The sequence below is a fragment of the Nicotiana tomentosiformis genome, chromosome 1, assembly GCF_000390325.3.
Source record: "Nicotiana tomentosiformis chromosome 1, ASM39032v3, whole genome shotgun sequence".
NCBI lineage: Eukaryota > Viridiplantae > Streptophyta > Magnoliopsida > Solanales > Solanaceae > Nicotiana > Nicotiana tomentosiformis.
This window is the reverse complement of record NC_090812.1, coordinates 3,888,049-3,960,137: the sequence shown is the minus strand read 5'-3', so window position 1 is coordinate 3,960,137 and position 72,089 is coordinate 3,888,049. Positions and strand designations below refer to the sequence as shown.

The following is a 72,089-nucleotide window of genomic DNA, read 5'->3' as shown; positions in this document are numbered from 1 at the left end:
TCCGAGCTGAGTTGACTAAAGCTCACCAAGATCAGACCGATCTGTCCGAGCAGGTAATGATACTATTAAAAGCCTATGGGCTCGATACTGGAACGATGGCTAATCTTTCGGTCTCACAGCTGTAGCAGAAGCTTGAGTTGATAGGGAAACTCCGTGAGAAGGTCGATGTGATAAAGGCGGAGTCCTTGAAATGGAAAGAAAACATGGACCGTTTTGCTGCAGAGAAAGAGGTTGCTCGAGCCCAATTGTCATTGGCCGAGAGTCAACTTCAAAGCCTGAAGGAGAAAAGCTTAGTAGAAAGGAAAACGGAGGAGCTCAAGGCTCGGTTGGCCACTAAACTTGCCAAGGCTGAAAATATAAAGGCTGATGCAGACGCATTGGTGGCTGTTTATCGGGCTGATGCTGAAGCCGCTCAGTTTCATGTGAGAGAGGTTGCCGATACCGCTCGAACTCGATTACATTGGATCAATGATTTTTCCAAATGCCAATTTCGGAGGGAAACCCTCGAGGATATTCATGCTCGGGGCTTCGATCTTTCTGAAGAGATAACAAAGGCAAGGGAGCTTAAAGCTGAAGCTGGGGCCTTGGCCTCCGATGATGATGATGATGGTGACGATGACGATGATGATGACGATGACGGGAGCAAGAGTGGATCTCAGAGTGGGGAGGATCCCGATAAAGGTTCCTGATCGATCGTTTTGTAAATATCATCGTGTATATAAAGGTTCTTTCTTTTCCCAGCTTGTCTCTGTTTTCATTCTTCTGCCTAGTGAAGGTTTTGTTTACTTGTGCCTTATGAAAATGTTCATAAGTTTGAGACTTTAGGCAATTTTGATTCGGTATTTGTGATCTTTATAACAGAGTGAGTATTTGTTTAAACTCGAAGTACGAGTGGCCCTTAGGCTTGATGGCTGAGTGAGAGATTTGCTCGAACTCGAAGTAAGATAGCCCGTAGGCTTAATGGTCGAGTTATAGCTCAAACTCGAAGTAAGATAGCCCGTAGGCTTAATGGTCGAGTGATTGCTCGAACTCGAAGTAAGATAGCCTGTAGGCTTAATGGTCGAGTGATTGCTCGAACTCGAAGTCAGATAGCCCGTAGGCTTAATGATTGAGTTATTGCTCGAACTCGAAGTAAGATAGCCCGTAGGCTTAATGGTTGAGTGAGTGATTGTTTGAACTCGAAGTAAGATTGCCCGTAGGCTTAATAGTTGAGTGAGTGATTGTTCGAACTAAAACTCGAAGTATTATAGCCCGTAGACTTTATGGTCGAGTGAGTGGTTTGCTCGAACTCGAAGTAAGGTAGCCCGTAGGCTTGATGATCGCTTGTTTCAAAAATTCTTTCGATAGTGGTCGGCCCTTAAGCCTGTTTGAATCATGAAGTAGAAAGATTTTTTCGAAGTATGAGACATCTGAAAAGAAGAAGTTTTCCTTTATACATGTGTTTGTATCTTGCGCCAGGGCTCGAGCAAAACTACGTGGGCATGGTTTGTTTTGACTATTTGGCCCTTACACTTTTCTCTATTGAAACCCTGTCCGACATGAATTTGATATGAAATAACTTTCTTGTACCGAACTTGGTTTATTCTCGATTGTAGGGTCCCCCAGTATTCGAGGTTGATTATTAAGAAGCCTTGGATACTATTAAATTGTCCTCAGGTAGCACATAGTTATTGCCTCGTTAAAAACCTCGCCGGAAAAACCCATTTGGGATAAAAGCCGATCTAAGGGACAAAAGAGTGCAACACGTACTTTAAAACCTGAGGTCTCAACGTCTTTGATCGAACTTCTGCAATGGGTTAGCGTCGAATATGTGTATATGGAAGAAAAAAAGAGAATCATACCTTAACAATAATATCATTTGAGAAGTGATATGTTCCAGTTGTTTGATAATGGTTTACCATCCAACGTTCTGAGTTTATAAGACCCCTTTCCGATTATATCGAGGACTTGATAGGGTCCCTCCCAATTTGGGCCGAGCTTCCCTTCATTAGGATCTCAAGTATTGATGGTGACCTTCCTTAGGACTAAGTTCCCGATCCTGAAGTGGCGGAGGTTGGTTCTTCTATTGTAGTACCTTTCGATCCATTATTTTTGTGCAGCAATTCGAACAAGTGCCGCTTCTCATTTTTCATCTAATAATTCGAGGCTAGTGTTCATTGCCTCATGGTTTGATTTCATCGATATATGTCGAAACCTAAGGAAAACGGAGTTTCTCCTGTACTAGACTTCGATGTTGTTCGATATGCCCATAGGACTTCGGGCAGAATTTCTCTCTATTTCCTTTTGGCTTCGTTCAACCTTTTCTTCAGGTTTTGGATGATAGTCTTGTTCGTTGATTCGGCTTGTCTATTCCCATTGGGGTGATACGGTGTCGATAATATTTTTTTTATTTTATGGTCTTCGAGAAATTTTGTTACTTTACTGTCGATAAATTACTTACCATTGTCGTATGTTATTTCTGCGGGTATCCCAAATCGACACACGATGTGATCCCATATGAAATCTATAACCTCTTTTTCTCTTACTTTCTCAAACGCCTGTGCTTCAACCCATTTAGAGAAATAGTCAGTCAAAAATAAAATGAATTTAGCTTTACCTGGGGTCGATGGTAGAGGGCCGACGATATCTATCCCTCATTTCATGAATGGCCATAGGGATAGGACTGAATGAAGTTGTTCCCCGGGTTGATGGATCATCGGTGCAAACCTTTGACATTTATCACATCTTCGAACAAACTCCTTAGTGTCCTTTTCCATGCTATCACAGTAATATCCTGCTATGATGATTTTGTGGATCAGTGATTCGGCGCCGGAATGGTTCCTATAAGTGCCTTCATGGACCTCTCGCAAAATATAATCGGTGTCTCCTGGTCCCAATCATACTGCCAATGGCCCATCGAACGTCCTTCTGTACAATGTTCCATCTTCAGCCAACGTGAATCGAGCAACTTTGGTTCGTAGGGCCCTTGACTCTTTAGGGTTCGATGGGAATTTTCTGTTTCTCAAATATTCAATATACCTATTTCTCCAATACCAGGTTAAGCTTGTGGAATTTATCTTGGCATGCCCCTTCTCGATTACTGACCCTGAGAGTTGTACGTCAGTCCCCGAGTCGATCTTATCTTCCTCGACTGATGACCCCGAATTTGCGAGCACATCGGCCTCACTGTTTTGTTCTCGAGGCACATGCTGTAAAGTCCATTCCTTAAAACGGTGCAAAGTCACTTGTAATTTGTCCAAATACCTTTGCATTCTATCTTCTCGAACCTCGAAGGTTTTGTTTACTTGATTCACTACCAGTAAAGAGTCATATTTAGCTTCAATGATTTCTGCTCCGAGGCTTTTGGCTAGCTCGAGACCTGCAATCATGGCCTCGTACTCGGCCTCATTGTTAGTCAACCTAGAAGTTTTGATAGATTACCTAATAATGCCTCCCGTGGGGGGTTTCAACACGATGCCAAGCCCGGACCCCTTCACATTCGAAGCACCATCTGTGAAGAGGGTCCAAACCCCCGACGATGTACCCGATTTTAGCAAGAGTTCTTTTTAAACTTCGGGTACGAGGGCTGGCGTGAAATTGGTCACAAAGTCTGCTAAAATTTGAGACTTGATGGCCGTACGGGGTTGATATTTGATATCATACCCGCTGAGTTCGACGGCCTATTTGGCCAATCGGCCCGATAGTTCGGGCTTGTGTAAAATATTACGAAGTAGGTAAGTTGTTAACACGCACACGGGGTGACATTGAAAGTATGGTTTTTAATCTCCTAGAAGCACTTATCAGTGCAAGTGCTAATTTTTCTAAGTGTGGATATCTAGTCTCTGCTTCTCCTAAGGTCCGACTTACATAATAAACAGGAAATTGTGTACCTTGCTCTTCTCGAACTAGGACGCCACTCACCGCGATTTCCGATACGTCCAAGTATAAGTAAAGTTTCTTGTCTGCCTTTGGGGTGTGAAGCAGTGGTGGGCTCGACATGTATCATTTTAGTTGTTCTAATGCTTGCTGGCATTCCGGGGTCCAGGCGAAATCGTTCTTATTTTTTAGTAGGGAGAAGAATCTATGGCTTCGATCCGACGATCTCGAAATGAATCGGCCTAAGGCAGTTATCCGTCCGGTTAGCTTCTGCACTACTTTTACACTGTCCACGACGGTAATGTCTTCGATGGCCTTGATTTTATCGGGGTTGATCTCGATTCCTCAATTTGATACCATGAAGCCAAGGAATTTGCCCTAACCAACCTCGAAAGCACATTTCTCGGGGTTGAGCTTCATGTTGTATTTCCTTAAAACATCAAACGTCTCCTACAAATGAGTTAAATGGTCCTCTACGCGTAGGGACTTAACTAGCATGTCATCAATATAAACTTCCATTGACTTACCTATTTGTTTTTTGAATATTTTATTTACTAAGCATTGGTAAGTAGCTCCTACATTTTTTAGCCCGTAGGGCATTACATTATAACAATATGTTCCATACTTGGTGATAAATGAAGTCTTTTCTTGGTCCTCTGGGTTCATTCGAATTTGATTGTACTCAGAATGGGCATCGAGAAAAGTAAGGATCTCGTGGTCGGTTGTGGCATCGATCATGCGATCGATGTTAGGCAGTGGAAAAGAATATTTGGGGCATGCTTTGTTTAGATCTTTATAGTCTACACACATTCTAAGTTTGTTCCCTTTTTTAGGGACTACAACTACATTAGCTAACCATTCAGAATATTTTACTTCCCGAATCGACCCTATTTTGAGAAGTTTACTTACCTCGTCCTTCACGAACGCGTGCTTTAACTCAGACTGAGGTCTTTTTTTGCTTCACCGGTCTGAACCTAGGGTCCAAGCTCAGCCGGTGCGTTGTTATCGACGGTGGGATTCTTGCCATGTCTAAATCGGACCAAGCAAAGCAATCTATGTTATCAATAAGAAATTGAATAAGTTTTTTCCTAAGTTCAGGGGTCAATCCCATTCCCAGGTATACCGTTCTCTGGCAGATGTTCGATCAGTATAATCTGTTCCAGCTCTTCGACCGTAGATTTGGTAGCGTCAGAATCCTCGGGGATGATAAAAGTTCGGGGGGTCAGGAAATCTTTCTCGTCATCTTCTGTTTCCTGCTTCACCAATTTGGTCGAGACCGGCAACTGTGATTGCTATTTGGCCTCTCATATATTTTTAATGCTCGATCTTTCCGAGGTTGATAATGTTGATATCGGTGTTACCTCATCAACTGCAAACATTTCCTCACCGCATGCTGCTCCCCGTACACTGTTTTCATGCCGTCCAATGTTGGGAATTTCATTACTTGGTGGAGAGTTGAAGGCACTGCCCTCATGTTATGGATCCAAGGCCTTCCGAGTAGGGCATTGTATCTCATGTAGCCTTCGATTATGTGGAACTTTGTGTTTTGGATGGTTCCAGCCACGTTCACTGGTAGAATAATTTCCCCTTTAGTTGTTTCACTGGCCATATTGAAGCCGTTTAAAAACTGAGCTGCGGGTATGACTTGATTCTGCATACCGAGCTGCTCTACGACCCTTGATTAGATGATATTAGCAGAGCTACCTGGATCCACTAAAATACGCTTAACCTGAACTTTATTTAATAGGATAGAAATTACCAGAGCGTCGTTGTGGGGCTGAGAAATGCCTTCTGCTTCTTCGTTTTCGAACGATAAAGTGCCTTTGGGCACATAATCTCGGGTTCGTTTTTTCCTTGTGGCCGATACCTTAATGCGTTTGAGTGCGGGTCTCTGTGGAGTGTCGACCCTACCAATGATCATGTGAATGATATGTTGAGGTTTCTCTTATTTATCTTTTCTGTTGGAGTCCCTTTCTCTGAAGTGATTCTTGGCTCGATCACAGAGGAACTCTCGAAGGTGGCCCTAATTGAATAGACGGGCTACCTCCTCCCTTAATTGTCTGCAGTCCTCGGTCCTATGGCCATGCGTACCATGATATTTGCACATAGAATTTGGGTCTCTTTGGGAAGGATCGGTTTGCATGGGTCTGGGCCACCTAGTATCTTTGATTCTTCCGATTTTTGATACAATGCCCGATACATCGACGCTGAAGGTATACTCCGATAACCGAGGTTCCTCTCTAGGATCGGCATATTTGTCAAAGCCATTCTTGCTCATAAGTCCCAGAGAATTCTATTTTCGATCACCCCTTCCATTGTTTCGGGCAACATTGCATGTCGAACCGTTATTCATTCGATCTGTAACGTATGGTTGATATCGGTCTCTGTTCGACCTCGGCTCTCTGTCGATGTCCCTCTATTTTTAATAGCCGATTTGTTCGGATTCGCGGATCCGGAAGGAGCTCCTAATTGGTCGTCTTCGACCCTGATCTTTGATTGATATCGATTGTGCACATCTACCCAAGTCATTGCTGGGTACTCGATCAAATTTTGTTTTGCCCGACGTGATGCTATCGAACTTCGCTCGTTCAACTCTTGAGTAAAAGCTTAGACGGCCCAATCGTCTGTGACCGATGGTAATTCCATGCGTTCCATTTGAAATCGGGACACGAATTCCCTCAGCATTTCATTATCCCTTTATTTTACTTTGAAAAGATCCGATTTCCTCGTTGCAACCTTTATGGAACCGGCGTGTGCTTTTAAAAACGAATCTGCTAACATGGCAAATGAATCGATAGAATTTGGTGGCAGGTTATGATACCAAATTATCGCCCCCTTCGAGAGGGTCTCTTCGAATTGTTTCAACAACACGAATTTGATTTCATCGTCCTCCAAATTGTTACCCTTGATGGCACATGTGTAAGAGGTGACGTGTTCGTTGGGGTCGATCGTACCGTTATATTTGGGGATTTCGGGCATACAGAATTCTTTGGGGATTGGTTTTGGGGCTGCACTCGAGAGAAAAGGCTTTTGTACGAATTTCTTGGAATCCAACCCTTTTATCATGGGTGGAGCCCCTGGGATCAGATCGACCCTGGAATTATATGTTTCTACTTTCTTATCGTTGGCTTCGATTCGCTTTGTGAGCTCCTCAAGTATTTTAGCAATTTCGGGAGTAGTCCCCGATTCTTGCTCGTTTGACCTTACTACGGCTGGCTCCGTTCGGTGGGCAATTTCTCGAGGTTGACCGGGCTCCGGTCTACTTGGTAGCTGGGTTTGGCTCTGCAACTGACCTATCGTTACCTGCTGGGATTGTAACATTTCAAAGATCATACGCAAGCTGACTATGTTCTCCTCCACGTTATGGGTGTCTCGAGCTGCAGATCGAGTACAGCCATGAATGCTATTTTTAGGCTCGGAACGTTAGTTTGCCTCAAAGGCCACATATGAGTTGACGTCTAGTGGTACTTCAGCTCGAGCTTCAGGTACTTAGACTCGAGCTTCAATAACATCGATAAGCGGCCTTCCGGACCTGGGCATCAAGTTGTTGGTTTCATCTTGAAGGCCGGCTTCGTTGTCGGTAGGTAAAGCCATTAATCGAGAGTTTGCCATTGCTAATTCAAAGTCAGAGACAATCTCAAAAGACGAGCGTAAACTGGTGTGTGTTGCTGATTTGTATCAAACAAACACCGTTATCCTTCGCCCCACGGTGGGCGCCAAACTGTTTAACCGAAAAATCGGATAAAGTTGAATTTATAAGCAGTTCTAAGGATATGTGATATAACTTGACACAAATCGTACTGAGAAATAGGAATACGTATATTCTTGACTATAAGACTGAAAAATAAAATAGTGAGCAAGGAGAATGAACGAACTAGATAAGATAAAATAAAATGAACTCAAGTGGTTGATCTTTCAATATGAGAAGTAGTCTTTGATTACAATGTGTCCCCCGCTTATGCTTACAACAATAACCCTCTTTATAGTGAAAGAATCCTACTTTGGATACAATAAAAAATACATAATGAGGAACCCATGATGAATTAGCTTTTCCCTAATTTTCGCGAGGATTCTCTCCCCTAGCGCGGTTGCAACGGCTCTTGTCTGTGAACTCGACACTGATTCGAGCTTGATATTGGATCGAGCCCTCGGCCGTGACTCGAGCTCGATTCTGACTCGGAGTCATGATATTCGGAGTGGGTGTTGGTCGGTCTATGCACCTTCGACAATCTTCGCTTTTCCTCGTAGTTCGATTTGGATATGAGCTCGATAACGATACCGAGCCGGTCATTGATCGGTCTCAGAGCTCGAAACTTGACCTCCTTACTTCGGATCTCGACCTGACATTACGCAGGTACCCTTCGATCAAGGTATTATCATCTCGACCAGTCCGTACGATTGACTAATAGGTTTTGACCGTATACACTATGAAATAAGACTTTCTTCGCCTACGTATCTACCATTTTAGCAATTGAATTTGTCTTAATATTTTTGACATTTTATACAAATAAAATATTATTTATTACTTCCTTTCAAATCTCCACTTAATAAAATATCAATTAAGTTAGATGTTTAAGGATATATATATATATATACTAGTGAATCTGTACACGCTTCGCGTGGTAATAAAATATATTATTAAATTTACAAATAATTTTTTATAGTACGTAATTATTAAAATTAAAATTTATATATTATTGGATAGGAACTCCTAATCCATATTGTAACACTTAGTTGTAAATATATATCTAGTTTTCTACTTTTGTGTAATTAATATATAGGTACACTAATCTTTTTTATTTTTTTTTAAATAATGTAAAGCCAAAATATAATTTCAAGAAAAATGACTGCTTTAAACTACAACTTATGGAAATTTTTTGTCTTTATTTTTCCTTTCATTTTCCCTTTTTTTTAAAATCTTTTTCGTTTTGTTTTCCGTCTTTTCTTACTTCCATTTTTTTGGCTCTAACTTTCTGTCACCTTTCCAAGCTATCCACTTTTTCACTCTGAAATAATCCCTTCATTGCCTCAAAATCGTTAAATTATAGCAGTAAAATTGCATAATTTCCAAAAATTATCTGCTCATTTCGTTTCATTTGAAGTTTATCCGACAAATTCAACATAAGAGAATTCTTATGAACCTAGACTAAAATTTCAACTGTCATTCTCTATGCGAAACTAAACTACTTAACAAAAGAAGGCAGAGTACGCAAAAATTCTAGTGAATTTCACAAATTCCAAATAAGATACTGATATTATTGGGAATTCCTACAGGCTTAAACAGTGGAGATGTTTGTCCATGGATATTGTGCGGTGCTTATATTCATCACTCTATCTCTATGAATACCCTATAATAAAATTCAAATTCAAATAAAAAGAATTAAGTAATATATTAGTAAGAACGAAGATGCTCACAGTCGAATAAGTGAACAGTCTTGTATTATTGTTACCACAATGATTAGGGCTAATTTGACATTCAACCTCCATACATCTGTTAGAATCATAGCACATTGCGCTCCTCTTCATTCTCATTTCTATTTTCACTGCAGAAGAAGATAACTCGTGGAACTAAAAGTTCAAAATATTAACCTTAAAAATCATAATCGTCTCCAAACTCCATCTTAATCATCAAAATGATTGGAGTTTGTCTTTCACTGGGCATAATTAATAAACCGTCATATCACGAACCAGAAACAATAGTATTTATTTTAATTTTTATCAGCCACGATAATTATCAACAGGCCACCAAATGAATGAGTCAATATTGATTTTTTAAAATCATAGACTACCCAAATAGATTTATACTCCAGCTCTTCTGCCAAGCACCGAAGCATTATTTTTCATACTGAGAAAAGTTCTACCTTAAAATCACGTAAAAGGTTTTTTCCACAAAGGAAAAAAAAAAGCAAGAAAAAACCAAGAAACAAAATCAAGAACTATGAATAAATTTCTCATGGACAAAATATTCAGATACAAAGATTTCCAAGTTTCGTAGCAAGAGAAAAGAAAGAAAGAAACCTTATACAATAAAGAAGTAAAGTAAAGAAAAAATAAAGAGGGAGAGAAATTAAAGGGACCTGCAAATCTCTAAGTAAAAACGTATACCACTACATTTACTTGCAATGCAATCCTTAAATTTGTAGCATGCATCAAGTTTTCCTGATAAAAGAAAAGAGGTAAGTATTTTGAGATTAAATCCACAAAGAGAATTTATATATAAAAATATAAGAACATGTAGGTACCTTTTCATCCATAAATATTATATCCAAGCCAATCAACTCTCTTTTTTCTTGAGACTAAAAGAATCCCACATTCTACAAATTCTAACCCTTATCAACCAATCAGAAGAACCAATGTTGAAAGTAAAGAGTATGACATTCTAAGAAAATAATGAAAAGCAAGAGAAAGCAATTTCATTCTCCTCTAATTAATATGCCATGAATAATGACAAATTTGTTCTCTAATTCGTAACGTCGCTAAAAGTTAAAAGATTGCGTTGAGCTAAAAGCTTTAAATTATTATATTTCCTACAGGGAAAATCCAAAAAAAAAAAAAAGAGGACAAAAATAATGATCCAACCAAATTAAATGTTTGTATAACAAAAACACCTTCCATAACATAAGGGTCAAAGAAAGGGGCAAAAGCTTCAGCAATTCAGTATTCAAACATATCATCATGTTTCTGGAAATCCTAACCAAGTTAAGTAGATTGATAAGAAAAATAAACTCAATTCTAAAGCGACAAACTGATTAAAAAGTTTAGTAGAGAATTATACAGAAAATTCTCACCATGCATGAATGAAGACGGTTGTGATGATAAAAGATTAGAATCTGTAAACTCCTCCCCGTGTGGTGATCAGAGCGGCATGTTAAATATGTTACAATAGTCGTCATCGAAGGTAAAAGTATTTAGAGAATTAATAATAGGGACTTTTGGACTTTCTAAACTGAAAAGGAGTTGGGTAGAAAGATGAGTAATGGACTAACAGAGGTGTAATTAGGGAGAATATAATTAAGTGACTTTTGAATATTTTAATATAGCACATAAATAGAGGAAAATGGAAAAATGCCAAAAATTTGAGAAAAAAGATAAATGTGATTCTTGGCCAAAGAGACATGCCACCTCACTTTTTTATTCCTCTCTTTTATATATATACTAGTCATGAAATTGCCATTCGCCGAGGTCGTGGCAGCAGGAGTAGTATTGTTGATTTGATCGTGTTCAATCGCCATTGTTGACTGGGAATTGGCTTCACAGAACACAATTTGCAAACCCTAGCTTCGATCAAGAAATGCTCCGAGACAATTCAGCACCTCAAATTGCAGTATTGAAGCAATTTAGATGAAGAGACTTGTTCGCAAACTTGCTTAGATCCACACCGATGGCTCTGATACCATGCTAACAGCCATGAAAATGATGATCAAAGCTAACGCGACGGAAGAATCTAGGAGAAAATGAAAGAAGAATGAGAGAAGAAGAGAACCAGCTCACTTCATTTTTTCAAAAGCTATGTTCTATACAATAACCTATAGTATTTAACAAACTAACTGCCTCTAACACTAACCGACTTTCACTAACTTCTAACTAACTAACTCTAGCTAATATTACACTTAAACTTAACTGTAGTTAGCTATCAGCTTGCCACTTAGCTGCTAGCCAACAAAATATTACGATTACGATTAATCTTACAACTATCTAGCTATTATAACTTATTCGTGAACCAAATGGCCACCCCCAAGTAGAATTATTCTATTTCCAAATACCATGGTATTTGCTTTTTGAATATTTGAATAGAAACTTGATATTGCCCAACATTTAAACGCAAAAAGGAAAATATGACAACAAATGCACATCAACAAAATGCATGGATAATGAGATTATTAACGGCATAAGTTATAAGTGCATGAATTAAATTTGTCAATTCTATTGCAACTTACTCTAGAATTTCATCCCTTGTGGCTGGTTTTGCGCCAAATATAATGTCCTAGTGTTGATGTCTTGCATGTACAAAAAAATAAAAGATTATCATTATTTCTAACGGAGTGAACAGAAAATAATAAAAGGTGATTAATAACTGGAAAATAATTATTTATTCAAGTATTTTTTTCTTGTGGATTAATATTGTACCCCACACTGCAATTGCACAAAAATCTGGGCATTTCAAATGGCACGGTTGTGAGTTACCGGAAGAAAACGACGGCAACACATATCTATTGATTTCTTGCAACTATAAAAACAGAAAATAACGTAGCATCAATATTTCTAAAGGAGCAAAGCACTTATACCTAATAATAATAATGGAGCTGAAAACAGAAAGGCATGAAATCCACTAACAGATACAAAACCAAGCTAAAGATGAGTCTCTATATACAGTGGTGGACTAATGTTTTATGTTTAATAACGGAGAACCTGTTCAATTCGCTTAATTAATTGATGGGCCGTTTTCGTCTTCAAATTGATTGTAGAATTTGTTTAGTCATTCTCTCTAAAAAGAAAAGGCAAATATATAATTTAAGCCTTTCATAAATGACAGTAATAAGGATGACATAAATATGATATATTTAATATTGTACAGATTTTTTAGACATCAATAAAAGTCAGAAAAAGGAGAAAATAGATAGAGCATTTTCTTGAGCTATGAGATGTGCCACATTATCTTTCCTATTCCTAGCGCGCGCCTCTCCCTCTCTATATATATATAGATATATGTTTTAACATATATATAGAATCTTAAAAGACAAGTAATATGGGCTAAAACCTAGAAGGACTGAAGGAGTACTAGATTTACGGTAATTACTTAATAAGTACAATACTTAGTATAATATTTACACGTCTATCCCATGTTTTATTTCTCATTAAAAACCTTAAATTGCATTGCTTCAAATATGTTTTTCACAGACAAAGGAAAGATCTGGCGGCATCAATCACTTTTGATTTCGAATTTTTATGTAGAGTACTATTTTGGCAACTGAAATTTCACCCCAAAGTTTGAAATAGTACTGCAGCTTTGTTTCTACAACTGATTTTATGAGTGCTTTATTGCTCTATCATATCAGAACCAGACACACTTGCCTTCACAACAAGCTCTGCGCTTTGAACATTTACTTCAGCACAATCTCAGTCCAATGCAGACAACAGCAGCCCATAACCCGCCCCTTTCAATGCCTACAGCACCACCAAGAACCAGAAATCTCTGGGTTTCATCAAAAGGGCTTCTCCAAAATCACCCAACAAATTGTTGGAAGGGCAGTTCATGCAGTTTGTCTAAAGGAAGAACCCCATTTGAGCATTTTCCATTACAACACTTTGATCAGTATGTATTCGAAATTTGGGAACACCGAAGCTGCTCGTCATGTGTTCGATTTAATGCCCGAGAGAAATGGAGCGTCTTGGAATAATATGATATCTGGGTATTTTAGGATGGGTCTTTACTGGAATGCTGTAATTCTTTTTGTTGAAATGTGGGGTTTTGGAATTCAACCAAACGGGTATTTTATAGCTAGCTTGTTGACTGCATTCAGTAGATTGGAAAATATGGTTTTGGAAGGATTTCAAATTCATGGATTGGTTATGAAATATGGTTTGTTGAATGATGTTTTTGTGGGCACTTCTTTTCTCCATTTTTATGGTGTATATGGACTACCTTTTAGTGCTAAAACACTGTTTGAGGAAATGCCTGAGAGGAATGTTGTTACTTGGACTTCCTTGATGGTTGCATATTCAGATAATGGTTACCCAGAGGTGGTAATAGATCTATACCAAAGAATGAGACATGAAGAGGTGTCTGGTAATGAAAACACATGTACTGCTGTTATTAGTTCTTCCATAGCTCTTGATGATGATTTTTTGGGTCATCAAGTGCTAGGTCAGGTTGTAAAGTCGGGATTTCAAGACAATGTTTCTGTATCAAATTCTCTTATTTCAATGTTCGGTAGTTTTGGTTGCATTGAAGATGCCTCTTATATCTTCGAGGGCATGATCGACCGTGACACTATATCGTGGAATTCGATAATTTCAGCACTAGCATATAACCAATTGTACGAGAAAGCGTTCAGGTCCTTTTCTGAAATGCGTCATGTTCACGACGATGTCAATTCAACGACACTTTCTGCATTGTTATCTGTTTGTGGAACTATTGATTGCCTAAACATAGGGAGAGGTGTTCATGGTTTGTCATTGAAATCGGGATGGGATTCTAATATTTGTGTCTGTAATACTCTTCTCTCCATGTATTTGGAGGCTTCGAGGCCCAAAGATGCGGAAAGTTTGCTCTTCGCCATGCCAGCAAAGGATGTGATTTCGTGGAACTCCATGATGGCTGGTTATGTTTTAATAAGTAAGTACTTCAAGGCTTTGGAAGTGTTCGCTGAACTGCTTCACTTGCAAAGAACAGTTAACTATGTGACTTTCGCTAGTGCTTTGGCTGCGTGTTCAGATGGTCAATTGCTTGATGAAGGAAAAACTGTTCATGCTCTTTTAATTGTTCATGGGCTCCATGACAATTTAATAGTTGGCAATGCATTGGTCACCATGTATGGAAAGTGTGGTATGATGTGGGAGGCTAAAAAGGTATTTCAAAAAATTCCTGACAAGGAATTAGTCACTTGGAATGCATTGATTGGTGGCTATGCAGATAATAAGGACACACTTGAGGCAGTGAGAAATTTTAAGTCAATGAGAGAGGAAGAGAATTCTCCAAATTACATTACTTTGATTAATGTTCTTGGTTCTTGCTCAACTGAAACTGAGCTGCTGAAGTATGGCATGCCATTGCATGGACATATAATTCTGACTGGTTTTGAGACAAATGAATACATAAGGAACTCTCTCATAACAATGTATGCGGACTGTGGTGATCTCCATTCAAGTAATCTTATCTTTGATGCGCTACTAAATAAGACATCAGTGACCTGGAATGCTATGCTTGCCGCCAATGCTCGTCTTGGTCTCTGGGAGGAAGCGTTGAAACTTCTTCTCCAGATGCAAAGGGAAAAACTGAAGTTTGACCAATTCAGCCTCTCTGCTGCACTATCGGCTGCAGCAAACTTGGCATCATTGGAAGAGGGTCAACAGATTCACTGTTTAGCTACTAAACTTGGGTTTGACTCAAATTCTTTTGTTGGAAATGCTACAATGGATATGTATGGGAAATGTGGTGAAATAAATGATGTTCTGAAAATATTCCCCGAACCAAATATGCGTCCAAGATTGTCTTGGAATGTATTAATATCTGTTTTTGCCAGACATGGATTTTTCCAGAAAGCTAGGGATACTTTTCACGATATGGTAAAGCAAGGTTCAAAGCCAGACCATGTCACTTTTGTCTCTCTTCTATCAGCCTGTAGTCATGGTGGTCTAGTAGATGAAGGTCTTAGATATTTTTCTTCTATGACTTCTGAATTTGGAGTCCCGGCTGGCATAGAGCACTGTGTTTGCGTAGTAGACCTTCTTGGAAGATCTGGAAGGTTCCCTGAAGCCATAGCTTTTATTAAAGAAATGCCAGTGCCACCAAACGACTTTGTTTGGAGAAGCTTGTTGGCAGCATGCAGGATGCACGGAAATACAGAACTAGGAAAGGTAGCAGCCGAAAATCTTCTGAAATCTAACCCATCGGATGACTCAGCTTATGTTCTTTATTCAAATATCTGTGCAACTTCGGGGAGGTGGCAGGACGTTCAGAATGTGAGAGCTGAAATGGAATCACATAAAGTGAAAAAGCAGCTTGCTTGCAGTTGGGTCAAGTTAAAGAACCAAATTTGCACCTTTGGGATCGGAGACTTGTCTCACCCGGAGTCAGAGCAAATATACAGGAAGTTGACAGAGCTGAGAAAGAAGATTCAGGAGGCCGGTTATATTGCTGATACAAGCTTTGCCTTGCATGACACTGATGAAGAACAGAAGGAGCACAATTTATGGATGCATAGTGAAAGACTTGCACTAGCATATGGTTTGATTAGTACTCTTGAAGGTTCAACTCTTCGAATATTTAAGAACCTTAGAGTCTGTGGCGATTGCCATTCAGTTTTCAAGTTCGTAAGCAGCATTGTTAGGAGGGAAATCATATTGAGGGATCCTTATCGGTTTCACCATTTTAGTGGTGGCCAATGTTCTTGTGGTGATTACTGGTGATAATGGTGTTAGTAAAACCGAGGAGTGCCACTGATTCCGTCTCATTAAATCTTCCAAAGCAAAAACAGCCTAAGAGCTACACTAGTATTCCCATTTAGTTGTGGAATTTCAGCCATGGTCCGTGGGGAACCAAAAGGCCAAATATAAAGAAATAAAAGTCTGCAAAAGAATTATCAGTAGATATCTACATGGATAGAAACAGATAAATGAACACAGGGCAAATGATTTGAACTCAGTAAAAGCATACTTGCGAAAATAGGGAGGATGACAGGAACTGACCCAATTGGAGCAGTTAAGGACCTTGACATAAAAGACTGATAAGGCAAAAGTTCCATGGTATGCAACAAAACAAGCTTAGAATATATATCAAGCTTATTCCGGTAATTCTGTTACTGGATCTCTCTCTCTCTCTCTCACTGGTCTAAGCGTGTTGAAGGCAATAGGCATGGCTTAGAATTAATTGGATTCTAGTTGTCACACCCCTTTTCTACCCCAAAAAGATATGTATGTTATGGATTATTGGGTTAAAAGAGTTTTTTCATTTGAAGTGATAAATTTGAGTAGGATTATTTTATTTACAAAGTCGCCTCTTAGAATTGATTTTTCGGTATTTCAAGTCACATTTTATTTGAATCTCTAATCAAAGTAAGGCTTGACTTTATTTTTATTGGTCTGCAAAAATAAAGTTCGGGTAAGGAATTCTGTTGACCGAGGAGAAGGTGTAAGGCATTCCCCGAGTCCCATGGTTCTAGCACGGTCGCTTTATTGGCTTAAACTTGGCATTAAATTAATTTTTGAACAAACTGTGATTTATATGATTTTCCTATGTCCGCTTTTATTGCTTGATTATTAGAATTATTAAAGAATGACTTGGATAATATTACGTTGTCATAACCACGCTGCGCAAGCGAATGCGTGATCGAAAATAAAATTTAACTAACTTATCATAATCGCGCCTCGCAAGTGATTCCGAAATCATGACAATCAACTATTTGTAGTACTTTTGAGAAATTACTACCTTTGTGCTTGAGGAAATTAGTTTAGGAAATTATTAAATTCCACTATTGCGCTACGCAAGCGAATTCACGATTATAGCAAGAGATTAATTAAATTAGGAATTAATTAAGATATTGAGATTATTAAATTAATTTATGAAGTGTTAAACATCACACTACGCCAGCGAATCCGTGAAAAAAGTTAAAGTGCGCCTACTAGTTGTCCAGCGTTTAAATTAATTACTAAGGAGATTAAGTTTTCATATTATTATAATTATAAAGGAAAAAAATCTAATTCTTATTGAAATTATATGGTGGAAACATGACTCTTGAAAGTTTGGTCCAACTTGTTATATTAAAGAGTGGGCAAACTTTGTTATCTTACTATATTAAAAGCACGAAGGTCATTAGCGAAATACCGTTCGCATTTTTTATCCTTAAAAAATCGACAAAAAATCGACTTTACACTAGATAAAATTATAATTTAAGTTGTCTTCCTAATATTTAGGAATAAACATTCAATTACCATTTATGCTAATTTTTCTAAAGTTAGAACTTTAAAATCAACTAGAATTTTATTTGTTAATCTTTCCTTATAAGATTGTAGGTATTACAATTTTATTTGGAATAGGAAGACTTGATTTTAATACACTAAAGACTTGTGTTTCAAAAGGAAAAACAATACTAGCTTTTTACCCCGTCTAATCTCCATATAATTTGTAGGATTTCAAATTAAAACGCTAAGAAAAAAGAGAAGATTAATCAAGTATCCTACTAAATTGATTAATTTCTATAATACACAATAACTTACATATCTATCTATCTATATTAAAAGCACGAAGACCCTTAATGAAATATTATTCGCGTTTTTTACCATTTAAAATTAAATTTCACATTAGACAAAATCATAATTTAGTTATTATCGTAATATATAATACTTTGAAATCAACCAATTTGGTTATAAAATCTTTCTTGTGTTGAATTATGTAGGGAGTCCTAATATTTAGGACTTTAATATAAATATTAAAGGAAGCTCGGTGCACTAAACTCCCCATATGTGTGAAGTCCGGGTAAGGGTCGGACCACAAAGATCTATTATTATTTACTTATATTGTTTGGGAGAAATAACATTATTACATTGTCTTAACATAAATATCGTTTGGGAGAAATAACAATATTACATTGTCTTTTGCTTATATTTATTTACGCCAATTTCTATATGAAATATGTTTGAACCTATAATTCTAAGAGGGGGATACTATATATTCCTACTATTAAATTAAGATGTACGTACTTAATTAACTATTTTTTTAATAATTAAATATAATTTTTAAATATTATGCGAAAACATCGATGAAGAGAAAAAGATGTTATTCGAGTAAGATGGAGTTTAAAAATAATATCTCTATTTTCTATATCATTGTAAAGGTACAAATCCCGAATGCAAATAATAATAAATTATTTTTTAAATTTTTATTTAATAACTCAAATATATTATTTAATAATATTTACGTAATTTTTTAAAATTATATACTCATTGATATAGGTACACGCGCAAGCGCGTACCCTAAGGCTAGTTAAAAGAAAAACGGGCCAACCCTTATTGGTATTGGCCAAACTACGTAAACATTGCGTGGGGTAGTCACTTTTTAAAGTGGTATTTACTTTTTATCCAGCATTTTTAATGCCGAGCAAAAGTAGCCACTAGTCTATCAAAATTAATATGAAAAGACGGTGTTACCCTTTCTTCTATCTTTTTTCCTTTCCAAACGAAAATGCAGTATTTATACCGGCGACTGCGTTTCTTCTCATTCTCAAGTGGATTCAGTTGGAAGTTCTAATGTTAAAATGATTCATGTTCCAGACTAGTCTATACTCAATATGATTCATTTATCTTTTTCTTGATCTTGGCACAAATGTTTAATAACAGTTGCTTTCATTGGGGGCAAGTACTTCTATAAGATTCATTTTTCAGGATGAGAAAATAAATAAATAAAAGGAATTGTGTCCTTGGTTATCGAAATAGTTAAGGGACTTGCACATCAGCATTACTATAGCATTCACTAATTTTGATTGCTTTGGAATGAGCATTCAAATTTTGACTTTTTGATCAAACCATTCCCAATATTGGCTATCGAATTTCAGGACTAACGGTATGGGAAATTTCATAGTAACAAATTTGCCAAAAGACTTGGAAGAATTCTCTTATCTCACTATCATCACAGATCATCTCATACAAATCATGTCCTGTTGATCAAACCTGATAAAAGTTAACCAATGTTTGCCTCTATTTTTCACCACCAAACTGTCTACTTGCCTTTTCGCGACCTTCGTTAGATCAACAATAGCAATGCTTATTCGCTTGGTTGAGAAGATGATGGAGTGATCCTGGATTATTTTCGTAATTCACCATTGCAAACCAACCACCATTAACTAGCTTTTATTTCAAAACAATAAGCACGTTAGAATGAACACACTCTTATTCTCTCTTTTGTTTTCTCTATTTTTTTTTCTTTTCATTTTTCACTTTTGTTTTTTAAAATTATTCGATCGAACCTGATATGGGTTGCCTACGTATCATGTGGGAACATGAATCAGATCTTGCGTAGTTCGGGAGGATCAGTAATAAAGTAAATAAATTAACTCTTTTTTTACTCACATATAAATAACCCCACGAAACATCATAGCTAGAAAAATATTTTGGATTTTTTTTAATTTTATTTTTGGTTGAAAGAAAACTTCTAAAGAAAGTTTTTTTTTTATTTCGCTTTTTTTTTGTTTTGTTATTTTTTTGGAATCTTTGAAAGAAAGACTTTTAAAAAAGAAAGAAAATATTTTGGATTTTTTTTTTGTAAATTCAAAAAAAGACAAAATATTTTTTTGGATTTTCATTTTTTTTGTAAATTTAAAAAGACAAAATTTTGGGAAAAAGACTTTTTAGAAAATATTTTTGGATTTGACATCTAAAACAAAAGACTTCTAAAGAAGGATGGTTTTTTAAATTGGGTACACCTGTCCTAGACGGACCCAACCCCTGTGTTGAGTCCCCAAGATCAAATGCACGTGATGCAAACACTCGTACCTACTAGGGATCCGGCATGAGGTTTGTTCTTCTAGGTTTAAATCCTGGTGGAGAAGGTATCTAGATTGGCTTACTTGAACGGACAACCCGAGCCGAGGAGCGTCAAGCGTCACCAGTAGTAGAACAACACTTGCTAGCTAATGGCTCTCCCGCCTTAGCACGTGTGACTAAATCCTTCACCAGAAGCTGGTAGGCTAATTGGTTTTATCTCAAGACAGAAATTTTGTAATGCTAGTGGGCAAACACAACAAAACTAACTATAAGAAGACTCAGAGGGGTGCGAGAGAGGATACAATTTATATGTACAGTTCAACAATATCAAAACGGTAAAAAGTGAAAAAGTAACACATTAGGCCCAAATAAATCACAATATATACAAAAATTAATAAAGCCAAATAAAGTCAATGTACAAGATCGAATTCTTCAGAGGTCCCCAGCAGAGTCGCCATAGCTGTCACACTCCTTTTTTACCCCAGAAAGATAATATATGTTATAGATTGTGGGTTAAAGAGTTTTTCCAATTAAAGTGACAAACTTGAATAGGGATTTATTTTACTTATAGAGTCGCCACTTGGAATTAATTTTTGGGTGTTCCAAGTCACCTTTTATTTGAATCCCTAGTCAAAGGAAGGTTTGACTTTATTATTATTGGTCTGCGAAAACAAAGTCCGGGTAAGGAATTATATTGACCAGGGAGAAAGTGTAAGGCATTCTCCGAGTCCAGTGGTTCTAGCACGGTCGTTTTTATTGACTAAAATTGGCTTGAATTAATTTTTGGATAATCTGTGCTTTATTTAATTTTTTCATGTTTTACTTATGTCCGCTTTTATTGTTGATGACTTTATTAATCTCAAACTAAGACGAGTATCCCGACCCTAGCTTACACTAACCAAGACGTGTATCCCCGACCTTAGTTCGTGCGTCGTACCCAAAATTGGAGCCTACTCGAAGTTAATTAAATAACAAACTTTTATTTATTTGAAAGAATTAAAAATAAGACGTGTCCTCACGACCTTGTCATTTTATTTATGTCTTTATTTTGAAGCGATTCTTCCCGACATTGGTTAAGACAAAATTATTTATCTTTATTAAAAACAAATGCTTTGAGGGTTTAGATTATTGAAAAAAAAAATTGTTCATCCGTATTGTGAAAAGATAAATTTCTTTATAACCATATACAGATAACTAGTAGATATTAGGCCTGCCTAAAGCTTGATTCTTACTATTGTTATTTTATTTTAAAAAAAGTACTAACTCGTATAGGCTAAACATTTTAAGAAAATTATTTCTAATATTTGCACCTAAAGTTTTCCTAACTATTAATTTATTTGAAAGTGATTAGACTAAATAATTATTAAAAGAATAAAACGATTCTTGAATCTAGTCTTCATGACCCCACTCTATTAACCTATTACGATTCAAAGTTGTTAATTACATTCAAAAGAAACGGAAACAAATAAAGTAAAAATAGGCAAGTAAAAGACAAAGGAAAATTAAAAAGCATGAGATGGAGGAGAAGGAAAAGAGAAAACGATTCCTTGGCATATGAATTCCAACAAAGATCACTGTTAAAAATGAGGTCTTTATCTTTTCCTTAAATTAAGTAAACAGAATGCAATTTAAATCACATATATAAAAAAGAAACAATAATTTAACTAATTTTTAACAGATTTACATGATGATAACACTGATAAAACATTCATCTTGAAACAAAATCAGATCTTAACATGTTCTATCAACTAACCCGGGATCAATCCTACTTATTATCATCAAGAATCTGCAATTATGAATTTAAAAGTTACCTGATTTGTAGAATAATAAAATACAGCAATGTAGCAACAGAAATTCAGCAGCAAATAAGATAGAAACAACATCAACTCAGGTGTTAAGACAACCCAAAAAACTCACCAAAGATGCTTGAAACTGGTAGCTATCAACTTCACAAATTAGCTAAGGGATCTTTCTATTTTTCTCAAAGTTTTTGCACTCAACTCATACTCACAAATCCATGAAGTTTCAGCTTGCTATATGTATTAACCTGCTGATTTTTCTCAAATATATGTATGTCTTTGTTTTTTAGCAACTCTCCAGTCTTTCCTCTCTTTTTGTGTAACGACCCAACCGGTTTGTTTGACTGTTAGAACTCCCTTCCCCTAAATAAGTCTTTTCGTATGTGCTTTTATTAATTTATGACTTATGGGGATGGTTGGTTCGGAATTTGGAAGTGATCGGGTTGAAATCGGAATAATTGGTTCTTTAGTTTGGCTTTAAAAGAGCAAGTTTGACTTCGGTCAACATTTTGAGAAAACGACCCCGGAATCGGGATTTGAAGGTTCCAACAGGTTCGTATGACGATTTTGAACTTAGGCGTATGGCCAAATCGAGTTTTGGATGACTCGGGAGCGTTTCAGCACCTATTGTGGAAGTTGACATTTTTGGAAGAATTTCATAAATTTGGGTTGAAGTACATTTCAATGTTATCGATGTCCATTTGGCATTTCAAGTCCGGGAATAGCTCTGTAAAATAATTCTGGTATTGGGAGCGCGTCCAAAAGTAGATTTGGAGGTCCGTAGATCATTTTGGAGTCATTTGGTGAAAATTGGAAATTTGGATAATTTTTGGAAGTTTAACAGGGGAGTTGACTTTTTGATATCGGGGTCAAAATCTAATTCTGAAAGTTAGAGTAGGTCCGTATTGCGATTTAAGACTTGCACGCAAAATTTGGTGTCATTCCGAGTAGTATAAGTATATTTCGGCGCGTTCGGAGTAAGTTTGAAGAATTTTAAAATTTTAAGTTGAATCAATTTGGTTTGGGGTATGATTGATAATTTTGATGTTGTTTGGTGCGATTCGAGGTCTCGATCATGTTTGTGTTATGTTATGGGACTGGTTGGTATGATTGGACGGGGTCCCGGGAACCTCGGGTGTATTTCGGGGTGGTTTCGAATTATTTCGGGCTGTTTTGAAACTGTTGTTTCTGGTGTCTGGTTTCCTTCTTCGTGAACGCGAAGGAAGTCTCGCGAACGCGAAGAGGAAATTTTGGGGGGTGCTGGATTTGGGCTTCGCGAACACGAAGGAGGGCTCGCGAACGCGGAGAGGTGCCTAAGGAGTCTACGCGAACGCGACGGGCCAGTTGCGAACTCGTAGAAGAAATGGAGGAATTGGGCCTGAGGTCACTTAGCCTTCACGAACGCGAAGAGTGGAACGCGAACGCGATGCCTTACATGGACAGGACATCGCGAATGCGAAGGGGCAATCGCAAATGCATAGAAGAAATGAAGGAGACGGGCCTAAGGCTATTTGGCCTATGCGAACGCGATGGCTTGAACGCGAACGCGATGCATTGCATGGACAGGCCTTCGCGAACGCGACACAGGTCACGCAAACGTGAAGAGGAAATGTTGGGGCAGGAACATCTGGCCTTTGCGAACGCGAAGAAGAACGGGTATGGGCAGTGTTCTATTAAAAACGGGGTTTGGACTCATTTCCATCCCATTTCTTCATCGGAACCGATTTTGGGGACGATTGTTTAGCACCGTTTTCACCATCAATCATGAGGTAAGTGATTCCTACTAGTTGTGAGATAAATACAAGGTTTATACATAGATTTAGACATGAAAATTTGTAGAAATTTGGAGTTTTGAAGAAAAGCCTAGAAATTGGTATTTTTGATTTTTCACCATGAAAATGGTTATGGAATTGGGTAAAAATTATATATTTGAGTTCTTGAGATTATGGGTAACGTTTTCATCCGAAAATATTCGGAATCCGGGCAAGTGGGCCTGGGGTGAATTTTAGAAAATTTACTGTTTTGGTTAGGATAATTTATTTAATAGCCTAAATTCGAATTATTGAACATGTATTAATTATTTTGTATAATATTTGGATAGTTTCGGATTTTTCGGCACCGAATTGTGAATTTAACGCGACGTGGTAATCGAATAGTCGACTTTGAGACGAGGTAAGTCTCTTGTCTAATCTTGTGAGGGAGAAATTACCCCATAGGTAATTAAATTAATAATTATTACTAATTATGGGGGCTACGTACGCACGAGGTGACGAGAGTCCGTGCGTAGCTACTATTAATGCTAAAGCCCGAGTAGTTTAGGACACAAAGCATGAATTACTTGTGCAAATTGTATTCTTTGTTTAATTAATATTATTTGATATATATATACATATATTGTGAATTGTTAGGTAAAAATATTAAAAGATAAAAATCTCATATGCTTAATTTTCTGTTTAAATTAATTAATTATTAAAAGAAATTATTCATCCTCTCAAATTGATCTTATAATGAATATACTCTCCTTCCGGAGGTATATAAGAAAATGTCCTCCTTTCTTGTGGAGCGGGCCGAACATCTCGGCAGGATAGATGCATCTATGGATCACGCCGCACGTCCCTCGACAGTGTACACGATACTCTAGATCGGGCCGTACGACCTCCGCAGAAATCGTGCCTAATGATAATAATAATTACTCGATACTTTGCTATTTTCAATTGTAGCTTGTGAATTTAATTAATAGATTGAGAATTGTTGTATTTGAAGGAATTTAATTGATAAATTGGAATTGAAAGAATTAATTATCTCTGCTTGTTAAGGAAATTATTGTTATTCCTGTAAATGAGTCTAATTGATAAATTAGAAATTTATTGGAATTGAAGGAATTTAATTATTTCTGCTGGTTAAAGAAAATCATTGTAAATTCTATAAATCATGTCGATCTAGATATTGCTATTTTTATTTCATTTATTATTATTGACTCTTAGTGAGTGTCAAAGTCGGTCATCTCATCTCTACCTCTTCAAGATTAGGCTTGATTCTTGCTGGGTACACGTTGTTTTTCGTACGCATGCTACACTTGCTGCACATTTTATTGTGCAGGTACATATATGTCTAGCGGCCTTGTGGGCGTAGAGGTGTGATTAATAATTGTGAGGACATAGGTGAGTTGCATTCTGTATTACGATCCACAGCCAACAGAATCTTCTTCAGAGTTATTATATTTTCCTGTCTAATTTGTATTCTGGAAAGATACTGTATTTTATTCTTAATTCCCTAGTAAATACTCATGCACTTGTGACACCGGATTTTGGGAATGGTTGTGAATTGTTTAGAAATTTAGTTGCTAAAAATATTTATTATTTACTCTTTGAGTTTTATCTTTATTATTTCATTGAAGAAATTTTGATTTCAAAAATACTAAAATGGGTAATTAAGCTAAGTATGTATTGTTGGCTTGCCTGACAGCGGTGTCCGGCGCCATCACGAACTTTAATGGATTTTGGGTCGTGACAACATGGTATCAGAGCACTAGATTCACTTAGGTCTCACGAGTCATGAGCAAGTCTAGTAGAGTCTTGTGGATCGGTACGAAGACGTCTGTGCTTATCTTTGAGAGGCTACGGGGCTGTTAGGAATACTTTCCTTTTTGATTCCTCATCGTGCGATTTGATTCCTTTGAGGCTTATGCCTTCATTTCCTTCCTATTCAATCTTATGCGACTTGAAGCGCTTGTTATAAATTGGGGATCAAGAAAATTGTTAATGGTACTACAGATGTAGTGCAAAATGTTTCTCCCTGTGTAATTAATTGGGCTATTGTCATCGCCTTGTTAAATGCGTTAAGGTTTGCCGGTGTTATAGTTTTCTTCAACTCGCCTTCACGGCGGGGTGTTAGGAATTGGTGTAGGGGAAGCAGTTATTAGAGATCGTGGTGTGCAGTGGTTCAGGATTGAAGCGGTGTTCATAGTATTGATGGCTCGAGAAAGATGATCCTCGGAAAGGTTTAAAGTTGGTAATGACCTATTGGTTCAAGTGCTACAGAAACGGATTTTGAGTTAAGGTAACAACTGGGCTGTAAAAGATGAGGAAGGACATGTGGAAGGTGTCTTGTGGTGGTTAAGTTCCTAGGAGGCCAAGTATGAGAAACAAAAGTCGAGTAGTTGCTTAAAGGAGAGGGTTTAACCAAAGTGGGAGAGTGGCAAGGTAGCATATGAGTTACGTGGTAGGATAACTACATGGCTTGAGGAAAGTTTGAAGTGATTTGGGATTCATGGGGGATAGTGACTAGGTCTACGGGATTAATTTGGAATATTGGCTGCTATATTGAGGAAGATTGGGTGTGACAGGAGGGGGTTGTTTGATATGAAGAAGGATACAACATGACTTTGGATTGGAATGTATTGTCGCACCTTTAGTTGACGTCCATGAGGAGTGAACGGACTGGTGCAGCTGGTGAATGAGCTCGGACTCAGGATGATCTACTTATTTCGTAGTAATTGCACCCAGTACAGCGACGTTGGAATATGTCAGCATGTAATTTCCACAGGTGGGTTATCTCCTGTGAGCAAGTTAGAGGTCGCATGATGTTGATGAAGCTTCTGCGAAGAATTCTACTGGCTACCCGGTAAGAGATTTAAAATGTAAATGTGGCTAGTGGTTCGGAGTGTTTATTAAAGGTTAATAACAGGATTTCGAGAAAATTTGGCGAGTTGCATGTGCAGGATCATGTCAACGACGAAGAAAGAATCTCGGTGAATTCCGGAATTTTATAATTGTAGCTTCAAGCTAAGTGGGAGAGCCCCACCGTCTATGATTGGATTGCGTAGTGTCAACTTGTGTGGTTTCTGGTTATCGGTGTATTGGTGGGTCATTACGACTAAGAAAAGAAAACATCGGTGGTAATCTGAGCAAAGGATTTGAGGAATGTGTGCCATATTTGGCCTTATCGATTCATGTTCAGGCTTTAGGAAGACTCAGAGTTTATGCTTCGCGTAGATGTAATGCACAGGGAAAGTGAGACAGTCGGGTGTTTCCTTGAGAAAGTGTCCATGTGCTAGCAGGGCCTTGGAGTGGATCATGTTTGGGAACAAGTTAGAAAAAGTGACTCTCAATAACGGTCTTAATGGGTTCAAAAATTTAAAGTGTGATGCCTAAGGATCTCGAGTCCGTAGTATGGTTGAGTATCGAGCTTTTACAGCAGATTATGAAACGGGGCATGGAGTACTCTGCGTTATCTTCAGGTTGTGGTGTAGCATTAGAGAAACGGAAGAAAATAACTTCATATTCATAAAAGAAGTATCAAAATGGGTGTGCCCGTTGAATATGTAAAAGTGTGCACAAGGAAGGGCATGAGATGATTCGTGGGTTTTGAAACAATGTGGTCTCGTCAAATAAGGTCACTCGGGATGAGTGCGAATTTGAGTTCGTGATGTAATGAATGGAGCTATTATTATTTCTAAGGCAAGTGGAGAATAAATTAAGAAAATACGGGTCGGTTAACAATGGTTGAATTGGCATGATGGTGGCAATGATCAGTTCCTTCAGCGCATTGAGTTATGCAAGTGATTTGTGGCGGTACGTGCGAGTCTTGATGGCCGCCGTAATTGATTTTATTTGGAGGAATTCAAGTATTATGGCATGTTATGTGTAGAGGAATCCCGAAAGAGTTATGGTGGTTCAGACCACTACTTGAGGCCGGTATTTTCTGCGGATATGGGAATTCAGTCACGTGTTGCAATGGTTCTCTTGAAATGAGTTAAGTAGAAGTTTTCTATATGATGAGGTGTTTACCCTATTAGTGGTTTGGGAGTTATGATGGAATTCTTGTACTCCTGCACATTTGCGTGATTAAGTGCATTAATTAGCATGAAATTTGAAAGTTGAGGATCAAGGTTGCAGTTGATATCAACAAGAATGTTTAGAGCTCGGACGAGCATGAAAGGATTTATAAGTTTAAAGCAAACTGGTATTGTCTTCAACGTCACCTGAGATCGGTGTTATGTGTAAGAGGGTTTGTGTAATGATTTGCGGATCCTTGATTCTCCTTACAGTATTAGTATGGCCGGTGGTATGGATGTGCATACTTATTATCTGTTGCGTAAGGTCGTGGGAGCGTATTTCGCGGGAAGATTTTATAAGTGTGACAAGTAGTCACCTGATTGATTAAATATTTAACAACCAAGTATGAAGGTTGTGGCGATATCGCTAATTCGAGAATTTATGCCTGGAGGGCGCTCGGTTCATTTGGTTGCGGACTGCGGAAGTTTGTTCCGGTTATGATGGTTGTTCTTGTGTGCTATGGGAGAAAAAAGTCATTCTGGATCCTTGAAGGGTTATTAGCCTAGTATGGTGCGATCAGAATCGGCTTGAGGTCTGTGGATGGTTAAATATAAATATGGGCTCTATATTAGGCCGGATATGTTCATTTCAGCATAACGCTCCTTATGGAGGAGTATTCGGACGTTGGAAGTCGTTTCGTCGTCGGCTATTTCAAGTAATACTATATTGTGTCGTGCGAGTTGTGAAACAGCTTGATAAATTTCTTATGTGTTGAGGTTCCGCGTAGCGATGGTGCTATGTGAACAGGATGGCTCTCGAGATTCAGATCATATATCGCACCTTAGTTGTGCTCGAGTTTTGTAGCGTATGGCGTTGTCGGTCCTCCTAGGAATGGTATTATGCACTTAGCGTGCTTATGCCCGATATTCAGATATTTTCTAGTAATGAGCATTCTAGCTCGGTAAGTATTTCCTTATAGATTCTTTTGTGCAGATCGGTGGAACGCCGCCACGGGTATGTTGTTTGGATCGGGTTGTATGCCGTAACAGTGTGATGTCGAGTACAGTCCCATATATTCTATTTTGTGTGCTTTGTGTTCCATTTTTAGAGGAACATTCATAACACCTTTTCAGTTGTTTAATTAGTCACGTGGGTTGAGTAATCCTTTCTAGAGTCCGTTTTCCTTATGTATCGCAATCGAGTCTGTAGCTTATTAGCTCATTGTGGCGTCATGTGAGGCTTTTTTCCATGTCTGAGGTGACTTATTGCCTGAGTAGCTCATGATGGGGGAGACGAGATTATTGGATCCGGGATCTGTGCGATCAGATTATATGAAGTATAATAAAGAGCAAATACCATTATTTGGTTATAATGGGGTGATGATTCTAGTCAGGAGGAGAGACTCAATGATTTGTCGAATCAGCAGTTGGTTATGAATTTCGACACATTTGTTCCCTCGTGAAAGCATTTCAAGAGTTGGAACAGGACTTATATGTATCATGAGGTGTATTGTGAACATCCGATTCGTGGAATTTTGGCTATTGTTATCGGAGAATTTTATTATGATCATGTGAATGATGCGGTGCATGGTCTAAATTTAACAAAGGTATGCAATCCTGTATTGGTGCATCGTGTAGTGATTGATACAGTGTTCATAGGTTGGAAACATGCATGGTGGAAAATTCTGGATGTTAGAATTTGGCTTTAAGGCTTAATTTCCTAAATAAATGGGAAAATCTTCAGATTGGCTCGATCTAATGTGCTCAACTGGGTGTGGTAGCACAGGTAGGTACTCGAAGTGTTAAACTGTGAATTTGGACAACTCCGGAACAATCCTTAGCACGTTCGAGGATGAACGTATATTTAAGCGGGAGAGAATGTAACGACCCAACAGGTCGTTTTGACTGTTAGAACCCCGTTCCCCTAAATAAGTCTTCCCGTATGTGCTTTTATTAATTTATGACTTGCAAGGATGGTTGGTTCAGAATTTAGAAGTGATCGAGTTGAAATCTGAACAATTAGTTCCTTAGTTTGGCTTTAAAAGGGCAAGTTTGACTTCGGTCAATATTTTGAGAAAACGACCTCGGAATCTAAATTTGAAGGTTCCAACAGGTACGTATGACGATTTTGGACTTAGGCGTATGTCTGAATCGAGTTTTGGATGACCCGGGAGCGTTTCGGCGCCTATTGTGGAAGTTGATATTTTTGGAAGAATTTCATAAATTTGGGTTGAAGTACATTTCAATATTATCGATGTCCGTTTGGGATTCCGAGTGTGGTAATAGCTCCGTATAATGATTCTGGTATTGGGAGCGCGTCCGGAAGAGGATTCGGAGGTCCGTAGATCATTTTAGAGTCATTTGGCGAAAGTTAGAAATTTGGATAATTTTTGGAAGTTTGATCGGGGAGTTGACTTTTTGATATCGGGGTCGGAATCTCATTTCGAAAGTTGGAGTAGGTCCGTATGGCGAGTTAAGACTTGCACGCAAAATTCGGTGTCATTCCGAGTAGTATAAGTATATTTCGGCGCTAACGGAGTAAGTTTGAAGCATTTGAAAATTTTAAGTTGAATCAATTTGGTTTGGGGTATGATTTATAATTATTATGTTGTTTGGTGCGATTCGAGGTCTCGAGCAAGTTTGTGTTATGTTATGGGACTGGTTGGTATGATTGGACAGGGTCCTGGGGACCTCGGGTGTATTTCGGGGTAGTTTCGGATCAGTTCGGGCTGTTTTGCAACTGTTGTTTCTGGTGAATGGTTTCCTTCTTCGCGAACGCGAAGAGAAAATTTTGGGGGTGCTGGATTTGGCCTTCGCGAATGCGAATGAGGGCTCGCGAACGCGGAGAGGTGCCTGAGGAGTCTACGCGAACGCGAGGGGCCAGTCGCGAACGCGTAGAAGAAATGGAGGAGTTTGGCCTGAGGTCGCTTGGCCTTCGAGAATGCAAAGCGTGGAACGCGAACGTGATGCCTTGCATAGACAGGCCTTCACGAACGCGAAGGGGCAATCGCGAACGCGTAGAAGAAATGAAGGAGACGGGCCTAAGGCTATTTGGCCTACGCGAACGCGATGCATTGCATGGACAGGCCTTCGCGAACGCTACACAGGTCACGCGAACGCGAAGAGGAAATGTTGGGGCAGGAACATCTGGCCTTCGCGAACGCGAGGCATTTGTCGCAAATGCGAAGAAGAACGGGTCTGGGCAGTGTTCTATTAAAAACTGGGGTTGGACTCATTTCCACCCCATTTCTTCATGGGAACCGATTTTGGGGACGATTGTTGAGCACCATTTTCACCATCATTCATTAGGTAAGTGATTACTACTAGTTGTGAGCTAAATACAAGGTTTATACATGGATTTAGACATGAAAATTTGTAGAAATTTGGAGTTTTGAAGAAAAACCTAGAAATTGGTATTTTTTATTTTCACCACGAAAATGGTTATGGAATTGGGTAAAAATTATATATTTGAGTTCTTGAGATTATGGGTAACATTTTCATCCGAAAATTTCCTGAATCCGAGCACGCAGGCTCAAGGTGAATTTTTGGAATTTTACTGTTTTGGTTAGGGTAATTTATTTAATAGCCTAAATTTGAATTATTGAACATGTATTAATTATTTTGTATAATATTTGAATAGTTTCAGATTTTTACGCACCGAATTATGAATTTAATGCGACGTGGTAATCGAAAAGTGGACTTTGAGATGAGGTAAGTCTCTTGTCTAATCTTGTGAGGGAGAAATTACCCCATAGGTAATTAAATTAATAATTGTTGCTAGTTGTGGGGACTACGTACGCATGAGGTGACGAGAGTACATGCGTAGCTACTATTAACGCTAAAGTCCGAGTAGTTTAGAACATAAAGCATGAATTACTTATGCAAATTGTATTCTTTGTTTAATTAATATTATTTGATATATATACATATATTGTGAATTGTTAGGTAAAAATATTAAAAGATGAAAATCTCATATGCTTAATTTTCTGTTTAAATTAATTAATTGTTAAAACAAATTGTTCATCCTCTCAAATTGATCTTATAATGAATATACTCTCCTTCTGGAGGTATATAAGAAAATGTCCTCCTTTCTTGTGGAGCGGGCCGAACGCCTCGGCAGGATAGATGCATCTATGGATCGCGTCGCATGTCCCTCGACAGTGTACACGACACTCTAGATCGGGTCGTACGACCTCAGCAGAAATCATGCCTCATGATAATAATAATTACTCGATACTTTGCTATTTTCAATTGCAGCTTGTGAATTTAATTAATAGATTGAGAATTGTTGCATTTGAAGGAATTTAATTGATAAATTGGAATTGAAAGAATTAATTACCTCTGCTTGTTAAGGAAATTATTGTTATTCCTGTAAATGAGTCTAATTGATAAATTAGAAATTTATTGGAATTGAAGGAATTTAATTATTTTTGTTGGTTAAAGAAAATCATTGTAAATTCTATAAATCATGTCGATCTAGATATTGCTATTTTCATTTCATTTATTATTATTGACTCTTAGAGAGTGTCAAAGTCGGCCATCTCATCTCTACCTCTTCAAGATTGGGCTTGATACTTGCTGGGTACACGTTGTTTTTCATACGCATGCTACACTTGCTGCATATTTTATTGTGCAGGTACATATATGTCTAGCGGCCTTGTGGGCGTAGAGGTGTGGTTAATAATTATGAGGGCATAAGTGAGTTGCATTCTGTATTACGATCCACAGCCAACAGAATCTTCTTCACAGTTATTATATTTTTCTGTCTAATTTATATTCTAGACAGATACAGTATTTTATTCTTAATTCCCTAGTAAATGCTCATGCACTTGTGACACCGGGTTTTGGGAATGGTTGTGAATTGTTTATAAATTTAGTTGCTAAAAATATTTATCATTTACTCTATGAGTTTTATCTTTATTATTTAATTGAAAAAAAAATTATTTCAAAATTTTGATACTTTGCTATTTTCATTTGATACTTGTGAATTTAATTAATAGATTGAGAATTGTTGCATTTGAAGGAATTTAATTGATAAATTGGAATTGAAAGAATTAATTTTCTCTGCTTGTTAAGGAAATTATTGTTATTCCTGTAAATGAGGCTAATTGATAAATTAGAAATTTATTAGAATTGAAGGAATTTAATTATTTCTGCTGGTTAAAGAAAATCATTATAAATTCTATAAATCATGTCGATCTAGATATTGCTATTTTTATTTCATTTATTATTATTGACTCTTAGTGAGTGTCAAAGTCGGCCATCTCGTCTCTACCTCTTTGAGATTAGGCTTGATACTTACTGGGTACACGTTGTTTTTCGTACGCATGCTACACTTGCTGCACATTTTATTGTGCAGATACATATATGTCTAGCGGCCTTGTGGGCGCAGAGGTGTGGTTAATAATTGTGAGGACATAGGTAAGCTGCATTCTGTATTACGATCCTGAGCCAACAGAGTCTCCTTCAGAGTTATTATATTTTCCTATCTAATTTGTATTCTAGACAGATGTTGTATTTTATTCTTAATTTCCTAGTAAATGCTCATGCACTTGTGACACCGGGTTTTTGGAATGGCTGTGAATTGTTTAGAAATTTAGTTTCTAAAAATATTTATAAATTCGGCCCTCAAATCCTCAAATTTATCCAAGAGGATTTTCAAACCTTTCCAACTTAATTCACCAATTAAATGATAAAAACAGTGATAGATTCGGGTAATCTAACCAAAATTGAGTTAAGAACACTTACCCCGATTTTTCTCTGAAAATCTCACGAAACTCGCCTCTCCCCGAGCTCCAAATCGTCACCATTTTCTGAACTAAAAGTCTCTGTCCAGTGGTCTCTTCTTCGCAAACGCGGTCAGTGCCTCGCGTTTGCGAAACACAAAAATGTGCTGCCTAACTTTCCTCTTCGCGAACGTGAGGGTTCACTCGCGAACGCGATGCCTTACCAAACTTGGCCTTCACCAACGCGATCCCTCCTTCACGAACGCGAAGCTTTAATGCCCAATCCCATAGCCTGGCCTCGCCCTTCTACGCGAACGCCTTCACGCGTTCGCGATGAACACTGCCATCACCCTTCGCGAACGCGGTCCCTTCTTCGCGAACGCGAAGTGAAATTTCTCGCCTGCCCAGCTTTCCTCTTCGCGAACGCGAGACCTCTCTCGCGAACGCGAAGAAGGAAACCAGAACTGGACACCAGAAATCCTTCAATGTTCCCAAGTCCGAAAATGATTCGTTAACCTTCCAAAACTCACCCGAGGACCTCTGGACCTCAACCAAATACACCAACAAGTTCTAAAACATCATACGGACTTAGTCGAATCCTAAAAGCACATCAAATAACGCTAAAATGACATATCACACCCCAATTCAAGCTTAATGAAACTTAAGAATTTTCAACTTTCACATTCGATGTCGAACCCTATCAAATCAAGTTTGATTGACCTCAAATTTTGCGCACAAGTCATAAATGACATAACGGAGCTATGAAAATTTTCGGAACTGAATTCCAACCCCGATATCAAAAAGTCAACTCCCCGGTCAAACTTCCAAACTTAAATTCCAATTTTAGCCATTTCAAGCCTAATTTAACTATGGACATCCAAATAAAATTCTGATCACGCTCCTAAGTCCAAAATCACCATACGGAGCTGTTGGAATCATAAAATTCTATTCCGAGGTCGTTTACACATAAGACGACATTCAACTAACTTTTTCAACTTAAGTTTTAAACTTTGGAACTAAGTGTTCCAATTCATTCTAAAAACCTCATCGGACCCGAACTAATTACCCCAGCAAGTCATATGACAGTTATAAAGTACAAAATCAGCAATATATAGGGAAATAGGGCTACAGCTTTTAAAACGACTGGCCGGGTCGTTACATCCTCCTCCTCTTAAACAAACGTTCGTCCTTGAACGGGTTTAGAATTTTACATGGAGTGGTGAAAAGATGAGGATAACAGCTGCACATATTATGCTTGGTCTCCCAAGTCGCCTCCTCAGACGGATGACCCCTCCACTGTACTTTTACTGAAGCGATGCTCTTCGATCTCAACTTTCTAACTTGTTTGTCCAAAATGGCCACTGGTTCCTCAACGTAAGATAGATCCTTGTCCAACTGGACTGAGCTGAAGTCTAACACATGAGATGGATCGCCGTGATACTTCCAGATCATGGAAACATGGAACACTGGATGAACTGCAGTGAGATTAGGTGGTAGTGCAAGTCTATAAGCCACATCTCCAACTCTCTCAAGAATCTCAAAAGGTACGATATACCTTAGGCTCAACTTGCCCTTCTTTTCGAACCTCATAACACCCTTCATGGGTGAAACTCAAAGCAAGACCCGCTCACCAACCATGAATGCAACATCACGAACCTTCCAATCCGCATAACTCTTCTGTCTAGATTGGGCTGTACAAAGTCGATCCTGAATCAATTTAACCTTTTCCAAGGCATCCTGAACCAAGTCTATACCCAAGAGCCTAGCCTCGCTCGGTTCGAACCAACCCACTAGAGACCGCCACCACCTACCATACCAGGCCTCATACGGAGCCATCTGAATGCTCGACTGGTAGCTGTTGTTGTAAGCAAACTCCGCAAGTGGTAAGAACTGATCCCAAACACCCCCAAAATCCTTCACACATGCACGAAGGAATCCTCCAGTATCTGAATAGTGTGCTCGGATTGTCCGTCCATCTGAGGATGAAATGCTATATTCAACTCTACCCGAGTACCCAACTCTCGTTGTACGGTGCTCTAGAACCGTGATGTAAACTGTGTACCCCGGTCAGATATGATAGATACCGATACGCCATAAAGGCTAACAATCTTGCGAATGTAAACCTAAGCTAGCTGCTCCGAAGAGTAAGTAGTAACCACATGAATGAAATGAGCTGACTTGGTCAATCTATCCACAATCACCCAAACTGCATCGAACTTCCTCTGAGTTCGTAAAAGCCCAACAACGAAATCCATAGTGATTCGCTCCCATTTTCACTCTGGAATCTCTAACTTCTGAAGCAATCCACCCGGTCGCTAATGCTCATATTTCACCTGCTAACAATTTAGGCACCGAGATACATATTCTACTATGTCTTTCTTCATCCGCCTCCACCAATAGTGTTGTCTCAAGTCCTGATACATATTTGAGACACCTAGATGAATGGAGTACCGCGAACTGTGAGCCTTCTGGAGGATCAACTCACGCAAACCATCTACATTAGGAACACATAGCCTGCCCTGCATCCGTAATACACCGTCATCTCTAATAGTGACTTCTTTGGCATCACTGTGCTGAATTGTATCCTTAAGGACAAGCAGATATGGGTCATTATACTGACACTCCCTGATACGATCATAAAGAGAAGACTGAGAAACCACACAAGCCAAAACTTGGCTCGGCTCGGAAACATCCAATCTAACAAACTGGTTGGCCAAGGCCTGAACATCCAAGGCTAAAGGCCTCTCTGCTACCGGTAAATATGCTAGGTTTCCCAAAATGTCCGCCTTATGACTCAAGGCATCGTCCACTACATTGGCCTTCCCGGGATGATAGAGAAAGGTGATATCATAATCCTTAAGCAACTCCAACCATCTCCGCTGCCATAAATTAAGATCCTTCTGTTTAAACAGATGTTGTAGACTCTGGTGATCGGTGAAGACCTCACAATGGACACCGTACAAATAATGCCTCCAAATCTTCAAGGCATGAACAATAGCTGCTAACTCAAGGTCGTGGACCGGATAATTCTTCTTATGTACCTTTAACTATCTGGACGCGTAGGCAATCACCCTACCGTCTTGCATCAACACTGTGCCGAGACCAATACGTGACGCATCACAATACACAGTATAAGACCCCGAACCTGTAGGTAATACCAATATTGGGGTTGTAGTCAAAGTTGTCTTGAGCTTTTGGAAGCTCTCCCCACATTCCTCGGTCCACTTGAATGGAGCACCCTTATGGGTCAATTTGGTCATAGGTGCAGCAATAGAAGAGAAACCCTCTACAAATTGGCGATAATACCATTCCAAACCAAGAAAACTCCGGATCTTTGTAGCTGAGGACGGTCTGGACCAACTCTGCACTGCTTCAATCTTCTTCGGATCCACCTTGATCCCTTCGCATGAAACTATATGACCCAAAAATTCCACTGAATCAAGCCAGAATTCACACTTTGAAAATTGTGCATATAACTTCTTTTCTCTCAAAGTCTGAAGCACAGTTCTCAAGTGCTGCTCATGATCCTCCTAACTCCGGGAATACGCCAGAATGTAGTCAATAAATACAATGACGAAGGAGTCAAGATAGGGCTGAAATACACTATTCATTAAGTGTATAAATGTTGCTGGGGCATTGGTTAGCCCAAATGACATTACAAGGAACTCATAATGACCATACCGAGTCCTAAAAGCAGTCTTCGGGATATATGGCTCCCGTATCTTCAACTGATGATAGCGTGAATGCAAGTCGATCTTAGAGAACATTCTGGCACCCTGAAACTGATCAAATAGGTCATCAATACGTGGCAATGGATACATGTTCTTCACTGTAACCCTATTTAGCTGGCAGTAATCAATACACATCCGCATAGAACCATCCTTCTTCTTCACAAATAAGACAGGAGCACCCCAAGGCGATACACTGGGCCGAATGAAGCCATTATCAAGCAACTCCTGTAACTGTTCTTTTAATTCTTTCAACTCTGTTGGGGCCATACGATATGGTGGAATAGAAATGGGCTGAGTGCCCGGTAACAAATCAATGCCAAAGTCAATATCCCTGTCGGGTGTCATACCCGGAAGATCCGCTGAAAAAATATCAGGAAAATCCCTTACTATAGGAACTGACTCCACGGTAGGAGTATCAACACTAACATCTCTCACATAGGCCAGATACGCATCACACCCCTTCTCAACCATTCGTTGAGCTTTAAGAAATGAAATAACTCTGCTAGGAACATGATCCAAGGTACCTCTCCACTCTAGCCGCGGTAGACTTGGTATAGCCAACGTCACCGTCTTGGCGTAACAATCAAGTATAGTGTCACGACCCAATTTCACATATAGGTCATGATGGCGCCCAACACTATAGCTAGGCAAGCCAACAATTAAATTAAACATATATCAATTATTTTCAGAATAATTTTCTAAGTAATTTTATTATTTTTTTCTAGCAATATTAAAGAAATAAAAAAAAATACTGATTACTTAAATCCAAGAAAATAATACAATTCCAAATTCTACCAATGTGTGTACCAAGACCTGGTGTCACAAGTGTATGAGCATCTAGTAGATTATACAAAACTCCAAATACTGTCTGAAATAAAAATAGACAGAATGAAGATACAAGGAGAGGCACTGGTAGCTACAGAACGGATCAGCAAGGCAGCTCACCAATATGCCTCTGGATAACGTGGATGTACGATGATAGGTCCTCCACTAGTACCTGCCTCAGATCCTGCATAAAAGGTGCAGCAAGTGTAGCATGAGTACGTAAACAACGTGTACCCAGTAAGTATCAAGCCTAATCTCGAAGTGGTAGAGACGAGATGGCCGACTTTGACACTCATAAAGGGTCAATAATAATAAATAAAATAAAAATAGCAATATCTAGATCAACGTGATTTATAGAATTTACAATGATTGTCTTTAACCAGCAGAAATAATTAAATTCCTTCAAATGCAACAATTCTCAATATATTAATTAAATTCCTTCAATTCCAATAAATTTCTAATTTATCAATTAGCCTCATTTACAGGAATAACAATAATTTTCTTAACAAGCAGAGATAATTAATTCTTTAAATTCCAAAGATTTTTAATTTATCAAGTAGCTTCACAAGCTGCAATAAACTATCAACCTATCATGTAATTATTATTATTAGGCATGATTTCTGCCGAGGTCGTACGGTCCGATCCAGAGTGTCGTATACACTGCCGAGGGACGTGAGGTGCGATCCATAGATGCATCTATCCTGCCGAGGCGTTCGGCACGCTCCACAAGAAGGGAGAATATTTTCTTATGTACCGCCGGAAGGAGAGTATATTTATTATAAGATAAATTCGAGAGGATGAACAATTTTTTTTAAAAATTAATTAATTTAAACAGAAAATTAAGCATATGAGATTTTCAACTTTTAATATTTTTACCTAACAATTCACAATATATAAATATATATCAATTAATTTTAATTAACTAAAGAATACAATTTGCACAAGTATTTCATGCTTTGAGTCCTAAACTACCTGGACATTAGCATTAATAGTAGCTACACATGGACTCTCGTTACCTCATGCGTACGTAACCCCCTCAATTAGTAATAATTATTAATTTAATTACCTATGAGATAATTTCCTCTTCACAAGATTAGACAAGAGACTTACCTCAATTTGCTCTAATTTAATCCACTAGAAGGCATTTTCCATGATTATCCAACTTTGTCTGGCTCGAATCTAGCCAAAATAATTCGATACAATCACTAAAAATTATAGGAATCAATACTATAAGAAAATACTATATTTTTCAATAAAAATCCAAAATTAATTTTATCGTCTGTGGGGCCCACATCTCAGAATCCGGCGAAAGTTGTGAAATCCGACAATTCATTCAATTACGAGTCCAACCATACCAGTTTCACTCAAATCCGACTCCGAATCGATACCGAAATCGCATAAATTTGTTTCTATGAGATTTCTAAAAAAATTCTAAAATTTCAATCTCAAAACACTAATTAAATGGTGAAAACAATGATATATTCGTGTATATTGACCAAATCCGAAGTAGAATCACTTAGCCCAATGTCTTTCCTTGAAAATCTATCAAAAGTCGTATCTGCTCAAGCTCCAATTTGTTAAAAATGGAGAATAGGACGAAGTCTCCTCCTTTATAGTTCTGCCCAAGCAGCCTTCGGAACTGCCTCGATCATGGCCTCGATCCTCGGACTCGATCGTGGCTTCGATCATGGCCATCGAGCCTGGGCCTCGAATGTGGCTTAGATCATGGCCCTCGAGTCTGGGCCTCGATCGTGGTTTCGATCATGGCCCTCGAGTCTGGGCCTTCGATCGTGACCCTCGAACCCTGCCTTCGATCATGGCCCTCGAGCATGGGCCTTCGATCATGACCCTCGAGCCCTGCCTTCGATCATGGCCTCGATCTTGGGTCTCGATCCTGGGCCTTGATCTTGGGCCTCGCTCTTGGGCCTCGATCTTGGGCTCGATCACAGCCTAGAATTTCCAGTAGAAGAGAAAAATTGCAGCAGTTGTTTTAAGTCCAACTTTTGATCCGTTAACCATCCGAAACTCACCCGATGCCCTCGGGACCTCAACCAAATATACCAACAAGTCCTAAAACATCATACGAACTTATTTGAAACCTCAAATCACATAAAACGACATTAAACCACGAATTATGCTCCAATTCAAGCTTAATGAAACTTAAAATTTCCAACTTCTACATTCAATGTCCAAACCTATCAAATCAAGTCCGATTGACCTCAAATTTTGCACACAAGTAATAAATGACATAACAGACCTGTGAAAATTTTCAGAACTGGATTCCGACTCCGATATCAAAAATTCAACTCCCCAGTCAAACTTCCAAACTTAAATTCCTATTTTAGCCATTTCAAGCATAATTTAACTACGGACTTCCAAATAAAATTTCGAACATGCTCCTAAGTCCAAAATCACCATACGGAGCTATTGGAATCATCAAAATTCTATTCCGGGGTCATTTTCTAAAAATGTTGATCGAAGTCAAACTTAGCATTTTAAGGCAAACTTAAGGAACCAAGTATTCCGATTTCAATCCGAACACTTCCAAATCCCGAACCAACCATCCCTGCAAATCATAAATTAATAAAAGAATATACGGGAAGTTTTATTTTAGGGAACGGGATTCTATAAGTCAAAATGACAGGTTGGGTCATTATATTTTCCACCTCTTAAATAAACGTTCGTCTTCGAACGGTTTTAGAATTATACTTGAAATGCTGAATAAGTGTGGATCTCGGCTCCGCATGTCTTCCTTGGCCTCCCAAGTCATTTCCTCGACTGGTTGGCCCCTCCACTGGACTTTTACTGTAGAAATCCTCTTGGACCTCAACTGGCAAACCTGTTTATCAACAATGGAAACTGGCTCCTCTGCATAACCCAAGCTATTATCTAGCTGAACTGTGCTGAAGTCTAACACATGTGATAGGTCGGCATGATACTTCTGAAGCATAGATACATGGAAAACCGGATGAACTCCCGATAGATTGGGTGACAATGCAAAATCATAAGCAACCTCCCAAACTCGTCTCAACACCTCAAATGGGCTTATAAACCTTAGGCTCAATTTCCCCCTTTTGAGAGAACTTTTTCACCTACCATAAATGATAAATCACGCGCTTTCTGATCCGCTTAACTCTTCTATATGGATTGTGCTGTACGACGTCGCTCTTGAATCAACTTTACCTTTTTCAAGGCATCCTTCACCAAATCAGTACCATATAACTTAGTCTCACCGGGCTCAAACCATCCAATGGGCGAACGACATCGCCGACCATATAAAGCCTCAAATGGAGCCATCTCGATGCTAGATTGGTAACTGTTATTATAAGCAAACTTGACCAAAGGCAAGAAATGATCCCACTGACTTCCAAAGTCAATTACTCATGCCCTGAGCATATCCTCCAAAATCTAAATTGTCCGCTCTGACTGCTCGTCAGTCTGCGGATGAAAGGTTGTGCTAAGCTCTACATGGGTCCCCAATTCACTCTGTACTGCTCTCCAGCAATGTGAAGTAAACTGAGGGCCTCTATCTGATATGATAGAAATTGGCATACCGTGCAACCGAACTATCTCCTGAATATAAATCTGGGCCAACCTCTCTGAAGTATACGTAGTCATAACCGAAATGAAGTGTACCGACTTGGTCAACCTGTTAACAATGACCCAAACTGCATCAAACTTCCGCAAGGTCCGTGGCAACCCAACTACAAAATCCATAGTGATGTGTTCCCAGTTCCACTCCAGTATAGTCATCTGCTGAAGTAGGCCGCCTGGACTCTGGTTCTCATATTTAACTTGCTGATAATTTAGACACCTAGCTATATGCTCAACGATGTCCATTTTCATTCGTCGCCACCAATAATGCTGCCTCGGGTCACGATACATCTTCGTAGCACCTGGATGAATAGAATACCGAGAACTGTGTGCTTCCTCTATGATCTTTTTCCTCAGTCCATCAACATTAGGAACATATAGACGATCCTGGAGTCGCAGAACACCATCCGCGCCAATAGTAACTTCCTTGGCACCACCCCGTAGTACTGTTTCTCGAAGAACCATTAAGTGTGGATCATCATACTGGCGAGCCTTGATCTGCTCAAATAGTGAAGACTGAGCAACAACACATGCAAGAACTTGGCTGGGCTCTGAAATATCCAGCCACACCAGTCTGTTGGCCAAGGACTGAATATCCAAAGCTAATGGCCTCTCCTCTACTGAAATGGATGCCAAACTACCCATACTCCCCGTCTTTCTACTCTAGACGTCTGCAACCACATTTACTTTGCCCGGATGATACAGGATAGTAATATCATAATCTTTTAGTAACTCAAGCGATATGTGTTGTCTCAAATTTAGGTCCCTCTGCTTGAACAAATGTTGCAAACTACGATGATCAGTGTAAACTTCACAAGATACCCCATAAAGATAATGCCTCCAAATCGTTAGAGCATGAACAATCGCAGCTAATTCCAAATCATGTACCGGATAATTCTTCTCGTGGGGCTTCAGCTGACGTGAAGCATATACAATAACTCGCCCTTCCTGCATCAATACACAACCCAAGCCAATGTGTGAAGCGTCACAATACACTGTATACATCCCCGAACCAGAAGAAAATACTAACACTGGTGTTGTAGTCAATGTTGTCTTGAGCTTCTGAAAGCTCACCTCACAATCATCGTACCATCGGAACAGAGCACCCTTCTAGGTTAATTTGGTCAAAGGTGCTGTAATAGATGAAAAACCCTCCATGAATCGACGATAATAACCTTCTAAACCCATAAAACTAATGATCTCAGTCGCCGAAGTGGGACGATGCCAATTCTGAACTGCCTCAATCTTTTTGGGATCAACCTTAATGCCCTCGCCTGATACAATATGCCCCAAAAATGCTATAGACTCTAGCCAAAACTCACATTTAGAGAACTTAGCATATAACTTTTGTTCCCGCAACATCTGAAGCACTACTCTCATATGCTGCTCATGCTCCTCTTTACTGCACGAGTAGATCAAAATGTCATCAATGAAGACAATGACAAACGAATCAATCTATGTCCTGAATACCCTATTCATCAGATCCAAAAATGATGTCGGGGCATTAGTTAAACCGAAGGACATCACCAAAAACTCATAATGAACATATCTAGTCCGAAAAGCAGTTTTCGGAACATCCGAATCCCGAATCTTCAACTTATGGTACCCCGACCTCAAGTCGATCTTAGAGAACACCCTGGCACCCTGCAACTGGTCAAATAGATCATCAATACACAGAAATGGGTACTTATTCTTAATAGTGACTTTGTTCAATTGACGATAATTAATACATATTCGCATTGTTCCATCTTTCTTCTTCACAAATAATACCAGTGCACCCCAAGGCGATACACTCGGCCTGACGAACCCTTTGGCTAATAAATCCTCAAGTTGTTCTTTCAATTCTTTTGGAGCCATGCGATAAGGTGGGATAGATATAGGTTGGGTATCTGGAGCCAGGTCAATACAGAAATCAATATCACGATCAGGTGGCATACCTGGAATATCTGAAGAAAATACATCGGAGAACTACCGAACTACAAGCACTGAATCAATAGCCGGAGTCTCCGCAGTAGTATCCCGAACATAGGCTAGATAAGCTAAACAACCCTTCTCAACCATGTGTTGAGCCTTCATAAAAGAAATAGCTCGATTAAACGAACTAACAGACGAACCCTTCCACTCCAGCCTAGGAAACGCTAGAATAGCTAAGGTAACAGTCTTGGCATGACAATTTAGAATAACATGATATGGAGATAACCAGTCCATGACCAGAATAATTTCAAAGTCGGTCATCTCAAGCAGTAGAAAATCTGCTTTAGTTTCATAACCACAAAATATAATAATACAGGACCGGTAGATCCGGTTCACAACAACAGAATCGTCCACATGAGTGGACATATAAACAGGAGTACTCAAGGACTCACAAGAAACACCCAGGAATGGAGCAAATAGAGATAACACAAAAGAATACGTATATCCTGGATCAAATAATACTGATGCATATTTGCCGCAAACAGAAATAATACATGTAATCACGGCATCTGAGGCCTCTGCATCTGGTCTGGATGGAAAAGCATAGAACCGAGCTGGAGCGCCAACTGGATGGCCTCCGCCTGGCTGACCTCCACCTATAGGACGGCCCCTACCCACCTGTCCTCCACCTATTGGTGGTCGGACAACTGGTGGAGCAACTGGTCCGGTAATCATAGGCTGCTGACCCTGTTGCACTAGTTTACCCCGAAGCCTGGGGCAAAATCTACCTATGTGACTGGGATCCCCGTACTCGTAATAACTCTTTGGTGTGATGGCCTGCTGACTAAGTGTCTGGCCCTGGGGACCTGAATACTCTCTGGAAGGACCCTGAATAGCTGGTGGGCGATAAGAACTCTCTGGTATAACACTGAAATAAGGTCGCACTGGAGCACCCCGAGGAGGCGGTGGTGCTGGATATGGGGGCGTGCTGGACTGCCCTCTCGCGAACTAACCTCTACCCCCAGACGGAGCACCTCTAAACTCTCCAAAATATCTAAACCGTTTATCTTTCATAACCTGCTCTCGGCTCCGCTGACGTACGCCCTCAATCCTGCGGGCTATCTCCACGACTAGCTCATAAGAAGTACCCATCTCAACCTCTCTAGCCATAGTGGCCTGAATTCCAGTATGTAAACCCGCAACAAACCTCCGCACTCTCTCCGCTTCAGTAGGGAGTATCATAAGTGTATGGCGAGATAACTCAAAAAATCTCGCCTCATAATCGGTTACTGACATCTGACCCTGCTGGAGTTGCTCAAACTGAAACCTCAACTCTTACCTCCAAGAGGGTGAAATATACCTGTCCAGGAAAATACGGGTGAACCTGTCCCAAGTCATGGGAGGAGAATCTGCTGGTCTGCCAAGAACATAAGATTGCCACCATCTACGGGCTTTGCCCTCTAGCTGAAAAGTAGCAAAGTCTACCCCATGAGACTCCAATATCCTCATGTTGTACAGTCTATCCTTGCACCGATCAATGAAATCCTGGGGATCCTCATGTCGCTCACCCCAAAAGACAGGAGGATGTAGTCTAGTCCATCTGTCCAATAGTTTTTGAGGATCAGCAGCTGCAGCTGGCCTGGGCTCAGGTGTAGCTGCTGCCACTGGCTGGGCTCCACCCACAGGTAGTGCACCCTGGGTCTGATATACAACATATGTCTGCCCATAAGCCTGTGCGGTAGGGGTATATGTTCCCCCGCCCGCCTGAGATGTGCTTGGGTCTGCTGGAAATAGACCGGCCTGAGTCATATTGTCCATGAACCACAGCATACGACCCATAACATCCTGGAATCGCGGTGCAGATATGAAATTCACCGGAGCTGGCTCTGCCACAGGCACCTCACCTTGTTCCTCAACAATGGGGTTCTCTGCTAAACCCACTGGCGGCATAACTGGAACAGTCCTGGGACGTCCTCGCCCTCTACCACGGGATGGAGCCCTCCATCGGCCTCTAGCAACTGGGGGAATAGCTCTTCCCTGGTTTGGAACCTCATTAGAGCGCGTTCTCACTATCTGTGAGAGAATAAGATAAGGATATTTAGTACTACATCAATTGCATGATGGAATATGAAGAAAGGTAGTTTCCTAACACCCTATAGCCTCTCGAACATAAGTACAGACGTCTCCGTACCGATCCGCAAGACTCTATTAGGTCTGCTCATAACTTGTGAGACCTACGTGAACCTAGTGTTCTGATACCATGATGTCACGACCCAATTTTACCTATAGGTCGTGATGGCGCCCAACACTACAGCTAGGTAAGCCAACAATTAAATTAAACATATATCAATTATTTTCAGAATAATTTTCTAAGTAATTTTATTATTTTTTGCTAGCAATATTAAAGAAATAAAAAAAAATACTGATTACTTAAATCCAAAAAAATAATACAATTCCAAATTCTACTAATGTGTGTTCCAAGACCTGGTGTCACAAGTGTATGAGCATCTAGTAGATTATACAAAATCTCAAATATTGTCTAAAATAAAAATAGACAGAATGAAAATACAAGGAGAGGCACTGGTAGCTACAGAACGGCTCAGCAAGGCAGCTCACCACTATGCCTCTGAATAAAGTGGATGTACGATGATAGGTCTTCCACTAGTACCCGCTTCAGATCCTGCACAAAAAGTACAGCAAGTGTAGCATGAGTACGTAGACAACGTGTACCCAGTAAGTATCAAGCCTAATCTCAAAGTGGTAGAGACGAGATGGCCGACTTAGACACTCACTAAGAGTCAATAATAATAAATAAAATAAAAATAGCAATATCTAGATCAACATGATTTATAGAATTTACAATGATTATCTTTAACAAGCAGAAATAATTAAATTCCTTCAAATGCAATAATTCTCAATATATTAATTAAATTCCTTCAATTCCAATAAAATTTTAATTTATCAACTAGTCTCATTTACAGGAACAACAATAATTTTCTTAACAAGCAGAGATAATTATTTATTTAAATTCCAAAGATTTTCAATTTATCAATTAGCTTCACAAGCTGCAATAAACTATCAAAGTATCGTGTAATTATTATTATTAGGCACGATTTCTGCCGAGGTCATACGGCCCGATCCAGAGTGTCGTGTACACTACCGAGGGACGTGCGGCATGATCCATAGATGCATCTATCATGCCGAGGCGTTCGGCCCGCTCCACAAGAAAGGAGGACCTTTTATTATGTACCTCCGGAAGGAGAGTATATTTATTATAATATAAATTCAATTTCTTTTAATAATTAATTAATTTAAACAAAATATTAAGCATATGAGATTTTCATCTTTTAATATTTTTACCTAACAATTCACAATATATAAATATATGTCATTTAATTTTAATTAAGTAAAGAATACAACTTACACAAGTAATTCATGCTTTGAGTCCAAAACTACCCGGACTTTAGCATTAATAGTAGCTATATACGGACTCTCGTCATCTCGTACATACGTAGCCCCCACAATTAGCAACAATTATTAATTTAATTACCTATGGGGTAAATTTCCCCTCACAAGATTAGACAAGAGACTTACCTCAATTTGCTCTAATTTAATCCACTAAAAGGCCTTTTTCATGATTATCCAACTTTGTCTAGCTCGAATCTTGCCAAAATAATTCGATACAATCACAAAAAATTATAAAAATCAATTCTATAAGAAAATACTATATTTTTCCATAAAAATACGAAATTAATTCAAAAATTGTCCATGGGGCCCACCTCTCGGAATCCGGCAAAATTTACGAAATCCGACAACCCATTCAATTACGAGTCCAACTATACCAGTTTCACTCAAATCCGACTCCGAATCGATACCGAAATCTCAAAAATTCGTTTCTATTAGATTTCTAAAAAAAATTCCAAAATTTCAATCTCAAAACACTAATTAAATGGTGAAAATAATGATATATTCGTGTATATTGACCAAATCCGAGTTAGAATCACTTACCCCAGTGTCTTTCCTTGAAAATCTATCAAAAATCACCTCTGTTCAAGCTCCAATTTGTTAAAAATGGAGAATGGGACGAAGTCCCCTCCTTTATAGTTCTACCTAGGCAGCCTTCAGAACTGCCTCAATCATGGCCTCGATCCTTGGCCTATATTGTGTCTTCGATCATGGCCCTAGAGCCTAGGCCTCGTTCGTGGTTTCGATCATGGCCCTCGAATCTGGGCCTTCGATCGTGACCCTCGAGCCCTGCCTTCGATCATGACCCTCGGCCCTGCCTTCGATCATGACCCTCGATCATGGCCTCGATCTTGGGTCTCTATCCTGGGCCTCTATCTTGGGCCTCAATCTTGGGCTCGATCATAGCCCAGAATTTCCAGCATAAGAGAAAAATCGCAGCAGCTGTTTTAAGTCCAACTTTTGATCCGTTAACCATCCGAAACTCACCCGATGCCCTCGGAACCTCAACCAAATATACCAACAAGTCCTAAAACATCATACGAACTTATTTGAAACCTCAAATCACATAAAACGATGACTAAAACCATGAATCATGCTCCAATTCAAGCTTAATGAAACTTAAAATTTCCAACTTCTACATTCGATGTCGAAACCTATCAAATCAAGTCTATTGACCTCAAATATTGCACACAAGTCATAAATGATATAACGGAGCTATAAAAATTTTCAGAACTGGATTCCGACTCCGATATCAAAAAGTCAACTCCCAGATCAAACTTCCAAACTTAAATTCCTAATTTAGCCATTTCAAGCATAATTTAACTACGGACTTCCAAATAAAATTTCGAACAAGCTCCTAAGTCCAAAATCACCATACGGAGCTATTGGAATCATCAAAATTCTATTCCGGGGTCATTTTCTAAAATATTTGACCGAAGTCAAACTTAGCATTTTAAGGCCAACTTAAGGAACCAAGTGTTCCGATTTCAACCCGAACACTTCCAAATCCCGAACCAACCATCCCCGCAAGTCATAAATTAATAAAAGCACATACGGAAAGTTTTATTTTAGGAAACAGGGTTCTATAAGTCAAAATGACTGATTGGGTCATTACAGATAGCGTGATAGGGCGACAACTAGTCCATGCCCAACATAATATCGAAATCCACCATACTGAGAAATAATAAATCAGCTCTGCTCTCAAAACCACTGATAACAATTAAACATGACCGATACATGCGGTCAACAATAATAGATTCACCCATGGGTGTAGATACATAAATAGAAGAACTGAAATAATCACGGGATACGCCTAAATACGGGGTAAAATAAGATGACACATAAGAATAAGTGGAGCCTGGATCAAATAAGACTGATGTATCTCTATGACAAATTGGAATAATACCTGTGATAACAGAATCGGATGCAACAGCCTCTGTTCTAGCAGGAAGGGCATAATATCTTGCATGGCCTCCCCCTCTAGGGCGACCTTTACCTGTCCGACCTCCACTTCTAGCTGGTTGTGCAGGTGGAGTAGCAACTGGTGTAGTAATCATGGCCTGAGAAGCCTGAGGGCCCTGTGGAATAGGTGGGACCTGAGAAATCTGTGGAGGTGCACCCCTCCTAAATCTGGGGCAATCCCTCATTATATGGCGAATGTCACCACACTCAAAATAAGCCCTCGGAGGAAGTGACTGCTGGGACTGGCTCGGGCCTGATCGACTTAGACTGCCCACTGAAGGCACCTCGTATAGGAGGTACAAAAGACACTGGCGGTGCATAATATGGAACCTGAGGTCTGGGAGTAGCCGGAATACCACTGGAAGACGGAAGTGCTAAATAAATAGAATGGCTCACATAACCTCTACCATGACGGGCTGCAGCTGGGGCACGAGAATTATTATATGTGCCAGAATCTCGGGGTCTCTTAGGTTCCCTCTGTTCTCTCTCCCGAGTCCGCATACCCTCCAATCTCCTAGCATTTGACACCACCTATTGGTATGTGATGTCCATCTCTAGCTCTCGGGCCATACTCAATCTGATACTAGGGTGGATCCCCTCAATAAATCGGCGGACCCACTCTCGAACAATAGAAACCAAGGTTGGTGCATGCCTAGCCAAGTCACTGAATCGGACCGCATATGCTGACACGGTCATAGAACCCTAGCGCAGCTGCTCAAACTCGGCGCGCCATGTATCTCTAAGACTCTGAGGAACATACTCCCTCAAGAACATATCTGAGAATTGAGTCCAAGTGAGTGAAGCTGCCTCGGCCGGACTATCCAACTCATATGCCCGCCACCGCTGGTAGGCCGCTCCTCTAAGATGGAATGCCGCGAAAGAAACCCCACTGGAATCCACAATACCCATAGTACGGAGGATACGGTGACATTCCTCAAGAAAACCCTGAGCATCCTCTGAAGCTAAACCGCTGAATGTGGGAGGGTGGTACTTTTTGTACCTCTCGAGCCTGAGCTGCTCCCCCTCTGAAACTGCTGCCCTAACCTCTGGCCGAACTGGGATAACTGGCTGCACTGGTATAACCTCTGGGGCATGTTCAGTCTGGGCCCATGGCTCTGGGGCACGAGCGGCGGGAGTCTTTGCTCCTCCCCCATCATGAGATGTGGCAGGAGCAAGTGGAATTAGCCCTGCCTGAGCTAGAGTGCCAAACATGCTCAAACACTAGGCAAAAGTCTCCTGAAGTGCAGGGGTAGTAACAGGCGTCTCAGGTGCCTGCTCTCTAACTGGAGCTACTAATGTCTCCTCTGCAGCAGCTCGTGCAGGTGCCTTGACTGCACCACGTGGTCTTCCTAGGCCTCTGGCACGACCTCAGCCCCGACCCCGGCCTCTTGCGGCTCCAACAAAGGGTGCGGGTACCTGATCATCGGATCCAGTTGTGCGTGTCCTCGTCATCTGTGAAAGAATAGAAAGACAATGGTTTAAAATTTTGAAGTCAACAATTGCGCATGATAAGGAATCAAAGAAGTGATATTTTCCTAACAGTTCCATAGCCTCCCGAAGATAAGTACAGACGTCTCCGTACCGATCTGCGATACTCTACTAAACCTGCTTGTGACTCATAACACCTATGAACCTAGAGCTCTGATACCAACTTGTCACGACTCCAAATTTCCCTCTGTAGGATGTCGTGATGGCACCTAGTCTCTAAGACTAGGTAAGCCTATCAATATGCGGAATAACCAAAATAACAATTAAAAACTTTTAAAATCTCAACCTCTCAATACATAAAGAAATTCTCAAAATCCGGTGAAATACAATTCACAAGCTCTAAAGAAGTAGTACGAATATCTTTATACATCAGAGTCTAATGTGAATAGGGAAAATAACATAATAAGGATAGAAGGGGACTCCGGAGTCTGCGGACGCTGACAGATATACCTCGAAATCTCTGTATACAAGTAGCTCACCGATGCCTGGTCTGATAGGGAGTACCTGGATCTGCACAAAAAGATGTGCAAAAGCGTAATATGAGTACACCACAACGGTACCTAGTAAGTGTCAAGCCTAACCTCGGTAGAGTAGTGACGAGGTCAGGCCAGGCCCTACTGGAATAATAAAAGACATGGTGACATGTTTAACAATATACTAACAATAAAATGACAATGGAAATAAATCAGGTAAATAGTATGTCACCATTTAACTACACAGAATAAGGGCAAATAATACATCGCGGATACAAAACAAAATTTTCAACTTTAAGAAATCACAACAATAATCAAAGGCAACTGCGACCATAAATAAATATCAACAAGGGCACTCTCGAGGTACCACCTCGTAGTCCCAAATCATAAATAAATTCACAATATCTCATTTTCTTATATCACCGCGGGAGCCTTCACAATCAATTTTAAAGAAAATATTTTTCTCGAAATAGCATCCCGTATTTTAGCCACCCTTATAACACCGCATGACTTCTAGTAGTTCCCCTATTAGCCATGCGTACCCTTATCTCACCGTATGCGTTTTAACACCCAGACCATATACCACCGCATGTGTATCAATATCACAATATATCACAATTTGTACCTCAAGTGCCCAAATATTTTAACTTGCCAAAATAAATCAACAACAATATTTTTCAATAATAAAGAGCCTACGGCTCATGCCAAAATAAATTAATTTTCCATAATAAAGAGCTCACGGCTCATGCCAAAATAAATCAACAATAATATTTTTCATAATAAAGAGCTCACGGCTCCATCACAATGAGTACAAAAATCTCACAAAATATTCGGGAATAAATAACTCAGCAAAAATAATATTTCAAAATTTTTAATACGTTGCCGCAGTACTAAATATAAAAATCAAATACTTTATATTAATAATATTTAAATTAAAGAAATTCAACCTTCAAATAATGCACAGAATAAAAAAAATAAAGTTTCAACTAAACAGATAAAATAATTAACAGAAAAAATCAAGCAAATTTAAAGTATAAAAATCAGATCAATGATGAAGAATATAAAAAAATAAAATAATTTAATTAATATGCACAGTGATCTACACAATTTAAAAATATAATCTTTCATATTTAGCCCGTGTACACACTCTCAACACATTACAATTTTCGCATAAATACCAATCCTAGGAAAAATTTCTCCCACACAAGGTTAGACAAGTCACTTACCTCGACTTGCTCCAATTTAATCCACCAATAGGTCTTTTCCTCGATTATCCAACTCTGAATGGCTCGAATCTAGCCAAAATAATTCGATACAATCAACAAAAACTATAGGAATCAATTTCATAAGAAAATACTATATTTTTCAATAAATCCGAAATTAACTCAAAAATGTTCGTAGGGCCCACATCTCGGAATCCAGCGAAAGTTACAAAATATGAACGCCCATTCAACCACGAGTCTAACCATACCAAAATTACTAAATTCCGATAACAATTCGGCCTTCAAATCATCAAATTTATCCAAGAGGGTTTTCAAACTTTTCCAACTTAATTCACCAATTAAATGATAAAAATAGTGATGGATTCGGGTAATCTAACCAAAATTGAGTTAAGACGCTTACCCCGATATTTTCTCTAAAAATCTCCCGAAATCGCCTCTTCCCGAGCTCCAATTCATCAAAAATAGCTTAAACTCTCTGTCCAGTGGTCTCTTCTTCGCGAACGCGGTCAGTGCCTCGCGTTCACGAAGCACAAAAATGTGCTGCCCAACTTTCCTCTTCGCGAACGCGATGCCTTACCAAACTTGGCCTTCGCGAACGCGAAACTTTAATGCCCAATCCCCCAGCCTGGCCTCGCCCTTCTACGCGAACACGAACGCCTTCACGCGTTCGCGATGAACACTGCCATCACCCTTCGCGAACGCGAAGAGAAAATTTTCGCCTGCCCAACTTTCCTCTTCGCGAACGCGAGACCTCTCTCGCGAACGCGAAGAAGGAAACCAGAGCTGGACACCAGAAATCCCTCAGTTGTTCCCAAGTCCGAAAATGATCCGTTAACCTTCCGAAACTCACTCGAGGCCCTCGGGACCTCAATCAAATACACCAATAAGTCCTAAAATATCATACGGACTTAGTCAAATCCTCAAATCACATCAAATAACGCTAAAATCACAAATCACATCCCAATTCAAGCTTAATGAAACTTAAGAATTTCCAACTTTCACATTCGATGCCGAACCCTATCAAATCAAGTCCAATTAAACTCAAATTTTGCGCACAAGTCATAAATAACATAATGGAGCTATGAAAATTTTCGAAACTGGATTCCGACTCCGATATCAAAAAGTCAACTCCCCGGTCAAACTTCCAAACTTAAATTCCTATTTTAGCCATTTCAAGCCTAATTTAACTACGGACTTTCAAATAAAATTTCGATCACGCTCCTAAGTTCAAAATCACCATACAGAGCTGTTGGAATCATCAAAATTCTATTACGGGGTCGTTTACACATAGGTCGACATCCATCCAACCTTTTCAACTTAAGTTTTAAACTTTGGAACTAAGTGTTCCAATTCATTCTAAAAATTATATCGGACCCGAACTAATTACCCCGACAAGTCATATAACAGTTATAAAGTACATAATGAGCAGTAAATAGAAAAATATGGCTACAGCTTTTAAAACGACTGGTCGGGTCGTTACAATATTGATACACATTGCCTTCACTTTTTGAAAGATTATTTTGAGAATCTTTATTTTTCTTCTTTTTATAATTAACATAATGATGACTATTATTATTTTGGTCTTTGCGCCACTCACGTTCATTTGTCAACCACTTATCTTCATTAAGACTTATTATGCACTGTTACTACATTCACTTCAAGAATAGATCAAATCAAGTGGGACAAACTTTATGATTTTTTTCATGAAAAATACATTATTATTTTTTTAGTTATCATTATATCATTAATATAATGCATTGGAACTCGAACTCAATGTCTTACCCATATAAAGATATGTTATGTTATAATTAGTTGGGACACGAACCCAACTTTTGTGTCATCATAGTGCACCAGGATTAATAATCTCATGATATACTCTCACGGTGCGTTGGGACTTGAATCTACCGTCTTGCCCTCAAAAAATGACATTATAGGCCAAAATATACCGGGACTCACCCTCAAGCCTTTAAAAATATTCCTAATTTTATTAACTTTGCCGAGTCCAAAAATGTCTGCTAATGTAAGATATTCAATCTATTTGATATTTCATATTTGACCAATGAAAAGTCAACACATTCATTAAAAAGGATTTTAAAAAAATAAAATTTGAAAACATAATGATACCAAACATTAAAATTCACTTGTGTGAGTTAGTCGGTAATGCATTCGTGGATGAAATAATGATGTAATGCTTTTTCAAAAATTGTACCCACACCTATGACTTATCAACTAGTTGTATCTAGTTGCAATTGTGAAAGCAATTCCTATTTCAAGTTAGTGAGTTACTAACGGAAGTTGAAGAGTTCATTAAAATCTTTAAACTTATTTAATCATATACCCAAATTATAAAAATGAAATAATTCAATATCATGTATACTATTGGATAGAAAGTTAAAGACTTTCATGTTTATTTACTAATCGGACATATTCTATGAATCTTGATTTGACATCTACATTTTCTTATGATTTAAAAAATCATAAAAATGCAAATCTGGTGAACGGATGTGTTAGAAATGCATGGGACGACTTAAACCTTCCTTCAAGAAAAATATATTGTGCAACTATATCATTTTGGACAATAGACAAAATGAACATGCATACCTCTATATCATTTTGGACTTCCGTTAGCCATGCTGATTAAGAAAACGAAAATCAATCTGTGTTGATGATGGCAATAAAAGTAGAGACTCGTGCTGATAACAATATAAAACAAGAAAATAAATAACAGATGAAGAGAAGAAGAGAACTGTCTTTATCTTCAAGTGTTCTCATATGTATCAACATTCATGATTCTCAATACCTCTATTTATAGGATGACATTGGGTAATATAAAGGGATGCCATAAACATAGTATTAATCATTGAGATCATGGAGGAAAATCAAAGGAAAGTTATGGACCGGAGGTGTGAAATTTACAACCATAATGATGAGAAGTAGTGGGAGGTTAATTACATACGGGAGAAAAATAGCGGGAGTAACTTTTTTAAGAGTTATAGATAATGACATCCACTACCATAATATAATATTTCAAAATACTTTTACCTTTGTCATTGTTTTAAGAAAAGGCGTACAAGCCATCCCCATTTAGTTGGCCAACCCTAAGAATAAATGGACGTTTTGGGTCCAAAATGTTTTGCCTACTTAAGCGATTTTGAGTCGAAGAAGGGGTTATAACTCAAACTCGTTTAAAATTGCTCAGAGTCAAAGATGAGTTAATTTAATTTGACCTAAATAATAGTTTGTCATTTTACAACTTGTCAAGCTTAAAAATTGCAGGTTATGTTAAGTCTAGTAGGGGTTTAAGTTAATAAGGCAAGATGATCCTTAATTTGTCACTATATATATTTTTATTACGTGCTGAAAGAATTTGTACTCTTTTGACAGAGTTAAAAATCGAGGGGATAGATGGAATAAAGCCATTTTATTTATTGATACGATGGAATGATAATAATGATTAAAATAACTCCTTTTTTTTTTTTTTTAACTTAACAATAGTAGGAGTACTATATTTAAACTTACAAGTGTACCATCTTTCCTGCCCATTTCTATTTTTGTTTCTGACTTCAAAACCAACTCAATTTGCAAGGAATTTGGGTCCCTTTGACGCAAACAGCCATGTTTCACATGCATTCACAAATAGTCGTTTTTAGGGCAGCTATTTAAAATATAACCGAAATTTTACAAAGTACTTAAAAGTTAACCTTCTTCAATCAAACATCACATTTCGGCCTGAAGTTTGAACCCCAAAACCTAACATATTGCAATCATCAAGTTAAGATTCTTAAATTAAAAAATAATTAAACATGAACGGCCAAAGTCTAAAATGTTAAGAATCATTTTCTTCACATTCTTAAAATTAGAATCAACAAACATCTAAGTATAGTTAGACGTTTGAAAATACAATTTTGAAAGTCAAAATAAATTTGAATTGTGCTAAGTTTCTGTACCAAAATTACTTTTACTGGAATCCATATGATTGGATTGTGACGTTGATTTCATTTTGCAATGTGGTTATATTTCGTGTCAGAAAAATAATTGTTATTTCTTTGTTTTCGTAGTCTCCTAATAAGCTCCTAACATGGTGAATAAAAATTTTATGGAACAAAAATTAGTTTTCAGTTAAACTTAGATAAAGTCAACTTATGAAAGTACATGAGTGAGAGGAAAAGAACTAAACATTAGACTTATATAAGTAGGTATAAATTTTCTAACTTATTTAAACAATCCGACAATCAAAGACTTATTAAAAATTAAGGAATATTTTTGTCAAATTGAAATTTTAAGTTTTGCCATCCCCAGATAATAATAGTGACATCACCTTTTTCAACTTTTATATTTTTTAAAGTTCGTGGCTGGGGTACACATGGTCAGAAGTGTTCAATTGACCATCATTCGTCGAAAAATTACAGTGTAAATAGATAAAAATTAACCACCCTTCGTCGAAAAATTACACTGTGTAAATAGGCAAAATATTACGTTTTAAAGGTATATAACACATCAAGCACCCTTTGTCGAAAAATATTTTTTACTTCTTTCAAATTTGAACACCCTGGGAGGAATTACTAACTTCGCCGCTGGGGTGAGTCAATGACTCATAGTTACGACACTTTCCCCTTATATTTTTGTTTTTTGGAGAAAAAAAGGAAATCTTTATAAGTTGGAATTTGATGTTTCTCTTTCAAAGAAATAATATTACTGCTACTTCTAACTAATCCATTTCGCGGGACGTCCGATTTTTTTTAGAAGGAAGAAATGCTTGTATTTTTAAACTAGTTTTTGAAACGTTTTTAATACCTTCATAAATTTATATCAATTTCTTGTTCCTATGGGCTTATTTAAATCCCGTCTGTCAAGATATTACGCAGATATTGTTATCAAAAATCCTATTAAAAGAAATATCAGTGCCGACACTACACACACAAAAAAATTCGGTGCCCCACATTCCCACATGATTTTGCACTCTTACTTAGAAATTACTATTACTATATATGTCTTAAATATATCAACTTTGGAACTAATTTTATTCCAAAGCCTATTATCATATAAGCTATGTAGTACAACACAACAAAATTTTAAACTTTTCTTATAATTATTTGCTGAAGTTTCTATTTTTATTATAGTTGTGTGAAAAAAGTAAGTGTAAAAAATATATGGGATGGAGGGGTGGGAGTAAAGAACCAAACTCTACCAAATAAAACTTGTGCCAATTGCCAATAATCATAGCAAAGAGGAGAAAACTGAAAAGCCTACGAATTAAGAACCGTCCACAGGGCGGCAAAGATTCCATAAGCATTCTAGTTTTCCCACTATTTTAAAATCCAGATCACACCCTAATAATCTACTTTAATAAGTCATTATTAGTCAATTTAATACAAAAGAAAAATAGTTAAAGAAATATGAAAGGTACTAATGCCAATTCTTTAACAAAATCTTGCACTTTCTCCACTAATAAAGAAAGAGAGAATGAAGAAAGCTTGGCTGGAAAGGCTAAGAAAGGGACCCACCATGCCAACCTTTTATTCCCATGAATTGGACACTTGAGAAAAGATTTCAACTCCAAAAGGGCTCACAAATCTCCATCCCCACCGCCCTAAATGAAAGGAAATAGATTTCCCATTCATAATCTTTAGCCTCCCCCATATGACTAGTCAGTCCAAAAGATTGGTGGTATTTCCAGCAACTTGAACAAGGCAAAATGTAAGGGACCCCATCCATTTGAGTTTTTTCGTTACATTCGCAGGTCACGTAAATGATAACTACGGATAATTATTCATAAAAAGTGAAATTAGTAACCTAAAGCAAGATAGTGTTACAACATGTTAAAATGTTTTACAGAAGTCAGATTATGTAAGTTAAATCCAGTTAGTTTCCAGGTGTTCCACTGGCAGCTAGCTTTTTAAGTTCTGTACATCTCATTTCTACACCTACAATCCCCATGCTTTACTTTTTGATCCCCTCATTGACCCCTTTCAGTATGACTGGCATTTCAAGAATTCCCCATTTCAAATCCTTTCCCTATTCTAAAAGCCAAAATCACTGCAAAAATTCTGGAAACTTTTGGAAAATCTTGAAATCAATAGTAGATCAAAATGGGGGAAGAAAATCAGAGTGTGGCCAGTCTTGTGGAAATGCAAATTACAAGTTCATGTAACATTGTCAAGAATTTGTGTAACTCTGTGAAAGTCCACAATTTGAACACAACTTAAATTCTTAAAATATTATCAAGAATTCTGGGAGAATCTTAAAAGTCTTTAACATAGTAATACCTGCCTGCAGCCTGGTGCTGAATTTGACAGAAATCCCAGGTGGTGAAAAAGTTAACCTGAAAAAAAGGAGAGAAGAGAACAGGTGAAAGTAGCCCAGTTAAGATGGGGTAGCAAGGGCATTAAGTGGGGCATTTCTGTAGTGAATTTAGATCTAATCATCTTTAACCCCCCATTGATTTAAGAGAAAGTAAAGCCAACAATTATGCAAAAAGACACTGCCTTCACTCACATATTAACTATACATTAATCAGACCTGGTCCAACCCACACCTCTTTGGTAATGCACAGCATCATGACAAACACCCTGGCTTTTCAGTGCATAGCACAAGTTATAGATAGAGAATAAAATCTTTAAACAAAAACTATGATCTATTTTATTAAGGTATCAATTTGAAAATGATTTTGCCTGTAAATTTAAGCAATGTATTTGTACAAATAGCAACCCAAAAGTAGCAGAAGTTTCTGTATCTCAAAGCTGTATAGGTGCCAAGTCAGCATCCTATGTGGACTTGGTAGGATCAAAGGTGACATGATGTGGGGAAGGGGGTGACTGCTCTGCCTTTAACTTTTGAGTTACCACCATCTTCATTACCTCTGCTTTTAGCCTGCCTTTGAAACATTCTTTTTCAACATTCTTTTCTTACTTTTCTGTTTCTACATTCATCCATTCATCATTTCCTTAAGAACACCACATTCTCCATCAAATTCATTTCTCTCCCCTTCTTCCTTTTCCCCTCAATATACCAATTCATCAGTCTCTTATTACAATTCTCTTTTGAGTTCCATGATCAGATAGTCTCAAGTACTGCCATGGTAAGACTTCTTTATGATCAATATTTTATGTTCTTCTGTTTCAATTGATGTAGGAAATATTGAATTTTATCTTTTGTGATTCAGGGAACTCCTGTAAACATCATAGTTGGATCCCAAGTGTGGATTGAGGATCCTGATGATGCTTGGATTGATGGAGAAGTTACAGAAATTAAGGGCTCAAATGCTACAGTAGTCACAACTAATGGGAAGAAGGTAAGCAGCCTTACTCTAATCAATAAGTTCAGAATCTCACAGAAATTTGATATTGGTAGCATCTTTCAGAGAATATATTATGATTGCAAAAAATGCTGTCTGAACAATATTACAGTGCCTAATCAGAGTCATAGTGCATATTATATGAAAATTAGGAGCTTATTAGCTTTTATAAGCTTATTGAAGCACATAGTCTGGAACAGAAGTTCCAAGCAAATGGGATCGGTCATGGAACAAATCGGACGATAATAGTTTAATATAATCAATCAGATATAAAACATCAATATACCTGTAGGACAGTTTGTGCAGCTTTTCCTTTTACCTTAAATTGAACTATTATTGATTTTCATGATAGGTATACTCTACCATGAACATTTACAAATGTGCTCTGTTGATATTTTTAGGATGCAATAAACATAATTTCTACAAACTAATGTTCTTAACATGTGAACAGCCAAAATTTATTTATATTAAGCCATAACACTACTTTCTGCTCCAGACAGTTGCTCCTATTTCTAGCATATACCCAAAGGACACCGAAGCACCACCAGCTGGGGTTGATGACATGACCAAGTTAGCTTACCTACATGAGCCTGGGGTTCTGAATAACCTTGCCTGTCGGTATGCTCTAAATGAGATATATGTAAGTCATACTTTTCAGTCAATCGTCAACTTCACGAAGAGTAGCTGCAGAAAGCAAGTCTTATTGATGTAAAAATATCCCAATTTCGCAGACTTACACGGGAAATATCCTAATTGCGGTGAATCCATTTCGGAGACTTCCACATCTGTATGATATCCATATGATGCAGCAATACAAGGGAGCCCCATTTGGAGAGCTAAGTCCACATCTTTTTGCAGTGGCAGATGCCTGTTATAGGTAAATCAGAAGTTCAATTGAAATTATTAGGTTATACCACACATTAAACGGATGACAAGCCTAATCAAACAAGTTTAAACTGCACATATCAGGGCATTGATAAATGAACACGGGAGCCAATCTATCTTGGTCAGTGGAGAGAGTGGAGCTGGCAAAACTGAGACAACGAAAATGTTAATGAGGTATCTCGCATTCATGGGTGGGCGCTCTGGAACTGAAGGAAGAACAGTCGAGCAACAAGTTTTGGAGGTGGGCACTAATTACTATTTAATACTACTTATTATACTTGAATGATCTACTACTAGAGTTCAATGCAAATTCATAGTTCTGCTTTTCCAGTCCAACCCAGTTTTAGAAGCATTTGGAAACGCAAAGACTGTGAAGAACAACAATTCCAGGTAAACCAAAAAATGACATCAAAGGTTTATCACTATCATATTTTGGTTTTCTTTTCATATTTTTCCCTTACAAGAAATTGACACAACTGAGTCGTCGTACCAGTCGTTTTGGTAAATTTGTTGAAATTCAATTCGATAAGCATGGAAAGATCTCTGGGGCTGCAGTTAGGACATATCTTCTTGAACGGTCACGTGTTTGCCAAGTCTCAGACCCAGAGAGAAACTACCATTGTTTTTACATGCTTTGTGCTGCACCACCAGAGGTGAGTTCCATAGGACAACCCATTTGCAAATTCTTCACATATGATATTGAGCTGCCATCTAGATGATCTACGGAATCTTTTACAGGATGTGAAAAGATACAAACTTGGAGATCCAAGATCATTTCATTATCTAAACCAAACTAACTGTTACGAAGTTGCAAACGTTGACGATGCACGGGAGTATCTTGAAACCAGAAATGCTATGGATGTTGTTGGAATCGGTCCAGAGGAGCAGGTGTGTGCCCCGAACACAGAAGCAATTGGAAAAATCCCATTATGCACCAAGAATATATCTAAAACAATTACTCATCATTTCTGTAGGAAGCTATATTCCGTGTTGTAGCTGCAATACTCCATCTTGGAAACATCAACTTTGTGAAAGGAAAGGAGTTTGATTCCTCCAAACTAAAAGATGACAAGTCACTTTTTCATCTGAAGACAGCTGCAGAGCTATTCATGTAAGAACTAGGAGGAATATACATTGGATTTACCTCAACTCAGAACTCAAGGCACTTATACTTTCAATTAATAAACATGTGCACAGGTGTGACGAGAAGGCACTAGAAGACTCACTTTGTAAGCGTGTCATTGTAACTCCTGATGGAAACATCACAAAACTACTGGATCCAGCAGCTGCAACCACAAGCAGGGATGCCCTGGCAAAGACTGTATACTCCAGATTGTTCGACTGGTAAGCAAATATATAGAATGTGGATCCCAGATTAAGCCTCTCCCTGGCTGCAAAACTGTCTCATGAGAGGGGAATCTTAATACTTACTAAGCAAAAGATTACTTTCTCGACTGAAAATGATTGGAGACTTACAGCATTAACAGCTAGGGAGAGCAAAAGTTACAAGTGCATTGCTGAAAAAAAAAAAGAATAACCAGTTATCTGATAGACAGTATCATTTGCTGCACTGGACTGTGACTTCATATATGTTGCAACTTCTTCTTAATGAAGCTCTAAATGATCATAGATGCCACAAAAGATACATAATTATACCAAAATACTAAAATTCTAAATTCTTGTCACTTTAATTCTGATTATAAACTGGAGTAATAAATAACTGGGGCTTCTCATAATGAACATAAGAGATTCAAAGAGTAGAAGAGTGATCAAACAGGACTTAAAGATCATGGAGAATTTTCTAGCTGAAATTGTTTATTGAGATTGAAGATGTTATATATGTTCCAAGCCTGGTTTCCGATTTTAGTTTCACATTTTGAAACCAACCAAATGTAGTCCTTTATACCCTGTTGACATGCAGATAGTCAATGATTGGAGACTTACAGCATTAACAGCCAGGGAGAGCAAAAGTTACAAGTGCATTGCTGAAAAAAAAAAAAAGAATAACCAGTTATCTGATAGACAGTATCATTTGCTGCACTGGACTGTGACTTCATATATGTTGCAACTTCTTCTTAATGAAGCTCTAAATGATCATAGATGCCACAAAAGATACATAATTATACCAAAATACTAAAATTCTAAATTCTTGTCACTTTAATTCTGATTATAAACTGGAGTAATAAATAACTGGGGCTTCTCATAATGAACAGAAGAGATTCAAAGAGTAGAAGAGTGATCAAACAGGACTTAAAGATCATGGAGAATTTTCTAGCTGAAATTGTTTATTGAGATTGAAGATGTTATATATGTTCCAAGCCTGGTTTCCGATTTTAGTTTCACATTTTGAAACCAACCAAATGTAGTCCTTTGTACCCTGTTGACCTGCAGATAGTCAATCTCTAGACGAATGATAGCTGCTTGCTACGGAGAGTCAGTATCATATTAGTCTAAAAAGGACATATTCGAGTTGATTAGCATTATCCAGCATAAGACTAGATTCAACTACACAAAAAACAACATTCAAAATAAAATCCTTTTGACAGCTTCTACGTGGCAGGCTTGTGGACAAGATAAACAGTTCAATTGGACAAGATCCTGATGCAAAAAGCATAATTGGCGTCCTTGATATATATGGCTTTGAGAGCTTCAAAATCAACAGGTTTGGATACATGTTTTTGCGAATTTTGAGTATATAAAATCTTTACCTCAAAATTAACAGCTCGTTACATGCTTTACCTCAGTTTTGAGCAATTCTGCATCAACCTAACAAATGAGAAGTTGCAGCAGCACTTTAACCAGGTAAAGCATGAGAACCTTTATTCACTCTTCAGTGCCTTAATTTTTCAGTCCCATTTAGAAAAGTAGAAAAATTAAAAAGAAACACTGTTTTTACAGCACGTATTCAAGATGGAACAAGAAGATTATACGACAGAAGAAATCAACTGGAGTTATGTGGAGTTTGTAGATAACCAAGATGTTTTAGATCTTATTGAGAAGGTACCCTCATTCTGACAACAGACATTTTTGTCACTTCATTTTAATTCAACAAGCAAAACTTAGATAATTTTGCATCATATGTGCAGAAACCTGGAGGCATTATTGCTCTTCTTGATGAAGCTTGGTAAGCAAACTTCCTCTTTTCAACACCATAACTACCTGTAAAAGTAAAATTTGCTAGACACAGTCATTAAATTCTCAAAACACAGTGTATAACTTTTTTTCCTGAATTATGAATAATGACTAAAGGAGAAGATATAACTCAATTTATTTCTTGCACAGTATGTTCCCAAAATCAACTCATGAAACATTTGCCCAAAAGATGTACCAGACGTACAAAGCCCATAAGCGGTTTAGCAAGCCAAAACTTGCTCGTACTGCATTTACAATCAATCATTACGCTGGTGATGTATGTAAACTTGATATTTCGTCATTCAATTGTCAGTCAAAAAATCTTGGTCATCTTAATTCTTGGATCAAACAGGTTACTTACCAGGCAGATCACTTCCTTGACAAAAACAAGGACTATGTGATAGCAGAATTTCAAGCTCTTCTGATGGACTCTAAGTGCTTTTTCGTAGCAAAACTCTTCCCTCCATTGCCTGAAGAATCGTCCAAGCAGTCCAAGTTCTCTTCCATCGGCACGCGGTTTAAGGTAAGCCTATCAACAGGACAGAAGTAAGTATATTTACTTAAGAAAATCCTATGAACCTGATTTATTTTCAAACCAAACTTCAATGTACAGCAACAATTGCAATCTTTAATGGAGACCTTGAGCACTACAGAGCCGCATTACATCAGATGTGTAAAGCCCAATACAGTTCTAAAGCCAGGAATATTTGAGAACATGAATGTATTAAACCAATTAAGATGTGGGGTAAGTTAAACTCTTCCATATCCTTTTTGGTGCTTTCATTTTCTCCTCTCGATCAAGAAAATATGTGATTCTTCATAGCTCTCTCTCTCTCTCACAAACCTTTTGTGAACAGGGTGTTTTAGAGGCGATCAGGATAAGTTGTGCAGGATATCCAACAAAAAGAGTATTTGATGAGTTCCTTGACCGCTTTGGAATGTTAGCTCCAGATGTTCTTGACGGGTATATATCACAATCTGTTGCAACATGGTTTCACATCTTAAATCCTTTTCAGGAAGAAATGAATACTGAAAGATTGAGGCAGGGAGCAGCGATGAGTAAAATGCAAAATGAGCTAATGTTTCATGGGAAATATATTATACACTAGTAGTAGTCAATACCATATTTGCATCAAACATACTTCTTTAGAATCATAAACCTTTATTGTATGTCCATGAATAGCATCAACATACTGATAAATCACATGCTAATCCCCTTTCATTGAAGCAGATGTGATGAGAAGTCAGCATGCATTGCAATTTGTGATAGGATGGGCTTAAAGGGTTATCAGGTACTAAATCTAGACAAAAGAAAAAGAAAAAAAAACTAGACTGTTGCCATACAACTGGACATAAAATTGCATCTTTCCATGGTTTTGTTCATGACTAAGAGTCTTCTATGTACTTTATTCAGATCGGGAAAACCAAAGTTTTTCTCAGAGCCGGGCAGATGGCTGAATTAGATGCCAGAAGAACTGAAGTTCTAGCTCATGCTGCAAGGCGCATTCAGAGGCAAATTCGAACACATCTTACACGAAAAGAGTTCACAGCCCTAAGAAGAGCTACTATTCATTTCCAGAAACTTTGGAGAGGTAACTTGTACACCATTGATACAACAATGACCACCAATTTATGGTTAAAATCAAAAGTTTCAGCATAACACTGAACCTCAAGATTGGCTTTAGTTCTTTGCATACATGCTGATTTGACATATTCTAGTTTGGCATATTCTGATTTTTCCTAAAGTAGGGTTCCAACTATTTTTCTTAACATTGATATTACAAACATGTTAATCTACACAATGCTACATTAGTTTTCCCATTTTTTACATAGTGTTCTGGTTGCGACTTTGAGAAAACTTCTCTGTTCTACCTACTCAGCAAAACTTGCCAGAGTGCTGTATGAACAAATGAGAAGGGAGGCTGCTTCAATCCGCATACAGAAACACGTGCGTTCTCATTCAGCAAGAAAATCTTACAAGGAATTGCAGGCAGCAGCTGTAGTCATTCAAACAGGGATGAGAGCAATGGCAGCACGAAATGAATATAGGCAGAGGAGGAGAAATAAAGCAGCTAAAATAGTTCAGGTAAATAGTTTGCACCACAAAAGTGACTTTCAATCCTAAGTTCAGTCAGCTGACAAACTTTATTTCAAGGTAAACAGAATAAGAAAACCACATTTAAAGAGGGACCAAGTCAATTTTGTACTGTCAGTATTTGCTTCCTGAAATTAACCTTCTGGAAATAAATTGAGCGCTAATATGAAGAAAATCAGAAGTTAAGACCAATCTTATTACCTCGGATCGACTGTAAGACTGATTATGAACAAATAGTATCACCTTATTTTCTTACTTTTGTCTTTTTTGCAGACTCAATGGAGAGGATTCCATGCCTTTTCAACTTATAAACAGAAGAAAAAAGCAAGTCTTTCACTTCAATGTCTCTGGAGAGGCAGGTTGGCGAAGAAGGAGCTTCGAAAATTGAGGATGGTGAGTGTTTCTTGTTTAGTGAAAGCATTGGCATTACTGCTTATTCAAATCCATTGAAGTGTCAGTAGCTCTGCTATATGTTAACTGGCATTGAAAATCTTGTCCAAGTGCAGGCTGCAAGAGATACAGGGGCACTTAAAGAAGCGAAGGATAAACTGGAAAAGCGTGTCGAGGAGTTAACGTGGCGATTAGACTTTGAAAAACACTTGAGGGTATGTACAATCAATTTGCTTTGCTCTAAAAGGAAACAGCATAACAGCCTAAAGTACTCCAAGTGGAGTTCTATAGAGCGACATAGCGAAGGCCCAAGAAAACATCATTATTGCTTCACAGTCAACCAGAATATACGTACACGAATGCCTAAAATGAACATTTTGGATTGCACTAACACTTGGGAATGCTAGAGAATTTTCACTTACGAAGAAATGTAGATTTATGGCAATTAGATTTTCTTATGCTATCGGTAAACAGTGAATTCTTTTATGTCATAATAATGGTAAGAAAGAAAATATTGTGTTTCTCCAGATTGATCTCGAAGAAGCAAAGGGGCAAGAAATTTCAAAATTGCAAAAAGCCTTACAAGAAATGCAAACACAACTAGACGAAGCCCATGATGCAATCATTCATGAGAAAGAAGCAGCAAAGATAGCCATTGAACAAGCTCCTCCAGTTATCAAGGAAGTGCCAGTGATTGACAACACCAAAGTGGAGAAGTTGACAGAGGAAAACAACAAACTCGAGGTAAAATCAGGAAATAAAATTCTGTGCCTTTACAATAATTGGTACGGCATCTGGCCTTCAGTGTTCCAAAACCTTTGGAGTTTGTTTCAGGAAAAAGAATGCAAGTATGATAAAAAAAAATGTCAAAACTTAGTGAATAACCACCTCCCCAAAGAAAGGGGGTTTGATACGAAGAAAAGTTTCACTATGATATTTCAGGTAATTGAACATAAAAGGAAAATCCTGAAATCAATGTAATCAATAAAAAGTAAAGGGATAAAAGAATTTGTTTGAGGTATGACGATTATCTAGACTTAAAAAAGAAAAAGAAAAGTTTCATTATTAAGACAGGAAACACTGCACTGTCTGCAGCAGAATACATGAGACATCATAAATTTGTGTGTTCCTAACTGCAATTTACCTGTCATATGTTCAGGAAGAAATCAGAGAGCTCAAGAAGAGAGTAGAGGACTTCGAACAGAGCTACGATGAAGTTGAAAAAGAATGTCAGGCCAGACGTAGAGAGGCAGAAGAAACCCAGCTACGCGTTTCAGACCTCCAAGAGTCCATTGAAAGGTATTTCCTCTATTTTCTTTGCGTAGAATGTTAAAGTGGCTGAAGCTTGAAATTCAATACAAGTAGCATCAGTATGAAACTTATTGTCTTACTTTTTCTTCTTAATGTTTATTTGCAGATTACAACTGAATTTATCCAACCTTGAATCTGAGAATCAGGTTCTCCGCCAGCAGGCTTTAGTAGCACCAACAAATGAAGCCCTCTCTGAGGAAATGGACATGTAAGGATGCATATCGAGGAATAGATTAAGCAAGCTAAAAAGTTGCTAATTGGCATCAAGAAAAGCTAGAGAAGATAGTTTATGTCCTTATAATTTAAAGACAGCTTCGTAAGCTCACATTTACATTAATAGCACAATGAAAAAAGTCCTTATTACATGATCGAAACTTTAATTTAAGTATAAAAATATGGACATAGACCCAGATCAGACCAATTTATGTAGTTTCTGTGAGTTTTAGAAGAAATAATTGCTTCGAGAGTACTTATCTGTACTTATTTCCACTAGAATGGAACAATATCCTATGAAAGCTTTCGGTTTGTGTTAGCTCGCAGAGATAATAACATTTTATTATGTGAAAATCAAATGGAATTGGTTTTTCATCTTAATCAGACTCAAGAACAAGATCAAAAACTTGGAGTCAGAAAATGAGATTCTCCGCACTCAAAGGGTAGTTGTGGAGCAAATAGTAAGTTCTGACCGGGCACCTAAAGGGCTTGAGGTAAGCTAACATTTCAGTCATTTTTTTCACTGTAAGCATGTTTCTTGTAGAACTACTATGCCACTCACTCCTGACTGGATTATTTCAGACCGTTGATAACATATATCCAGCTGATAATGGACATCAAACTGTGGAAGTGCATGAAGAAATAAAAGTGGAAAAACAAATATCTAAGGTATATAAGCTTCTCACTAATAACTGCAATGCAATAAGGATCACAACAATCAGCAAATTGCTAATTCTAAATGATACCTAAATTCTTCCTGCAGGATTCTTCCCCTCCCATCTCTTTAACTAAGCAAAGATCCTTGACAGATAGGCAGCAGGTAAGTAGTAGAAATTTGAACTTTACAAGTGGATCTGATAGATAATATTTTGATGGTTTTGTAGTCATTGCTGATTATTTCTGTTTTCATTTCTCAATAATCAGGAAAACCATGATATACTGATAAAGTGCCTCGCGGAAGACAAGCAATTTGACAAGGGAAGACCAGTAGCTGCATGCACCCTATACAAAGCACTTCTGCAGTGGAGATCCTTCGAAGCAGAAAAAACAAATATATTTGATAGGATTATTCATACCATCCGATTATCTATAGAGGTGAAATTGCACTATGATCCATTGTTGACTAGGAATGGTCCTAATGAAAGATTGAATCTAAAGCTACTTAGACAACCATTTGACAATAATTTATTGACATTTCATTGTAGGATCAGGATAACACTGGTGATCTAGCCTACTGGCTGTCAACATCTTCAACTCTGTTGTTCCTTTTGCAAACCACAATTAAAGCTGGTAATGTGCCTACTAGGTCCCCATATCGCAATCGCAGCTCACCTACCACATTGTTTGGCAGAATGGCACAGGTAAACATTCATAATATAAGCTTTCAACATGTATGAACATGTTTACATTGACATATCAAGGGTCAACAGCAGGGTTTTCGCTCAACTTCATTAAGCATGGCAATTTCCAGTGGCTACAGCGGAATTGAGGGAAGCCCAAATGTCCGAACAAGGATTGAAGCTAAATACCCAGCCTTATTATTTAAGCAACACCTAACTGCATGCGTTGAGAAAATTTATGGAATGATCCGTGACAACTTAAAGAAAGAAATAAGTCCATTCCTTAACCAGTGCATACATGTAAGCACCACTTTTAGTGCTATAATCCCTTGTCTATAATTTTGCAGCAGCTCAAGCTAAATTATAAAATAAATTGACAGGCACCAAGATCTGCAAGGGTAAGACCTTTAAAAGGGACATCTAGAAGTATACACTCAAACATCATCGCGAAACAACAGGCATCCATCATACACTGGCAAAACATTGTGAATAGCCTAGACAGTACATTGACAATACTATCAGAAAATAATGTAAGTGAAGTAATATCTTGTTATCAGCTTTCCTTAATTTTATGTCAGGAGAGATCTCCAGTTTTCATGAGTGGGATCTGTGTTTTCAGGTCCCTTCCACAATTACAAGGAAAATATTCAGTCAGGTGTTCTCATACATAAATGTCCAGCTTTTCAACAGGTATTCATCTCTTATTCCAATTAACAACTGTGTTTCACTTCAGAAGTAACCTAAATGACCTCAGTCCTGATGTCAGAAATATGAAAACTTTTCAGCTTGTTGCTTCGCCGTGAGTGCTGCTCATTTAGCAATGGGGAATATCTGAAGGCAGGTCTGCAAGAACTGGAAAGTTGGTGTTCTAAAGCAACAGAGCAGGTAAACAAGTTGTTCACAGTGGTAATCTGGTGTTCGAAAACAAGAAATAATGTTTTAATTCCTTCTCATGAAACAGTATGTTGGATCTTCGTGGGATGAACTTCAACACATAACGCAAGCTGTAGGATTTCTGGTATGCTATTGTCCACATCATCCTTCTGTAAGCAGATTACTTCATAGCTGAGTACTTATATTATCATGCCTCAACCTCACAGGTGTTGCATCAAAAATCTCAAAAGGCATTGGATGAGATCACGAGTGACCTCTGCCCGGTAATTAAGCTCTGTGCTAAAAACAATCAAATTCCCCCAACTTCCTCCTAACTATTTTTTCGTTTGACTTTTCAAAATAGAAAAAGAACTCTCTTTTCATTTCAAACTAAGAGGTCAAATGACAATGATGTTAGCAGTTAGTCACAGAGGATTATAGATATCATTTTTGTAATAAACAAATTCTAGCTATGATTAGAACTCAGAACCGAGAACTGAAATTTATATCCTATTGCTTTTTTCCCCCTCTTTTCTCTTAGATGTTGAGCATTGCACAAATATATCGGATTGGAACTATGTTCTGGGACGACAAATATGGAACCCATGGTTTATCTCCAGAGGTAAGCACTCTTGTTCAGTGTGTTATTAGAGGTACTCTATCCTTCCATCAGAGTTGGTAAAGAAGTTATTCAAGGTTCTCCCAGTTTGACATCGATGGTTCGCAAATAGCTGATAATGCAACACATGCATATATTATCATGTAAAAGTAAAAACTAAAAATTATTGCATGCATTGGGCTTCTTCTCTTATTATATGAAAACAATCTATTAGTAAAGAGCTAAAAGACAAGATGTACCCAAAAGGAAAAGATAGACAAAACAAACACCAAATAAAAACAGCCCACCAATCTTCTTAAAGTGTGTCCAAGCTCTGGTGGGAAGAAGTCCTACCTGCTTCAACAGAGAAGCCAAGTGTGCTATGCAGTTTCACACATACACCAGAAAAAGCTTTTTACTGAAGCACTCGTGTTATTCTCATGTCAAAAAGTGAAACAGCTTACCCTCCTTTATGTTCCACAACAACTTTAATGTAAAAGAAACACCCAAAGGCCGTGGACAGCACAGGATTCTCTAAGTGTTGCAAAAGATTTCCATCATAGCTCCCTAGCGAAAAGATCATATAGTTAGATTCTTTACGGCTTTACCCTTAAAAAAATTGACAATGACAACGAAAGAAACTGATGTCGAAATTAATTTTCTTCTTAACCATTTCTTTTCCTCTTCTAAGTAAATAGTCTTATTGATTCTGTTAACAAAAGGTTTTAAAAAACACACAAAAGCAACTCTGAACCTACACTGAGTAGGCCTTGGATGGATATTTGTGAAAAAACTGTTTCTTTGTTCAGCAGATCTAGTTATGTAAAGTTTGAACAATTAGCATAGACACAGCTGACACTCTGGAATTTCAGGCCATTAGCAGGATGAGAGCACTAACATTGGAAGACTCGACCAGCATTCCAAATAATACATTCTTGCTTGATGTGGATTCAAGGTAATTAACTAAACACACAAAATAAATTGACTTTCATTCTTCAACTAACTGATCTTCCAAATTACAGCATACCATTCTCTATAGAAGAAATATCGCGATCCTTCCACAATATCAACCTGTCTGATGTGGAACCACCTCCCCTCCTTCATCAAAGATCAGATTTCCAATTCCTGCTGCAAGCAACGGAAAAAGAGTTTTGAACAGTTTCTTTTTAATTTACACAGAAAGAGAAGGATAGTTATAGGACTTGATTGATTGAATTCTTTCTTTTGTTTATTGGTTAGATAGAGAGTGATGAGTGTTCAAAATGTAAATCTTTTTGGTTTCATGTTTCATATTCATTTTCCTCATTCAAGCGATGATTCTACAAAATATTGCATTGTGAGAGATCTGTTGTATTATATGTTGAAAGAGTGTAGTAAACGAAAACACATATTCAAGGTTTCAATAGAAAGAAAGAGGTTTTTCCCTCTGATTTCTTATTATGTTTACGATTGTTATACACTGTTTCATTTCCTACTAACAGCATAACAAACTAAAATCTCATCTTATACAGATAGCCCAGAAATGAATAATTTCAGTTGCGGATTTGAACTTATGGCACATAACGATAAAAACTATTCTAATTAATCAAACAAGTGCTCTGTCATTCATGATTTATCGGAACAATCCTCACAGGTATTAAAGCATTTAATTCAAATAAAATATTCCTAGATTCAATTTCATGTACACCAAACATAATCTACCAAAGGGTTATTGTAGTTTATTTCTATAACTCATGTAACAACCTGCACTAAAAGTTTAAAAACTATAAGTTGCTAGAAATGTCAAAAATTGTTCCCAGTATTTTCACAATACTGCAGGTACATGCACATATAGTAGTGCTTAATGCATGAGACAAAGAAATAAGATTCCTGCTAGGTGCAACTTGTTGGGGCCATTCCATGGTGTAAGCAGGGCTAAAATTGAGTAACC

General features: G+C 38.2%; 3 protein-coding genes and 1 long non-coding RNA gene across 11 annotated transcripts in view; 3 read left to right on the top strand and 1 right to left on the bottom strand.

Moving 5' to 3' along the window:
- The window catches only part of LOC138896501 (uncharacterized), a 2,511-nt gene extending 1,822 nt beyond the window's left edge, over window positions 1-689 (top strand). The window contains exons 3-4 of the mRNA XM_070181573.1: window positions 1-53; window positions 126-689. The exon at window positions 1-53 is cut by the window's left edge and continues 139 nt beyond it. Coding sequence (XP_070037674.1) covers window positions 1-53; window positions 126-689 — 617 coding nt within the window. The remainder of the gene's footprint in view (window positions 54-125) is intronic.
- An 11,923-nt stretch (window positions 690-12,612) lies between these two features.
- On the top strand, window positions 12,613-16,539 carry LOC104102433 (pentatricopeptide repeat-containing protein At3g24000, mitochondrial). The gene has a single exon (XM_009610131.4). It carries the CDS (start codon window positions 12,883-12,885, stop codon window positions 15,982-15,984), a length of 3,102 nt encoding a protein of 1,033 aa, XP_009608426.1. The 5' UTR covers window positions 12,613-12,882; the 3' UTR covers window positions 15,985-16,539.
- A 41,585-nt stretch (window positions 16,540-58,124) lies between these two features.
- LOC104102435 (uncharacterized) lies at window positions 58,125-71,281 on the bottom strand. 7 transcript variants are annotated; one of them, XR_011408213.1, is made up of 11 exons: window positions 71,187-71,281; window positions 70,624-70,726; window positions 64,184-65,941; window positions 63,470-63,868; window positions 62,916-63,366; window positions 62,152-62,192; window positions 61,684-61,724; window positions 61,434-61,598; window positions 60,698-61,302; window positions 60,060-60,190; window positions 58,125-58,350 (listed from the first exon to the last, which is right to left on the bottom strand). It is a non-coding gene; the product is annotated as an uncharacterized lncRNA (long non-coding RNA). The 7 variants fall into 7 exon arrangements; XR_011408216.1 differs by having other exon boundaries at window positions 61,434-61,594; XR_004508662.2 differs by having other exon boundaries at window positions 63,298-63,366.
- On the top strand, window positions 58,344-71,599 carry LOC104102436 (myosin-12). Of its 2 annotated transcripts, none has more exons than XM_009610134.4 (40): window positions 58,344-59,106; window positions 59,191-59,319; window positions 59,819-59,962; window positions 60,054-60,199; window positions 60,292-60,448; window positions 60,539-60,597; window positions 60,701-60,860; window positions 60,946-61,095; window positions 61,182-61,318; window positions 61,405-61,551; window positions 62,768-62,869; window positions 62,952-63,009; window positions 63,106-63,207; window positions 63,294-63,331; window positions 63,490-63,616; window positions 63,692-63,862; window positions 63,953-64,084; window positions 64,197-64,303; window positions 64,571-64,631; window positions 64,754-64,931; window positions 65,220-65,425; window positions 65,708-65,827; window positions 65,941-66,039; window positions 66,353-66,568; window positions 66,984-67,123; window positions 67,242-67,343; window positions 67,734-67,842; window positions 67,931-68,017; window positions 68,112-68,168; window positions 68,273-68,443; window positions 68,554-68,709; window positions 68,782-68,988; window positions 69,069-69,218; window positions 69,308-69,378; window positions 69,474-69,573; window positions 69,650-69,706; window positions 69,789-69,845; window positions 70,103-70,183; window positions 71,032-71,114; window positions 71,182-71,599. In XM_009610134.4, exons 1-40 carry the CDS (start codon window positions 59,104-59,106, stop codon window positions 71,312-71,314), a joined length of 4,710 nt encoding a protein of 1,569 aa, XP_009608429.1. In that variant the 5' UTR covers window positions 58,344-59,103; the 3' UTR covers window positions 71,315-71,599. The 2 variants fall into 2 exon arrangements, with proteins under 2 accessions (XP_009608429.1, XP_009608428.1); XM_009610133.4 differs by having other exon boundaries at window positions 68,779-68,988.
- The last annotated feature ends 490 nt before the right edge of the window (window positions 71,600-72,089 follow it).

Excerpts from the sequence above, each read along its gene's own strand:
- LOC104102436 (XM_009610133.4), top strand. Across the intron at positions 63,332-63,489 it reads GCTCTTCTTGATGAAGCTTG|TATGTTCCCAAAATCAACTC; the intron begins GTAAGCAAACTT and ends TTTCTTGCACAG. Across the intron at positions 68,710-68,778 it reads TGTTTGGCAGAATGGCACAG|CAGGGTTTTCGCTCAACTTC; the intron begins GTAAACATTCAT and ends AAGGGTCAACAG.
- LOC104102433 (XM_009610131.4), top strand. The coding sequence starts at position 12,883 with ATGAGTGCTTTATTGCTCTATCATATCAGAACCAGACACACTTGCCTT.